We start from the raw sequence: 72,089 nt of genomic DNA, 5'->3' as shown, positions 1-72,089 counted from the left end.
GGAGTATAATACTATATTCACACATGCATACCTATGTTTATGGGAGTACAATTCATAATAGTTAAATCTTGGAAGCATCCTATATGTCCATCAATAGATGACTGGATAATAAAAACATGGTATTTATACTCAGTGGAGCAGTACTCTGACATAAAGAAAAATAAAATTGAGACATTTGTGTGTAAATAAATGGACTTTGAAACCATAATGTTAAGTGAAATAAATCACATACACCAAATTAAATATCACGTGGTTTCTCTTGTACAAGAAGCTCAGAATAGAAATAAAGATCAAAATTAAAGATAGCTAACAGGAAACAGGGAGATGGATCTTTTGCAAAAGGGAAAGATTTTGCATAGGAAGGGTGATAGGAGAGAGGGAGAGAAGAAGGAAATGAAAAAAGAATTAAGATGTGTCATGTACATGTATCAACTCCTCATGAGGAATTCAATCATTATGTAGTTCAAAAGTGTACAAATAAAAATTTAAATTGGAGAAAATATAATACTTAATTGATTGTATCTGTTTAGTTAAGTACCCTTTTCTCTATTGAAGAAGAACTAATTGAAATTGAGCTCAGTGGGAGCAAACCATTCTTGTTTTGTTTCATTTTGTTTTTTCTGACCAAACCCCAGATTAATACATGAAATAAAGTAGTTTTCTAACTCATTGTTTAATAAATCTTTTACCAATTTTCACCAAATAATTTGAAACTTTTAACTTTAATGTTAATAAAGTATTGAAGGAAAGGTTTTCTCTCATTTTCCAAATATTGTTATGGTATACAAGAAACAAGCTTCAATGTTTATAATATTTTCACTGTTAAAATAATTTAGGTTAATAATGTAATGAAAGCTATTGAAGAATATGGATAATATTAAAATAGTAGAAAGTTTAGACTGTCAAAGAAGCCCTGTGTTTGGTCTTAACTGCAAACATAATTTTTATGTGATTTAGGTATACAATTTGAATCTTAATTTACATATGCATATGAAGATAGGATTACAATTATGTAAAATATTACTATGAGAATAAAATAAATTTTGTTAAACTCCACTGTAAATGATTCATAGCTTTAAATAACATATCAATTTATTAAATCTTACTCAATATGCAATTAAAGTAATTTGTCAGAGGCTGTATCCTTTGTGCTGATTTAAGCTATATTTATTTGAGCTCATACAACACATTTATAAAGAACCCATTTTCATTGACAAGAAACCAGCAAAGCTATTTAAAGCCATTTGTATCTATACTGTTCTCTGCTTTAACTTCTCTCCAAATAACAGTAAGGTCATAGATTTTACAAGTACCAAATTGTAGAAAGGTTATTTTCTCTAAACTGAACTTACATTGATTTGAGAGTAGAAGAATTTTCTTTCTACTAGGAAATAGTGCAAAGTAGTGAACCTACTTCTATAATAAACAAGTCACTTTGGAAAAGCTAGATCCCTCGGAGAATTCATGAGTCATATATAATGCAACATTAAAAACACGACCTTAAGAACAACACTGTATAATAATAGTGTTAAAATGTAGTTGAAAAGGTGTGTGCTTTGTTCAGTTCTGCAATATGGAAGCCCTGTTCAATAGCATTTTTTCAAAGGTGGAAATGTCCTATATCTTGAGCACTTGGAATAAGGCCAGTGTGACTGAAGATTACATGTATATTTAATTTAGTACATACAAATTAATTTAAATGCTACTTTCTGCTAGAAGCTACTGTATTGCATAGCAGACATCTTGAGATTTAATATGGAAAAAGAAAAACAAGTTGTCTGAGCTTGAAAATTACTAAGGAGTCCATTATGCATGCCCCACTAAGCTCTCAGTGGAGAGAACTGACAGTCTTGGAACTCCTAATAACACTCTCAGTAAAAACAAACAAAAAATTAGAAACAACTCAGAACTGAAAAATTTCATAATTCTGATTTTATTTTTATATCTATCTTGTGTTCTGCAGATGCCATCTGGATTATGAAATACCAAATTAAAATTACTGGAGAACAATTGTGTTTATACTATAGAAACTAAGTGTTTTACCTCCATTTGCATGTACCTAAAGATGCATAAAATGAATACATTTTTCTCCTAACTAGATATAAAAAGGGCAATTATTATGATTGACAAAAAAATAAGCATTTTAAGAGCACTAAATTTTATAGATATTGAAATACTACTGTATTCATGATACTATAGCAATTTATTGGCCATGAAATTAGTTGATAAAATATTAATATATATCTATAACAAAAATTAAATGAAAACATCATAAAAGTTAAGGAAAATTAAATGCTACAAGAAAGATTATCATGTATACTTTTTAAAGTTGGATTTGAGTTTATTCCAATTGTTGAAATACAAACTTTCCAGCAAAAAGTTGCATATTAATAGACATATAAAAATTAGAATAGACATATCCAAAAATAATAAATTTGTACTACAATCAGCAACAGGACAGTAGCATTTTGGTTCCCATCAACTTAGAGGATTAGTTTTTTTAGCAAACTGTGGGTGTCCCTTCATTTTCATGTAGAACACATGGAAAGAACATGAAAATATAAATAAACATGATAAGATTGGAAAATAATCAAACTTAAGATACAGTAATAAAATTATGACTGACATTAAAAACTCAGGGAAAGTTTCTACTACCAACTGAAATATACTATTCTCACTATAAACACTTCTCTCATATTAACTTCAACAAAATTTAAAGAATATTAAAAAAAAAGCAGTGTCATGAAGACACTAAAGAGTCAAGAACTTTGTGTAGATTTGAAGAGAAACCAAAATTTGAAGGAAGAATTTTCGTGTGGAGTTTGCTATTAATTTGCTTCTTTCTCCTTATATTGTATTTTATGCATTGTCCCAAGTTTGGCTCAAGTAATGAAAGATGCAAGTGTAAATTAATCACACGCACACACACTACACACACACACTCACTCTGAGAAAATATTTTTCTGGCTGAAGGAATGGTGAAAGAGCCATTATAATCTGCACCATCTGAGGAGAAACTTTGTTTTATTTATTTTCCACATTTTAACCTCTTGAAAATCTGAAAACATTTCTTTAAGTGTATCAATCATGTGAGTTGTACCTGTAGACTGTAAAAGAATGATTGAAGAAAACTGCAGAAGGAAATCCTCTAGCCTGGTTTATGATTTAATATATGTTCTTCCTAGTTCACAAAACAAATTGTGAATACATGAAACAGAACCAAAAGAAGCTTACAAAAAGCTAATAGAGGAGAACTATGACCTACAGCACCACTCATGTCTCAAACTAGCTGTGCAATGGCACATGTACTTGGTAGAGCCAAGTAATTTTACAATGGTTTTGATAACTGGACCAGCCCTTAAATCACTGTCTATAAAAATGTCAATCCTGAGGTAATAAAATGAATATATAACGTGCTCTAAAGAATTTTGACAAATGTGGACTCTCAAAATATATTTAAAATTCCCAAGATAAAATACAAGAATACTAAATAAGGGAATGGAATTAATATGAGAAAATTTAAAAATGGAAACAAAGTCTTTGTAAATAGGGAGGGATAGAGGGGTTGAAGGGAGGGCAGGGGAAGGGGGAAAAATAAGAACCAAGAGAGATTATGTAAAGGTGAAAATTTCCAATGATGAATGTCATTATACTGTACACCTCAAATGTACCAATAAAATTAATTAAAGAGGCAATAAATAAATACATAAATAAATATATAAATATTGCATGTCACACCTTGAAGCCCACCAGGAAATTTTAGTTTTATCTGTAAACAGCCACACATATTTTAAAGTATTTAAGGATATCATATACATCCTACAGATTTTAAGAGGGAAAGAAAATAATTTAGAAAAATGTTCAAAGAGGAAGTAGTATTTGAGAAAAGTACTGAAAATAGTCAGGGAGGGGTTAATTGCTTTTATATCAGTGGACTGTCAGTCCCTGTGAAGAAGGAAATGTGAGGTAAATGTAAGTAGGCAAACAAGCAAAACCCAGTGTATGATTTAAAGATTTATTAGTCTTCCTGACTGAGTGGCAGGACAGAGGAGAAAAAAGAGAAAAAATGTTGAAAAGATATATTGCCTCCATGATTGAAAGAATCTCAAATAATGAAAGAATTATTCAACAAACAACATTGAAAGTCTGGCCTAAAATGTGTTTGGGGGAAAATATCTTTGGTGTTATATGGTATGAGCCACAAGTAGATAAATGACTGAAGAAATAAGAGGAACTTTGTATGTAAAAACATGAGAATTAAGTTTCACTTATGAGTTAAATACATTCATACACAGGTAAAAGTTAAAAATTATACTTAAAAGTAATCTCCATATATTTTCCATCCATTGTATAAGCACAAAAACCATAGGAATAGATTCAATAACTGAGGGATATTTTTCATTCCTTCCTTTACACAATCAAAGTCTTCTGAGGAAACTGTCACCTATCAGAAATATAAAGATCCCAAAATGTCACTGGAAGGACTTGTAAATATATGGGCAGCATTAGTAGCATACCCCGTTTCCACGTGAAGTATATTTTAATACATACAAGTGGAAAGTCAAAATTCAAAGATATTAACACTACAAATTATGGTGTATAAAAATTGAAATTTTCTTAACATTTCTATGCATTATGTTCATCAACTCCTGATAAACAGAACTGAAACTTGGAAACATTTTTAAGGTGTTTCTAAGAGAAAATGAGGATCTATATTTGAAAATATAACTCAGGGAGTGATATTTGTTTTCAATTTACTTTTGTAACCCAAGCTCCCCTTCAGTTTTAGAACTTTCCAGGAGAATGAAATTCTATCAGCAAATACATAAAGACAGAGGTATTACACAGATTTTGAATTAAAACCCACTGTATGGGTGATATGGCTATATAATCATTTTATTTAAGTACAAATTGCTTATCTAAGTAACATCAATCCCCTGGGAGTTTACTTTTTTTAATTGTTAACTAAATATTAAAGACCTGAGAAAATTACACATTGTGCTTTCTCACAGCATTTGATATCTGACAGTTATATTTTCACAAATGTTAACTGAAACATACTGATCAATATATATTCCAAACATGAAAGACATGGAAAGATTTTCTTTCTCCATTGATTACGGATTGCTGGGAAACTTATATTGCATTAAAAATACTTGAATGTAAACTAACAATGAAAATCTAATGTACTTCACCCATTTAAAGATCGTCAAATTAAAAATTCCAAGTTGATAATAAAGAATATATCAGAGCTGTATACATTATAATAAATTACCTTGCATTATATATGGTGTAAGGCTTAATGTTTAGATTAAGGGTAGATATTGACCGAATTAATTTATTTTATCTACCAATCTGTCAACATGACAATAAACTATTTCAAATTGAGAAGAAAACTGGCTCATCTATTGTAAAATTGAAAAATGTATGTTTAAGTTTTATTAATTTTATTGATCAAATTGAAGATGACATTGCTAATTATGTCTGATTTCTTGCATGCATTCAACCACAGAAAAACCCTGCTAATGATCGCTGTTGCCTGCAGCACCATAGAAGATGATTCACCAGTGAATGCAAGGAATTCACGGCAAATCTCTTATCTGTGGTCTGTCACATCTACCACTTCCATAGGAAAAAATAAATGGCATTTTCCCTGATACCTTCCAAAGCTTGTTTGACTTCTCTTGACAGCATTTTAACTGGAAACCAGCTGGCAAAGTATTCTTGGCAAATATCATTCACACATTTTTCCTGAGCAGGTGAGAGAAGTCAGGGGAAAAGGCAGGAATTGTGCTGAAATGATATGAAAGTATGTGCACACTGACTCTGTCAGAATGGAAGAAGAGACGAGACATTTGGCTTCTATTCCTGATGATCACATTTAGGAAAGAAGGAAAATATTTAAATGCTAAATTACCAGTTACATAAACAGATGATCTGAAATGTTACTGGAAAATATGAAATCTCAAGCAAACTGAATTGAGGCATTCTTCCCAAGGCTGAATATGTAACAGAGTCACTGGAACTGAGTACTGGGAAAAACATGCCCTGACATGAAGTACTCTGGTTCCAGTCCTCAGTCCCCTGCTTTACCTCCACATTTATCAGTTAATTTTGTAAGCATAGTTTTTACTGTGAAGACAAATAGGACTAGAATAAAAACAATGTGAAGCCTAAACAATAAAGATGGAGGGAGAAAATAAGAGGAGAAAAGAGAAAGGAGGAGGAGAAACAAGATGTGAATAAGAAAGGGGAGAGAGAGAGTTGACAGATTGACAGGGAAAGGACAGAAAATGATAAAGAATTGACAGAGAAATATATATGAGGAAAGTAAGCAAAAAAGCAAAAGTATATATACAGAAAAAATCAGTTATTTTCAATAAAATATCATGTAGTCTCTTAATTTAGGCAGGCTCAGAACTGTTGACCTGATATATTGACTTTAGAGGGTGCATGGAAGAGTGTTGCTGAGGGATTTCTTGAGTACTAGTAGTTGTGTCTTTATCTGAAAATTGCAGCACCAGTAGTGAGGAGATCAACATTTTGCTCGGATCTTCTTTGGTATGGTGTTGAGTTAGGTCTTGGGAATTTTGTTCCTTCCATTCTTTCTCATTTTCTAAATTGAGTTCTTTAATATTCTTGATTCTGAAACATCTAGTTTGCTTTCTGGTAAATTCATTTCCTAATTAAATTCATTTCCTAATTAAGTTATATAAGAAAAGCTTCTGATTAACATAAAATCAGAGTCCTATAAAATATCGCTGACATTCTTCACAAAACTAGAAAGTGAAATCTTAAAATTTAGATGGAAAATTTAAAAACCCAGAATAGTGAAAGCAATCCCAAGCAAAATAGAGTAATACTGGAGGTATCAAAATAACTGATATCAAAATATATTACAGAGGCACGGAAACAAAAGCAGAGTTGTACTGTCATAAAAATAGATACAGACTAGAGGGATCACATAGAAACGCCAACACTCAGATACAGCCATCTACTTCTTGACAAAAGTGCAAAAAATATACATTGGAAAAAAAGACTTTCTCTTTAACAAATTGTACTGGGAACACTGGATAACCCATATGTAAAAGAGTGAAACATTAATTTTTCCATTTTCCATCTTCTACAAAAATCAACTCAACATAGATCATAAATGTAAGTGTAAGACCTAAAAATTTGAAAGTACTATAAGAAAGAATAGAGGAAGCATTACAAGTAATATGGAAAGACAACTAGAAGAAAATATAGGAAAAGCATTTCAAGATATAGGGACAGACAATGACTTCTTAAACAAAACTCCAATAGTTCAGGAATTAACAGCAAGAATTGACAAACGAAATTGCATCAAATTTCAAAAGCTTCTGCACAGAAAAAGAAATAACAGATCAAATGAAAAACTTACATAATGTGAGAAAAATCTTTGCCAGCTACCCTCTGACAAAGGAATAAAGTCCAGAATATATAATGAAACCAAAAAGTAACACTAAAAGAATATATAATTCAATCAATAAATAGACCAATGAATTGACAATAATTTTCAAAAGAGGTAAAAATGCCCAATAAGTACAGGGAAAGAATGTTTATCATGTCTTCTTTGCATTAAGAAAATGCAAATGAAAACTACATTGAGATTCTATCTCATCCCAGCTAGACTGGCTATAGTCAAAAATATGAAAAATGAAAGTTAGCATGAATGTAGGGGAAACGGAACTCTTGAATACTGTTGATTGGAATGTAAATAAATAAGACCACTATAGAAATCAGTACAGTTTTCTCAAAAAACTAAAAATGAAACCACCATATAATCCAGATACATGAGTCCCTTGTATATACCCAAAGGAATCAAAGACAATATATCCATAATGTAGAGATAGCTACTTTCTTGCCCTGTTTCTTACAGCACAATACACAATTGTCAAGTTATGAAATCAGCCTAGGTCTTCCTTAATAGATTAATGGATAAAGAAAATGAGGTTCATATACAAAATATATTATTGTATTATGGCTATATTATCCAACTGTAAAGAAGGATGAACTCATGCCATTTTCAAGAAAATGGATGTTAACACATCATGTTGAGTGGAATAAAACATACTCAGAAAACGTGTTGGTTCTTTCACATGTGGAATCTAGAACAAAATGATGTGAAAGCAAAGGAGAAACTATTAGAGAAGGAGGAAGAGGAGACGAAAAAAATAAGGAGGGTAAAAGGGGAGATGAATAAGATCAAAGAGTGTTTTATGCAAAGTATGAAAATAAAACCAATTATTCTCCTTAATTGATATGGACTAATTAAAAGACAAAAGTAATCTCTTTACCAGAAAATACCTGGGCACTATAGAAACCTGTAGTGGTTGGTTTCCAGTATGCAATTCAGGTCTATCTTTGACTTGTTTCTTTGTATGTGTCTACTTTTATCACCCAGGAACAGAAATTAATTAAACCATGCCCAAATGTAATAGGAAAAAAAGAGTGGGTTGAATTTTAAATGCCTTTGCTCAAAACATGTTTATATATTTCTTTCTTGTATTTGGTCTCCCTATCCCTGTGTCCTTCTAACTATAAGGTTCATAGATTCAGTGGTTGTATCTCCATCCAGTCTCGCTGTTATACTTTTTGGTATGGAATGTTTTATTATAATAATAAACATGTTTTTCCTATAACTGACTGCTTTAGCTAATTTTTAAAAAGTAAACCTAAATCGTATTGTTACTGTAGTAATTAGAGAAGCATTAAAAGAATGCAGTACTGTTTGTTTTTGCAAGGTATTTTTAAACTTTACATCTGTCTCAAGTTTTACATCTATATCAAGTTTTATTTCTAAAACTTATTTTTCAGAATCTTTCACCTTTGGCCAAATATTGGTCAGCACAAAACAATTGATCATCACATATACATTATTATATACATTATTTTATCATTTTCATTTCACAATTAGCATAAGGCTCCAAACTATGTTTTGATTCTTTAGAAAGTATGAAAAACTATCATGTCTTTGATTGATTTTAAATAATTAGAATAAAAAGATCTTTACAAAAAGGTTTTTAGGAAACAGATCTTTTGACATTAGATTATTAAAAATACAATGAGGAACTTTGTGTTCCTATTCTAGGGTAGAGAATAGATCATTGGAAAACACTTCAGAACAGAAGAGAAGAGGTTTCCAATTTTGAAAGGTAAACACACTTGTGAGAACTACTGAGACATACTAACACATATTTCAAGCATAAATATCTATAATTCATATGCTAAATTGATTGCTGAACTACATATTTAGGACTATTCAATAAAAATTAAGATTGAAGCCAGGGGATTTAGCTCAGTGGTTCTGCTGCCTGCCTCACAAGTGCAAGGTCCTGAGTTCAATTCCCAGTACCAAGATTAATACTAAAATATATTTTTCACTCTTTATTCATAACATCCTGTGATCACTTTAGGAATCAATAGAATGGTATAGAAATGCTAAGAATAATATCTAGTGTTAAAATTGTTAATGTGATGAATAGTTGTTAAATATTTAATCCTTAGTAAATTCTCTGTGTAAGAGTTTGCAAATTTTTCTGCCAATTTGAAAAATGGCTAATCTAGAAACATTTGATTCCTTTTCAAGTGCATTATCCAGATATTTTTCAATGCTGGCAACCATGAAAGGAAAGGTAATTTATGATGAATAATAAGCATACAAAACAGTTTTGAGTCACTAACTTTGAAGTTGCATAAGATAAGAAAGGCAAAAAATATGCATTCAGTTTTTATTAAACATATGTTTTGACCTTAAAAGTTGTAATAACACATTCTCTGAATAAGAAATTTGTAAATATATGTCTTATTTTTTGCCTTAGTAAACTTTTGTCTTTTCCTTTTATAAATAAATAAATACCATTTTTATTCTTTTCTATGTGCTTGAAATTATAGAATTAGTATTATATGAAATATTTAATAACTGTACATTTCTTTGAGAAAAACCCTAAACATCACAAAGGACTTCTTTTAACCTGTAGTCGTGTTCTTATTGAACTCAACTTACAGAAATTATCCTATATTTTGTTCTGATTTCTTAAAACTTCAGAACTTGCTATGATCTCTGTACTCAGTATTCAGTCTTTCTTTTATCCATACAGAAGAGAGAAACACAGACACAAATAGAGATACATATGCACAGGTTAAATCACTATGCTTATGAAAAAAGAGAAATTTCTCTTGCATTTCATGAAAGAGGTGCATAGAAGCTACGGTAGAACAGTGGGCATTTGTACAAGGTGAACTGAATTTGCTGTATCCTCTAGCCCAGAATCCAATTCTTTGAGACATGGTTGACAAAAACTGCATTATTTTGGATTAAAACTAGAAACTCCAATTTAAGAAACAAGCCAACTGATTTGTGGAAATAAGAAAGTTTTAGTATTTTCTATTCATATTAAAATGCTAGCTGTGGCCCCATGATTGAAAAAAAACTATTCCTTTAAATTTTGTAAGTTAATTGATCTATAAATTATTATTATTATTATTATTATTATTATTATTATTATTGGTACCGGGAATCAAACTCAGGACCTTGTGCTTGCAAGGCAGGCATATAAATTATTTTTTAATCTCTCATAAAACAATTGAAAGAATGCATATTCTTAGTTTTGTGATTTTTCTCAGATGATGGACACAAATATACCTTTGTTTCAACCATTTGATAATTTAGGTAAATGGATTAGTAGTATATAAAGATCTGTTCTCTTTATGGTGGGACACAATAGCAAATTTAGTGTGTTCCTCTATTTCCTTTTTTTTGTGTGTCCATTTTGAGGTCAAATCAATTCAGAATTTTCTACATACCAAGAAAGAGAAGAGCTCCTTGACATCTGAAATAATGATTTTTTGTGTTTTTTATTTTATTCTTGATGCATGGCTGAAATATTAAGTTTAGATTTTGGAATTTTTCAGTTGACTATGGGCTGTATTTTTTTTTAAATGGTGGGTGGAGGGAAAGGGGAAAATGTTCAATGTGTTCTGTACATGTACCAGTTTCCTATAATGAATGTGATCATCACATACTGCAAACATGTATTACTAAAAGTCAAAAAATATTTTGCAATTTTAATTTTTTTAATAGTCCATGTTTGCAGTACATAATGATTGCATCTTTTGTGGGGAGTGTGTACACATACATAACATATTGTTTAGCTACTTGATGAAGCTCCTGACTTCCAGAGGATGCTCCCAACCACCAAAGGTTAGAGTCATCAAAAATGCACATGGGCTCCAGTCCATCCTTGAGGATTCCAATTTATCTTCAAAAATTCCTACTTTGTATATATCCATGTGTGTATATGAAAGATAATAAGGACCTTTATTTATCTTTTTTTACTTGTTTATTCTTTAGCTGTCTATGAAAAAGTAATATTTTTGAGCAATACAAATGATAACAGCTGTTCAAGATCCTGACCAATGAATGTCTACAATTTTAGGTTTTCTTTTGAAAGGAGCCTGAAGCTGTAGAAATGAAGCTGCAAGTTTTCTGTGTTTATTTGCATATAGCTAAGAAAAGACTTTATTGTCACTGTGACAGTGTGAAATATTTTCCTATTTCTGGAGGATATTAAAAGTTCATTAAAATTTCTTATAAAATAAAGGAATTATGTTTTCATTGATTTCTATAACCTAAAAATCCACATATACTTAATATTGAATAGCTTCGCTGGCAGCTGTAGTTCATTCTTTTTACTGCTGAGAAATATTCCAGTGCACAACTTTGCCACAATTTGTTTATACACTTCCTTTTGATGGGTATTCGTATGGTTTACAGGTTTGGGCTACTATAAATAAAACTGCTATGGATATGTATAAGTCTTTGTATGGAATATGCTTTCTTTTCTTTTGGGTTAATGACCAAGAATAGAATGCCCCACTGTATACTCATTGTGTATTTAAATTTAAAGAAATTATTATTTTCCTAAGCAATACTTTATAATGTCACCATCAATTTATAGGAGTTTGGGTTGTTTTACATCTTTACCAGCAAGTTCCTTATAATTGAGTGTTGAGTATTGTTTATATGTACTAAAGTTCTTTTTAAGTTTATGTAAATTGGAAACATATTATCTTTCTTCTACATCAAGACGTGTTATGCCTCCAGTTTTCATTCGTTTTTTCAAGATAGGTTTTAGGATCCAGGGCCTTTTGTAATTCCATTTGATATTTTAAGGTTTTTAAAAGAATTTCTGTAGAAATACCATTGGGATTTGGGTATGGATTACATTAAATTTGTAGACAGCTTTGAATAGTGTGGACATTTTAATATTTTCTAATTATTTATGATTCAGTCTCGGGAAATTATGTTTCTAGGAATTTATATGATTTGTTTAAATTATATAACTTAACATATATATGCTTACATACAGTTGTTTGTACCATTTTCATGCTCTCCTTTGTATTTCTGTGCATCATTTGTAATATCCAATCTTTCTCTTCTGATTTTTTTCATTCTTTGTCCTTCATTGAAATCTAAAGCTAAAGATTTGTTAATTTCTTTCCTTCTGTTAACTTTGGCTTTAGTTGTGTTTTTTTTCTAGTTTCTTAAGGAGTAGAGTTATGTAGTTTGTAGTTTGCTGTTGATTTAGATTTTTTAAATGCAGATATTTATTACCAAAAATTTCCCTCTGCTTTTGCTGCAGTCTATAAATGATGACATATATATTTCTATTTTAATTGGTCTCAAGATATTTTGAAATTATTTTTTGATCTATATTTGAACACACAGGCTCTTCAAACATGTGTTGTTAAAGTTCCACATATCTGACTTTTAAAATTTATCTCTTATTGATTTATACTTTCTATTCTTTTGTGAAAAATGTCTGGTGTAATTTTTATTCTCCTTAATTTGCTAAGATTTATTTTGTGGACTAACATTTGATCCAATCTAGAGTACACTTAAACACAATATAGTAATTCTGGTTTTCTGTCTGTGAGCTTCATTTCTTCTGCACTGTTAAGCCCACTCTTTGTTTTGTTAACTTTCACCCTGGATTATCTTGTTCATGGTAGAAAGTAGGCTTTTGAATTTCCCTATTATTGTTTTGCCTCTTTTCATTTTCAATACTGTTATTATTTGTATATTTAAGTATTCTAATGGTGTGTGTATATATATATATATATATCTACATAGATATAGATATAGATACATATATTTACACTTATTATGGCCTCTTAATGAATTGAATGCCTTATCATTATATAATGACTTTTTTTCTTCTGGGACAGTTTTTTTTTTTTTTCAGTTTTTACCCAGTACTGCTTTCTTTGGTTTACTATCAGCATGGGACATCTTCGCCATCTCCCTTTCATTTTTAAATCTTAAGTGAGTCTCTTATAAATAACATATAGTTGGGTATTACTTTTTCATTCATTGGGCTGTATCTTTTGATCATGGAGACTAATCTACATATGTTTAAAATAATTAGTAATAGGACTTACCTCTGCCAATTATACAAAAAAACTATATTATTGATGTCACATCTGTTTATATTTTTATTAACATTTTAAGCATTATAGTTGTGTTTAATACTTAAAGTCTTACAGGTTTTGTACCAAAATTAAAAGTGGATTTTACACCACCATCTCTGTATTGCAATATTCTCCATTTGTCTATATATTTATTTTTACTTGTTTTTATTTTATTGTTTACTTATATATACTCACAAGTTAAAAATATATATATATATATATATATATATGGAGAGGGGTTTGAGACAGAGTCTCACTATACAAAATGAGGCTTGCCTTGAACTCACTGTGTAGCCAGGCCTTGCTTAGAACCCACAGCAATTCCCCTACCTCAGCCTCACAAGTCTTGGGATTAGAGGGATATACCACCATGCCTAGCTTACTAGTGAGTTTTAAATATTTATATGTTTTGTCTTTCTATTAGCATTCTTTCATTTTAACTTAAAAAATTCCCTAAGGTACTTATTATAGGGCTGGTCTAGTTGTGACCAACTCTCTCAGGATTTGTTTTTTTAGTAAAGTTTTTATTTCTCCTTCACTTATCAAGGATATTGGTTGGGGGGGGGGGTTGTACATATGGCTGCTCTGCTGAAACATGCAGTTAGTGGGATCATAAATTCTCAGCACCAGTAAGAAATTAAAGAGGTGGAGTTTAAATAAAGGAAGATGGTTTATATGGAAAAGAGAAGAAAGACAACTACTCTGGAAGAGTAGGGGACATCAGAAAGGCTAATAACCCCAAACCCCTGTCCCTGGCTCCTTTTATTTAGGACTAGTGATTCTTCCCATCCCCTATGCGTGCATCTGGAACTTGTCAAAATCTGAGTGGATCTCTGGCTGTCTTTGACTCTTACCTGGGGACCTCTTCTACATTCTTTCAGGCCATGTTTCATTGTGTCCAAGGCAGAAACAGAATAGTCAAAGGGCATGGTAGAGGAAAGTTGTTCAGCACATCGTTGCCAAGAAGCAGAGAAAGAAAGGAAGATGTTGGGGGTGGGTGGGGGGAATGAAACCTTCCAGGTTAGGCCCCCATTGATCCACATCTAACCAGGCCCCATCTCCTAAAAACATAGTCAGCCATGGCTGACACAGTCACATCAATAGACTCATCCAGTAATGAGTATAGGGCCCTCGTGATCCAATGAACTTCCAAAAGCCCTATCGCTGATTGTGTGAGATATGGGGTGATATTTTAGATTAAACTATAACAATCCCTAATAGTTAGTCAATCGCTCATTCACAAATATTTCTTAACTATTAGTAGAGATGGGATTAAAAGTGAAAGCTTAAAGTATGGGGATAGTTTTGTGCTTCCTCAGTTGTAGCCAAAGGAAGGTAACTAATGAATATTTTCTTTCAAGCTCTTTTCAGCTCCTCATGGATAGATATTAGTGGAAGTTGAACAGAGGAGAAATTAATTGTGAAGTATTTTCTGATGATGACTAATACCCAACTAATTCTTGTCTCACAAGATATCCACATTCCAGTACCAAGATTGGGAAAAGGTTGTCTGATGTTATCTAGGATAGCTACATACCTTCCAAGAAAGAAAATCAAGTATAAGTTGTGAGCTGTAAATAATGGAGGCTTTTAAGGTGCATCTAAATATTGTAAACCTGTTAGTGCTATATAGAACATTCAGCAGGGAACTTTGAAATAATAATTATTGATGTGAGAATCCTAACAAATTTCAATTTGATCTACATAATTCTAAACCTCTCCTCTAAGCAAAAAGTGTAATAAAAGGAAATAAAAGAAATCTTATAATTACTACTCTAATAATCTCTTTCGTTAGACACAGAGATACATTGCCTAGACACCCTTCAAGGAAGAATTCTCTTGTGTGTCCCAGGTAATGCCATGAATGACTTTGATAAGACTGCATCAGCTCTCCTGCAAAGCACTTAGCACAGGCAAATGTAACTACTCAATGAATTTAGCCATTCTTTCTTTTTATCATGGCACCTAACAGACATCCAAATCCTATAACAAGCTCCATCTACACCTTGTTATTGACACTTCATAGGTCCTTTTGGAATATGGTTTCTAATTTTTAAGTAATACATTATAATCATCTTCATCTTTGTTACCATCATCAAAATTTTTTCTACAGTTATGATTCTGGTGACCTTTGGCGGGTTTAGAATACAGAGTTATATGATAAAATTTGCAAAGTTTTTTTAAGGTTTAAAATTCATATAAGTAGATAAGTCCTCCCCTGACCACAAATTATACCATATTTATACTCCAAAATATCAAACATCCATTTTATTTCTTCCCTTACATTTTTTCCTCTCCATTGAATTCAATCTATTTTTAAATTAATGTCCCTTTATTCTTTTTTTTCCAAGATCCTGAGAAAATACCTGAAACAGTGTAATCACTAATTCATTTGTAAATGTGTGATTTGACAAATAACTGAATGAATATACTTGAATTACCTCTCAAGATTTTTATTTTGAATCACTAAATATATTTGCTAAAGAAACTGTTATCCAAAACAGTCATTTTAGAGAACAATGTCAGATATTTCAAAGGCAAGTGTTATTATCTATTTTTTTATTTTGTAAGCTTATTTTTCACTTCTATATTTTAATGTTAATATGTCCATTCTTTGAGAAAGTAGTATTTTTAATTATAAATGTATTATTCAATCATATGAAAATGTCTTTTATCATGAGTGTGTGTGTGTGTGTGTGTGTGTGTGTGTGTGCGCTTTGATAGAGATAGACAGTAGACAGAGACTCTTCAGTCAGGGAGAAAGACACTGAATCTGGGACAATACAACTCAATAAAATACAGTGACTAAATAACAGTTAAGAATAAGAGCTTGGGCTGGAGGTTTAGCTCAGTGGTGCCAGTGCCTGCCTGGCAAGTGCAAGGTCCTGAGTTCAATCCCCGGTCCCACAAAAAAAAAAAAAAAAAGAATAAGACAGCTAAAAGATTATGATGCTATACAGAGATAAAATATGATTTTTAATGAATATCATGGGAGATGGAAAAAAAGATTAACCACAGTAAATAGGTATTCTTGAGAAACAGAAAAATATCTGCTCAGGCAGGGAAATTAGGGGTGGAAATTCTGAAGAGCATGAAGATGCATGAAAATACTTTTGTTCATACTGAGTGAAGCTTCAGAAGACAATACCAAGAATTCAGACAGGAAAGCCAAAATTGGAGTAAAACGATGGGATAAAAGTTTAATGAATGTACAAACATAGTACTTGAAAAAATTCCTCACTGAAGAATATTTCATTTGAAAAAAATGATGAAGATTAATGAAATTGTATAATCAATGAATGGTAATGTTTCATCTGCACAAACATAAGGCAAGAAAATGTTGAAGAACAGATGTGATTAACAAGTCTGCAATGTCTGCTAATGGTAGCTAATAGAGTCATGGTTCAGAGTGCTCTTTATTTTCCCTGAAGGAATTTCTCCCCAGATGGTTTGGGTATGGTTTCAAGTAGATCTTAAAATTAAATTGTGGTGACATAAAATTGCACCACATTTTTAAGTCCTCATTTGGATAATATCAACCATTACCAATCTTTTATTAAGAACAGTGTTCAAACATGATATAATTTAAGTTGCATTTATTCCCCTTCTACAAAAACAATTTAGGAAAACTAGACCTTTAAGTAGAGCACACTCTGCCAACACAAATGCATAACTGCTGAAAGTCACATGCACATTGATAACTGGCTGGCCAGATATCATTATTCTGCATATTGTGAAGTGAAACAGGCATACTACCTGATGTCGGTAATATAACAATTGTAAAAAGCAAAATTATAGACATGGTAAACAGATTAGGGATTACCAGAGACCCAAAAAAGATTAAATAACTGAATGATGGAGAATTTATACAAGAACAAAATTATTGTATATAATATATAATGATAACTATAAAATATTTACCATTTTTCCACATCCATAGAATTATATTTCACAACAGAAAAATGTAATGTGTTGTACACTTTTAAAAACAATCATAAAAATAAGGGCTGGGGATTTAGCTCAGGTGCTGAGCACCTGCCTTGCAAGCTCAAGGACCTGAGTTCGATCCCTGATATAAAAAAAAAATCATTTAAGTAGTCAGAGGTCCCAAAATGGAATTAAAAATATGATAAGAAAGTAAAAATATATTATAAATGTGTATTTAGGTAGGCAATAAGGCGCTGGTACAAGTAGTGTTTGGAATGTGTGGACTCTATATGTAAAAGCAAAAGGTAATTCACATAAACACTGTAATTTAGTTAATAAAACTGTTTCTTACAGGCGTATGGTTCAATAATTCTGAAACCACTACACACATATTGGAATTAACCAGTGTAGCAAATGGATAGAAGATATTACAAGCTATATTTCTCATAGTTGAAGTGAGAGGTTACACATAGGCAATAAGAGGAGGCAAGACTTATCCACATGGCAGCTGATTAAATTTTTATAGCAGCACATTTTGTAATAGCTAAGGCTTGGAAATAGCCCAATTGCCCATCAACTGGAGACTGGATGAAGAAGATGTGAGGGGGTTTTTTATATATAAAATAGAATAGTACTCAGCTATAAAGAATGAGAAACTAGAGACATTTATAGCTAAATGGATGCACATTGAGGCCATACTCAAGTGAAATAAATAGGACACACATGTGTAAATACTGAATAGTTTCTCTGGTGCAAGAAACTAAAAGTGTAAATAAAGATCAAGATGTGTAATTGATAATGTGAAATAGGAAGAAAAGGTGCAAAGAGGTAGGGAAAGTGGGAGGGGTGGGGAAGAGGAAAGAAGGGTAAGGAAAAATATGAGAAAAAATGGAAACAAAATCTCTGTAAATAGGGAAGAGTGGAGCGATTGAAGTGAGGGCAGGGGAAGGGGGAAAAAATAAGAACCCAGATACAGCAAACAAAGGTACAAGTTCACAACAATGAATGTAACTGTATTATATACCTAAAATGTACCAATAAACTTCATTGAAAAAATTGGAGATATTGGTAAAAATTCTGGTTTGATTTAATGTAGACATGGATTAATACATATAGAAATACATATAGATATGTGTATAAACACAGATTAGTAAACACATATTTATGTTTTTTGTGTCAGTTGAGAAGAACTAGAAGGAACATTACTCAATAGCAACAAGCACACCTAGCTGAGAGTTCTTGACTCCTAATACTATTATCTAATAGGACACCTTGGAGAAATGGCTGAATCTGGCACTGTAGCAGAAATATAAAAGATGAACCTGAAGCATCTTGTTTTGCTAGCAATTAAAATAAGAAAAGACAAGGACCCGAGTTTGATCCCCAGTACCAAATATATATATATATATAATATAATATAATAAAATAAGAAAAGAAAGCTAAGAAACACCACTCACACACACACACACACACACATACACACACACATACACACACACACACACACACACACACACACACTGATCTCAGAATGTCAATCAAATAAATACAGGGACATAAAGAAAGAGTGCCTAATGTGCAAACCTGAACAACTCCGGAGAACAAAGTAATTATACTTTCAGTTACAATTCCAAATATGCAGAACTTATCCATGAATTTATAATAATAAGAATAAGTGAATCACCACAGAAATAAATTTGTGAGAATAGATTAAGGTATTTCACAGAAAATGCCAAATAATTAATCTTTTGTTAAGGGATAATGCATAAATTTCCAATCCTTAAATGTGGGTTGTGTATAGCAACTTTTTTTCTAAAGGATTCAGTATAAATGGAGAGGAAAAAATGAATATATTATAGTGCAGAAACTTACACACACGACCCCAAACCAAGGAGTCAATTTTAACATCAGCAGTCATCATCTTAGTGATATCTAGCCCAGATATGATGTGATGAGAATAGCATTTTATTTAACTCTGTTAGCTTCCTTCTCAAAACTTACTACCCCAGTCTAATCATTAGGAAAATATGAGATATATACCAATTTTCCTATGTGATAGAAAATATTTGATGGATAATTTCTTTTACATACTTCATACTTTTCTTTTAATTATTCTTAAAACTTCTAAGATCATAAAAATAAGAGTCTGAGAAATCCTAAAAAGCAAGAACAGTCTAAGGAGACATGGCTGTTAAATGTAATGTGGTGGAAAAGAAAAGATTTGGTAAAATCTGAGTTAATCTATATAAAGTACAGACATTAGCAAAAAATAATGGATCAATATTGGTTCAAAAATGTGACAAATAGACCTCAAGATGTTAATAATAGTGATGTGCTCATTGATGCTAATAACAGTGGTGTGAAGTTTAGTGGAACTCTGTGTTAAATTCAAAGTAATTTTGTAAATCTAAAACTGATCAAAGGTTAAAAGTATATTTAAAAACAGAATCATTCACTACCATACACCATGCATGAAATTAATTCGATGTTTTCTACACAATGTGAAAGTTAAAATAATGTCTTTAGAAGAAAACAAAAAGTAATTTCACAACATTTTCATAAACAAGCTTCTGGAAAAGAATAGGAAAATCATCAACTATGAAAGAAAAATACTGATAGAGTACAATATAGTTTTGTTAACCAAAGAGAAGATTAAGAAAATGAAAAGGCAAATGAGAGAAGGATGTGTATAGAGGCTATATAAAAAACTTCTTCAGGGCCAGGGATTTAGCTCAGTGGTTCTGCCATGTGTACCGCAAGTGCAAGGACCCGAGTTTGATCCCTGGTACCAAAAAACAAAACAAAAAAAAAACCCCAAAATATTCTTCAAGTCAGTAAGGAAAAGACAGACAAGTTGATAAAAAATGAGCAGAAATTGACCAGTAGTATCCACAGTACTGTCCTCAAATGGGAAATAAATATGTGAAAATATATTAATTAATGGTAATGCAAATTAAAGACACAACTGAAATGCTGCAATAATCAACTATATGGTTAATATGAACATGAATAAATAATACTAAATTTTGAAAAGAATATGGCACACTTGGAATTCTCATGGATGGTAAAATATGGCACAAAATGGCATAAAAACTTTAGGAAATCATTTGGCATTAGCTATAAATGTGAAAAACTTATGGCACAACATAATTTTTAGTAAATATAAGAAAAACGGATACCTACTAGCACCAGAAGTTATGTACAAGATATTCCTAATAAAACCATTCCTAATAACAGCAAAATGGATTAAAAAAAGAATTGCGCTCATAAAAATAGGAAAAATTTACACACGAATGTTTGAGATATACCTATAACTATATTTATGTTAAACATAAGCTTTCAAGAATAAGCATTTAAAATAAATAAAGATCAAATGTATAACTCAAGTTACTACATGATATCTGGAAAATATTAACAAAACAGCAGAATAAAATACAAGGAAAGGTATGGTCAGTAAGGTCACATATAGCTTTTGAACTCTGATTTGTTTTCTTAATGAATATATGTTTCCTATTACTGCTGTAATGAATGTCCCCAGTGTGAAATGCTGAAGACAACACAGATTTATAAGTTAAAATTTACGGCAATTAGAAATTTTAAATGCATTTCTGTACACTGAAATCAAGCTGTCAGCAGGACTGTAATCTTTCTGGGTGCTCTAGGGGAGAATCTGCTATCTGCTTTCCTCTAGCATCTAGATACTACCTACACTCATTGGCTCATGACTTCTTCCTCTGTAAAGATGGAAGTGTAACTCTCCCAATCTCTCTCTTCCTGCCTTTTCTTTCTTTCTTTTTCCTTTCTTTCTTCTTTTCTATTTATTTATTTGTTTGTTTGTCTGTTTACTTGCTTATTTAAAGACAGGGTCTTGCTAAGTCTCTACATTGTCCACACTAGGCTCCTGCCTCAGCCTCACAGAATACTGGCCTTATAGACATGCACCACTGCATCCATCTTTCTGCCTATTTCCTACAGGAATGCTTTTGACTACATTGAACCAATAAGATTATTCAAGATAACCTTCACATTTCTAGATTTGTAATCTAATCGTATATACAAAGTTCCTTTCCCCTATAAGATAACATAACCACAAATCATATTTGTGCAGCCATTATTCTACCTCCACAGTGAATAAGAGATATATGCAAAATATGGCAAAACATTGAACTTAGATGAAGAAAAGGAATAGCTATATGGGAGTATTTTATAATATTTTCCCATATACTTGCAATAAGTTACAATAACACTTAAGTAAATAAAAATAAAAATTATACTCTGCTTAGTATTTGGAGATAACTTTCCCTGAATTTCTCCCATTTCTCCATCCTCTGGGGCTTATTAGCAAAGGGCAGTGCAAGAATGTTTCATAACAGCCCTAGAGACTAGAGATAGTGTCTACATAAAGATAGAGAGCATCAGGATTATTTGGAATGGTATTTTTTTTTCTTTTCATCCTGGAAAAGGGATGCTTCCATTCCAAAGTCATACACCCTGGAATTCCTCAGAAATTTGCTTTATGTGGAATCTTTTTCTCTCTCTGGAAGGGAGGTTGAACAGATGTTCCATTCACCTCTCTGTGACCGCTAGATCTCATAGTTTGGGAGTTCCTCTCCTGCAGTGCAGGCCCTGATGCCCAGTTGGCTTCAATGTGTCAGCCTGTGAGGAACTTGGGAGGGAGGAACTGGTACAAGCTTGGCGGTACCATCTCACTAACTTCACAGTTTGCAACTTGATGCTTAGATCTCCATCTCTAGTCATAGATATCATCTCTATTGTACTTTCATGCCATAAAATGGAACAAGAATGTTTCATAAAATTTTTGTTTCCCTCAGAATTACATGTTCTTAAGAATGCATAAACATTTAACTGTAGAAAAACATTTCCAAAATGGTCATGGAAACAATAAAACATGATCATCAGTGAGATTGTCCAAGTTCAGAAATGGTATGTATCATTCATTAGTTCAGATATTTCTTTAACAGACCATTAATTTCCAGAGCCTTTTATCTTGGAATTAAACATTTGTTCCTCAAACAAAAGTAAAAACTTCAGGGACAGTTATAGTTTGTGATAAAGCAGCTCAGTCAGTTCTCTCCCTACACAGCTACTGACAAGTAAACTCAGTTAAAAGTGCCTCAGATATTACAAAATCCAAAACAAATAAACAAAACATAGAACTGTAGTTAAGATTCCCCAATAAATATATCTGAATGAAATAGTTTTCTCCTTAACCCCCAATATAGTAAAACAATTCCACCATTTTCATCAATATTAGTTTTCAGCATTCTTTATCTGTATTTATATATTTGTATATTTATGATTTTTTTTCTGATAGTAGTCTTTGTCTTAATTTATCACAATTTTCATTTGTTTCAATGAACTCTATCACCGATCCTCATCCTAAGGGCATACACATATAGTCTATTTTAAAATGTTTTTGAAAGAAATAATTACAAAAAAACTTTTAATATACTTTCATCAGTATATTTGACATCATCTCATTTTTTTCCACCTCTGTGGCTGCTTTGCTTGTACAAAACTCCATAACATCTTTCATAAAATGTCAATAGTTTAGTATTCCTGATTCTATCTTTCCTCATCAAATCATTACCCACCTAGCCACCAGAATTATCTTTTTAAGAAGTAATTTTTCTTATTTATTCTCTCTGCTAAAATATTTATAGGACCATAAGATAAAGCGTAAGGTCCCCTTATTGATACACATTAAATAACATGGATTGATACCCTGTCGTCATAGTTTTTTTTTTCCTGCTATACTAATAATAACATAATGTACATACATTTATATTTTCTTTTAAGGCTATTTCTCTTGTTTCGGTATTTTTTCTTAGTACATGTTTGGAGCATGTCTCTACTGTGTCCACTTTGAATACATCCCCATGATTGGAACATATTCCATTCTCTTTCTCAGAAGTAGAGTCCAATTTATCCACCACATCCTTCTTCTTCACCACACAAACACACACACACACACACACACACACATAAGAAAATGTTTTTGTCACCAAACCCCAAATATTTTGAAGAAAAGAAAGTTAATTCTAATGTGTATATTTGTAATACACAATATACATTTATATCTGTGTACTCAGTCAAAAACATTTTACTATTTATAAGGGGACCAAGAGATGGGGTAAAATAATTAAGATGGCTTATGCATATGTACTATCTCCCCATGGTGAATGTAATCATTATGAACTGCAAACATGTACTAAGAAAAATTTCAAAAATTAAAAAAAATCTCATTACCAAAAGAGCAACAATTAAATACAGATTTGAATATATCAGGAATTGTGCTGAAAGAAGTGCACATGGCCCCATGCTGTATTCTTTACATAATGAACTAAAAATGAAAAGGTAAATATTAAAATCAATTGAACAGTTTGTTTAAAACTATAAATTTCCTCTTCAAGAAAATTTTTAGCTGTTTAAATATCTATATAAAACCCTCATATAATTGAACTATAAACATTTTATTGAAGTTATAAAATAACTTACTTTATACTAATTGCTGTACAAATTAAGTTGTTTAAAATAGTTTATTTCAAGTCAAGAAGCATGTGAAACCACTGGAAAACTCTGCACTAGTATTAAGGAATTTTGACATATTATGCAAAGGGAGGAAAATTTTTAAATAACAAGATTTCTGAAGAATATAATGGAATCATTTATAGTATACATTAACAATAATTTTTACAAAAATCGGTCAACTAGTAATTAAATACGTTTGTTAGCAAAAAATTTTTATGAAAATATAACCCATTGATTTTGTCTTTTCTTCTACTTCATTTCCAAAAAGAAAAAACCTAATTTGTCTATGAATAGGGTTTGCACCTGTTTATGTCCTTCAGGCTCAAGATCAATTGCAAATATTACAATAAAAGATCATATAGAGACTGAAATTTTACTGTTTCATATATGTTCATGAATGAAGTAATGATATTCACATATATGCAAATTTAAATCAGAGTAAGTACAACAATTTTAAAAGAAAATTGATTGTCCTTTCATGTTGTCAAGTTTTCTTCCATCTGTGCATAAAATGAATTGGTATCATAAATCTAGAGCTAGCCAAAAACAAACCCACATATAACATCCTACTTATGCAAATAGAGCATCTGCTGTTACAAGGTGGCCAAAATCTATTTCCAACTAGACTTATCCACCCACAGTACTGTGAGGATTAAGTCAATCAAAACTGTACTCTAATAGAGATATTAAAATATCTTCATATACCCATGCAATATAATTTTCTACAACCTCCTTATGAAATTGTTTTAATTACCTAGCCTATTTGGGTGCCAATTCATATTTTAGTCTACCAATAGGCAACTTCTGACAAAACAAAACAAAATAAAAAACAGAATTTAAAAAATTCCAAACTTTCTCTTTACATTTCTATTACTTTTATAGGTTCTGAAAATGGTAATATAATACTAACTTTTTTACTTTTTTGCCTCAAGTAAAAGCTCTTCTATAAATGATTCAATATGGCTGAATGGAGGGGGAGCCATGTTGGATTTACTCAGAGAAAAATCAACTAAAACCACAAGTTTTCATTGGAAGAAAGGGAGGGACATACACCCTGATACCAAAATCAATCTGAAATAAGAGACTTGTAGTTCAAACAAAATATAGGCATAAGACTTTATTTTGTTTTTAAATGAACCAGCACACATGGCTGCCTGTGGGACCTCCACCTGTACATGGAGCAGGAACTGCCTTTCTGAGAAGTTTCCAAAAAATTGGTAGACAGCAATAGCCTGGCAAACTCAAGCCACACAGGATATATTTGGGATATAAGGACCTTTGCCTCTTTTGCCTACCTCCAGAGGACATTGCAGCCTGGCAGCAAATTTTGCAGGCACAAACAGGAGTGAGTGAAGCTGCTTCATCCCCATGCCCTGCCAGTTTTTGTTTTTGTTTTGTTTTATTTGCCCTGTGCCATAGCCACTAACTGGAACCTCTAGCTACAATAAGGTGAGAAGTGAGACCCAAGGAGCGTTTTGCTGTCTGCACCCTGACAGCAGGGACAGTGAGTTGGCTGACAGCACTCCCCCTGTCCCGCTCCCAGCAGTGTGAGAGAGGAGAGAGATATGTCAGTTGAGTGGAACAAAAAAAGCTGGGGAAGAGCTGGGATGGTCCAACTGTACATGAGATTGGGAGCAGCTTTGGGCTGTTGAGGACACCACACCAACTGGAAGAGCAACATAGAGACAGAATAAGGTGACATGGTCACGTCAAAAAGAGACATCCAGAAATTTTATGGCTGAAGACTCTGGCCCCAGCCCCTACAATGGGAGGCCAAGATCAGCCCCACACCAAGCATTAATCCTACTGCATACTTGGTGGGGTTACCCAGGACACATTCAGGCTCTTACTTGGACACTACCACAGAAATGTGGACATTGGAGGAATTTTATTGTGTATTTGTTTGTTTGGCTTTTTTATGTTTTGGGGGGATATCTAGGTTTTTACTTTTATTGTCTGTTTTTATTTGTTCGTCTTTTCTCTCTTTACTCAACTGTCTTTCTTAATTTTTTTGATATTTTCATGTGAGTGAAGATTATCTCTAGTTTTTCTGGTTCACTTCAATATTCTTTTGCTTTTTCCTTCATTCTTTCTATCCTGTCCTCTTCTCCAGTTTCCCAAAGATTGGATCATCATCCTTTGTCCCTCAGCCTTACTTCTACTATACTTCACTTCAATTATCTCTCTATTTTTCCCTTATCCCTCTTAAATCCCCCCCATAAGGTAAAGTCACTCTACAAAGGGGGAGCTCATGCCATACAAGTTCCTGTTTATATTGGATTTTGTTATATAACTGTAGCTCTTTCTCCTATAGATAAAGATACCAAATTAATAGTTATCAGACTTTGTTTAGTTTCTATGCTGTTTTTCAAGCTATTGTAATTGCTCATTGTACTACATTAGCTAGTGTGTCCCTTGTTGTCATCAGTTTTTCTCCCTTGTATGACAGACACTGTGATTTTCTGTGGTCATAATCATTGCAATAGTCCAGTAGCAGAGCACTGGGTGCTGGCTCAAATAGATAGCAACTTCACATCACTAATAAATTGTGAAAGTAGGATCTTCAGAAAGGCAAAAGGCCAAGAGCCAGCTACACTTAAAAGACATCTCTGAGGAACGGATATTTCCTAGGGAAGCCTCTATACTAGTCATAAAGCTACCTCCTATAAGCAATTTGTAAGCATCAACAGAGAAAATGAATTAAAATTTTAAAATAGAAAATGACAAGATGCAGAAACAAAATGCAATCCCAGATCTCCACCCTACCCAGGACAAGCTCAGGGGACAAAAGAGGGAGGAAATCAGAAACCAACCACCTGAACTTTTTTTAAATGGCAGCAGAAGAAATAAAAAGAGAGACAAATGGGTTTATACACAAAATCAGTTCAGAAACAGTCTCTTAGATTAAAAACAGATTATGATCATAATGAAAGACTTGGTCAGTGAATCTAGAGTACACACCAATTTTTTTAAAAAATGGAGATTATCAAAGTGATGGAATCCATGAACACCCAACATAAGAAGGAAATGGAATCCATAAAATATTCAAACATATATACAGGAGATAAAAAATTCCATTGAAAGTATAATCAGCAGAATGAGCCAATGTGTAGAAAAAATGTCAGATATAGAAGACAGGATTTTGGTTAGCGATCATGAAAAGAAAGATTTCTTAAAAGCAGCAAGGGACCATGAAAAATCAATACAACAACTGGAAGATGATGCAAAGAAAAAATAACATAAAATTGATCAGAGTCGATGAAAAAGCAGAAGATAGAACAAAGAACAATAAAAGAAAACCGGTTCATAGAAGTAGTGGCAGAAAACTTCTCAAGCATGGAAAAAGAATTTGACATACAGATAAATGAGACATATAGAACTCCAATTGTCCATGATCAAAATAAAACTACACCAAGGATTTTAATAATCAAGACACCAGAAGTTGAACACAAGAACAGAATATTAAAAATTATCCTAGAAAAGAAACAAATTATCTATAAAGGAAAACCCATCAGAATCACAGTAGACGTCTCTACACAAAACCATAAGTTAAGGAGAGATCAGAGTGGAACATTTCAAGTCCTAGAATAAAACAACCTCCAACCCAGACTGATGTACCTGAAAAACTATCTTTCAAATTCAATGGAGAAATTATATTTCCATGACAAAGATTAACTGAAGAAATTCATGACCACCAAATCAGCTCTCCAAAATATTCTGAAGGATACTTTAGAAAGAGATAATGAAGACTACAATTTGAAGAACATCAATAGAAAGAATCAATAAGGCAAGGCAAACAAACAGAGGAAAAAACTATGGAATCTACAATAGGAAAATATTATGACAAGGATAGGCCAATACATATCATTTATAAACATCAATGTAAATGGTCTCAATTCACCAATCAAAAGGAACAGACTGGCAGAATGGATCAAGAAAGATCTAATAATATGCTTTATACATGAAACACATTTAACTCAAAAAGAAATTCATAGAATTAAAGTTAAAGGATGGAAAACAATACTCCTTGTGACAAGAAATGGGAAAAAACGTAGAGGCAGATATACTATTTGCAGAAAAAGTGAACTTCAAGCCAAAATTGATCATGAGGAACAAAGTAGGTCAGTACATACTTGATAAGGGAAAACTCCAAGAAGAAAAAGAGATAAAAATCATAAATACATGTGAACCAAATAAAAATCCACTGAACTATATAAAACAAATATTAACAGACATGAATAATCAAATAAGCACTAACACAATTGTAGTGGGGGACCTCAATACTCCCTGTCTCAAACAGACAAATCAACTAGAAAAAAATCAACAAAAAAAATCAGAACTGAACCAAACCTGTGAACACATGGACTTAGTAGATGTCCACAGAGTGTTCCACCCCACACCATCAGAATACTTATTCTCCTTAGCTGCACATGGTATATTCTTCAAAACAGACCACAAGCTAGCTCATAGAACATGCTTAAGGAAATGCAAAGGTATTGAAATTATCCCATGCATTTTATCAGACCATGGTGAAATGTAATTGGAAATCAATGGCAAAAAATACCACAAAAATTGCATCATGAAAATTAAATAACACCCTCCTGAACAACCAATGGGTCACAGATGAAATCAGACATTTTCTATAATTAAGTGATAATGCCGATACAAGGTACCATAACTTATGAGATGCAATGAAAGCATCTCATATGAGGAAAATTTATAGCATTGAGTTCTCACATCAGAAAAACAGAGCAAGCTCAAATAAACAACCTAATGTTGAACCTCAAACTTCTAGAAAAGAAGAACAAGTTAAAGCCAAAGCACATTCAATGGAGGAAATTATAAAGATCAGAGCAGAATTAATGCAATAGAGACTAAAAAAACAAAACAAAGAATCAATGAATCAAAGAATTGGTTCTTTGAAAACCTAAATAAAATTGGCAACGCCCTAGCCAACCATATCACAAAGGGAAAGAAAGATTGAAATCCATGCAATTAACAATAAAAATAGTGAAATCACAAGAGATCCTGCAGAAATCCAGAAGATCATCAACAACTACTTTGATAACTTGTACTCAAATAAGATGGAAAACACAAAAGAATTAGAACAATTCCTACATACATATGGATTACCAAAGCTGAATCAAGAAAAAAAGTTGAAAAAACCTAATATCGGTCAATGAATTTGAAGATGTAATTAAAAACCTATCAATAAAAAAACCTATCAATAAAAAATGTGAGTCCAGATAGATTCACTGCTGAATTTTATAAGAAATTAATACAAGATATTTTGCCACTACTCCTCAAAATATTTAATGAAATTAAAAGGGAAGCAATATTCCCATGCTCATTCCCAGAAGCAAATATTACCCTGATACCAAACCAGAGATGGATCCAACTAAAAATGAAAATTACAGGCCAAACTCCCTAATTAACATAGATGCAAAAATCCTTATAAGATACTGGGAAACATAATGCAGCCAATCATTAAGAAGATTATATACCACGACCAAGTAGGACTCACCCTAGGGATGCAGAGATGTTTCAACATATACAAATCAATGAATGTAATACACCATATCAAGAGAGCCAAGGGCAAAAATCACATGATCATCTCAATAGATGCAAAAAAAAAGAGCACTTGACAAAATCCAACACCCATTCATAAAAACCCTACAGAAATTGGAATATATGGTCTTTATCTCAATGTGATAAAAGCCATCTATGACAAACCAACAGCCAATTACATACTAAATGGTCAAAAACTGAAAGCTTTCACTCTAAAATTTGGAACAAGACAAGGATTTCCACTATCATCACTTCTATTCAGTATAGTTCTAGAAATAATAGCCATAGAAATTAGACAAGAGAAAGAAATAAAAGGAATAAACATGGGAAAAGAAGAAGTTAAATTATCATTATTTGCAGATGACATGATACTTTACATAGAGGACCTCAAAAACTCCACCAAAAGACTTCTAGATTTAATGACTAAATTCAGTTGCATAGCTGGATACAAAATCAATACTCAAAAATCAATAGCATTTTTTTTAAAAAAAAGAAAAGTAAAAGTATTATTTGTAGAGTGCAGGGATCTAGATATGTTAATCAACTTAACTTTGTTAATTATATTAAAATTGTGTATTCTTACTGTTTTCTTATCTACCTCCTCTTTTTGAGAAGAATGTATTAAAATATACTATGTTTAGAAATTTAAACAAAAAATCAATAGTATTCCTATACACAAAAAAATTATGAGAGAGAAATTAGAGAAATTATACCTTTCACAATATCACTGATACAATTTTAAATTCTTGAGAATCTAACAAAGGAAGTAAAATATCTCCACACTGAAAACTACAGTACCCTGTAAAAGAATACTGAGGACTATATCAGAAAATGGAAAGATATCCCTTGTTCATGGGTAACAACTACCACATAGTGAAATGGCCATACTCTTAGAATTGTTATACAGATTTAAAGTAATCTCAATCAAAACACCAATAGCACACCTCACAGAATTAGAGAAAAAACCCTAAAATTCATCTGGAACCTAGAGATCTGGAAATCCAAAAACAATTATGGGCAACAAAGGCAAGGCAGGGGCATCACAATTTCTGACTTGAAATTATACTACAGAGCTACTATGATAGAAACAGCATGGTACTGGCAAAAGAAAAATCCCAGCAGGTCAATGGAACAGATTAGAAGATGCAGAAAAAACTCCGAACACACTTAGTCACCATATGTTTGACAAATGGAGCACACACCTTCACTAGAAGAAAGATAGCCTCTTTAGTAAATGCTGCTAGAAAAACTGGCTTTCCACATCCTGAAGACTACAAACAGACTCATGTCCCTTACCATGAATTAAACTAACATCAAAAAGGATCAAAAGTATAAATATTAAAACAGATCACTAAATCTGCTGAAAGAGAGAATAGGTAGAACTCTTGAAGACATAGGGGTAGTCAAAGACTTTATGAACAAAATCTCGATCACATGGAAAATATTACAACAAATTAACAACTGGGATCTCATCTTATTAGAAAGCTTTTGCACAGCAAAAGAAATCACCAACAGTGTGAAGAGACAACCCACAGAGTAGGGAAATATTTTTACCAGCTGTTCTTCAAACAAAGGACTAATATCTGTACTATATAAAGAATTCAACAAATAGGGGACCGAGGATTTAACTCAGTGGTTCTTCCACCTGCTTTGAGCTCCTGAGTTCGATCCTCACTTCCAAAAAAGAAAAAAGAATTCAACAAATAGTATTCACAAAATTTAAAGACTCAATCCAAAAATAGTCATCTGAAATGGACACTTCACAGATGAAGAAATGCAAATGGCAAATAAATATATGAAAAACTGTTAAACATCACTGGTCATTTGAGAGATGCAAGTTAAAACATCACTGAGATTCCATCTAACTCCAGAAAGAATGGGTATTATCAAGAAATCAACCAATAGCAAATGGTAGTGAGGCTGTGGGTAAAAAAGAACTCTTCTCCACTGTTGATGGGAGTGAGGACTAGTACAACGACTGTAGAAATCAGTGTGGAGACTTCTTAAAAATCTAAAACCAGAGGTTTCATTTGACCTAGCTATTCTTGGTATCTTTCTGAAAGAGTTAAAAGCATCATACCACAGTTATATATATGCACATCCATGTTTATAGCAGCACAGTTTGTTATAGCTATTGCTATATCTTGGAAACAGCTCAAATGTAATAGCTATGTCTTGGAAACAGCCCATCAACTGATGAGTGGATAAAGAAGGTGTGGTGTTTTTTTTTTATATATACAATGGAGTACTACTCAACCATAAAGAAGGATAAACTGAGACATTTATAGCTACATGGATGCATTTTGAGACCATACTCTTAAGTGAAATAAATCAGACACCCATGTGTAAATATCATATTGTTTCTCTGGTGTGAGAAACCAAAAGTGTAAATAAGGACCAATATGTATAATTGTGAAATAGGAAAAAAATGTTCAAATGGGAAGGGGAACCAGGGAGGATGAAGGACACAAGAAAGGGAGAGAAAAGAAATAAAAACAAGAAAAGAAGGAAAATTGGAAACAAAGCTTTTGTAAATAAGGAGGGGAAGAGAGATTGAAGGGAGGGGTGGGGAATGGAAAAAAAAAGAATCAAGATACATCATATACAGATGCAAATTCCCCATAATGAATGTAATTATTATGTTTATCTAAAATATACCAATAAACTTAATTAATTAAAATTGTTTCTGTATTTATGTACCAACCCAGTAAATTAAATCAATAGTAAGAAAATAAGAGGGTTTTGTTTTATTTATAAATTTTATAGAACCAATTCACTTTTTGATTATAAGAAAATGTTGTTAATGTATCATGTTTTTAAAATTTGTATTGCTAATGTTATAAAGAACATTTATGGTGTTACTATAAAAATATTTCATTATTTAAAATATCATTTTAAAATGTAATTTTACATACATTTTATCAGAATGCATCTCTCATCTACTCTAAGGAAAAATTTTTGCTTTGCCTTGCTTTTAATGTATGGAAAAAGAGAACAAAGTTATTTAGTAAATTATGTTGTCTAAACTCAAAACAAAGATTTCTGAATTTAGAAGCTGTATCATAAACTATGCTAAATGAAACCACTGCTTTACCTCCTGTGAAGCCACTATAGATGTGATATTTAATGACATGCAAGTAAATCATTTGTCCTCAGTTTTAGTGTTGCTTTTTTTCTAGTGCATCTCTCTTTCTTCTACATTTACCTTTACTGATGCTTCAACTGAGCAGTGTGGTCCTCTGTGAGGTATTCCCACCATTCCTATCTGAGCTGGAAGCTCAGCATCACCGATACTGCTCAACATGTGGTCTGCTCAGGGCTCAGTGGAACAGCAGATGCACTGTGCTGCTTTAGAAAGTCTGACTCTGAGTGCCTGAATAATTTAATCTTAATGTATGGTTATTAAATTCTTGACTACCTTTTATACTGCTTCTTTTTTTTAAGTTTATTTATTGGTACATTTTAGGTATACAATAGAGTTACATTCATCATTGGGATCTTTTACCTTTACATGATTTATCTTGGTTCTTATTATTTCCCCATTCCCTAGCCCTCCCTTCACCCCCTCCACCCTTCCCTATTTACAAATAATTTGTTTCCATTTTTTTTCCTTTTCTCATATTTTTCCTTTTCTTTTCCCCTACCCTTCCCATTACCCCTATTCCTTTAGACCTTTTCTTCCTATTTCACAACATCAAATATACATTTTGATCCTTATTTACACTTAGTTTTTCACACCAGAGAAACTATTCAGTATTTACACATGTGTCCTATTTATTTCACTTAAGAGTATGGCCTCAATATGCATCCACTTAGCTATAAATGTCTCTAGTTTTTCATTCTTTATGGCTAAGTATTACTCCATTTTATTGAAAAAAACACATCTTCTTTATCCAGTTGCTCCAGTTGATGGGCAACTGGGCTGTTTCCAAGTTTTAGCTATTACAAGCTGTGCCACTATAAACATGGGTGAGCATATATCACTGTGGTATAATTCTTTTAATTCATTTGGGAGGATACCCACCCAGCAGAGGAATAGCTGGGTCAAATGGGACTTCCAGTCCTAGTTGTCTGAGGTATCTCCATATTGATTTCCACAGTGGTTGCACCAGTCTGCACTCCCACCAACAATGAAGAAGGGTTCTTTCTCCCCAAAACCCTGCCAGCATTTGTTATTAAAGGTCTAAATATTAAAACAGAAATACTAAACTTGCTGGAAGATAAATTAGGTAAAACTCTCAAAGACGTTGGCATAGGAAAAGACTTTATGAACAAATCCTTAGTAGTATGGGAACTAGCACAAAGACTCAACAACTGGGATCTCATCTTATTAAAAAGCTTCTGCCCTACAAGAAGAACCACCAACAGAGCTAAGAGACAACCTACAATGTGGAAAAAAAATTTTAGCAGCTGTACCTTAGAAAAAGGACTACTAACTAGAATATATAAAGAACTGAAAAAAATCAGACCCTCCCAAATATAAAGACCCAATTCAAAAATGGTCATCTGAAGTGAACAGACATTTCTCAGACAAAGAAGTAAAAGCAGTATATAAACATATGAAAAAATGTTCAACATCACTGGTTATTTGAGAGATGCAGATGAAAATACCCCGAGATTCCACCTCACCCCAGAAAGAATGGCTGCTGTCAAGAAATCAACCAATAACATATACTGCTTCTGTAATTGACAATTAACCTTATAATCTCATCAAAATTTATCTCCATAATAGTCAAGTTTTACTGAAATTTTCATATTATTTATAAAATTAATAACTATACTGGAATAGTTTTAGGAGACTGTTACTGACTCATCACTTGTGAATACAATAAGATATTACTAATTTTAGAGCATATATGAATATTTATTCTAGTAGTTGAATAGAAAAAAAAGTATAAATAAATGACTGGAGAATACCCAACTTTACTGAGTCTACTCCCAGCTATAAATTCATACATTCTGAAAGTAGTGAAAAGCTGCCTATAAGAAAAGGAGCATGAAAGACTCATGTTTTAAAATTCTCTTAAAATTATAGTTTTTTAAAATATAGAAAGTAGAGAATCGAAATGTACTGAATCAATGGAGTCCTTGACATACACCCCATTTGAGTTGATGAGGAGAGCATGGGAAGAGACTGCGAAGTTTATTTTATTGAAGATACACCACTGGAATTTTACAAGTTCCTTTCACGTGGGTGTTTTGTTTTCCTGATCATTACATAGGATCATCAATGTCTAAAATAGTATTTTGTATATTGTAGCAGACTTTTTATAAATATTGACTAAATTAAGGAAGAATCAATCAACAGGTTCATTCTCATTGAAATATTGTTTAAGCAATTCTTTGTCCACCAAAATATAAACAACTTAAAACTGACATTATGTTAATTATTCATATTAATAAAGCACCTTAAAATTTTACATGTTTTAAAATTTAAGTCTGTACGAATAGCATTGATATACTTTAGACATGACAATATCCCAATTCATTCCTTAAACAATTTGCAGCTTATTGGGAGGAAAGGGCATGAATGGTACTAAAAATAATTCAATTCAAATGCTGTCATTTCTATAAGAACTTAACTTTTGTATTTAAAACAGGTTTTGAGTATATAAAATTTATTCTATTAAGAAAAATAAGAAATTTGTCAAGATGGAAAAGAATTAAACATGAATCATATCAAGTCCTGATGGATGAATGAGGAAAACAGAAATAATATTGGACAATGTAACAGCGATGTAATAAGAAGTATAAGGTGTTTTCAGGGAATAGTATCTATCCAGTCCAGTTTCCTACCTTAAGAGTAACTATGACTTAATAAATTGGACTAGTGTGAGTGGAGAAGATAATGTCATGGTGAGAGACCACAAAGCCACTTCTACAGGCAATGGGGCAAGGGAGGATTTATACATTAGAGTCTGTTAATAAAAATTAATTGGTGATTTGTAGTAAATATAAATTTAAATCACATGAAATTATAAATTGGTAAATAATTGGTAAAAGAGGAGAAGCTATTGCAGACTTGATATTTTGAAATTGTATAAGGGATGTGTTTTTTTTTTAAAGAACCTACTTGGAGAAAAGAGAAAATATATTTTGGTGGTAGTTGTTAGAATTCTGGATGCCCTACCGGGGTCCTGAGTCACACAGAACATACCAAATCAGCCTGCTGCAGACAGGCAGGTCTGCCCATGCCATACCAAGATCATGAGTCCCACAGAACACACTGAATCAGCCCGATGCACACAGGAAGGTATGTGCACACCCTACCGAGGTCCTGAGTCAGGCAGAAGACACCAAATCACCCCTCTGCAGAGAGGCAACCACCTGGTTTGACTCTACAAAGACGTAGAGGACACCAGACCACCAGACCAAGGTACTGAGCCCTGCTGTTCCCGGCCCAGAGGTAGGGGCTTCTGAGCCATCGTCCCGCTGCTCCCAGCCCAGAGGAAAGGGATTTGGGGCCACCTTCTGTCCCACTGCTCCTGGTTCAGAGGAAGGGGCTTCCAGGCCACCAGCCCTCCCACTGCTCCCGGCCCAGAGGGAGGGGTTTCTGAGCCACCATCCCACTGTTCCTGGTCCAGAGGAAGGGGCTTCCTGGCCACCATCCCTCCTGCTACTCTCAGCCCACAGGAAAGGGCTTTTGGGCCACCTTCCCTACCTATGCTCACTGCCCCTGACCCACCTCATCCAGCTCAGAGGAGGTAATCCATGCAGGTGCTAACAGCCCCCTGGCCCAGTCAAAATGAGAAAATACATAAATAAGTCTCAAAACCAGACTTCCAGATCACCTACAGCAACCCCAAAGGGAAAGGAGATGGAACACTCTGATACTCAACCACCTGGACCCACTGAACTGGTAACAAAAGGGGATCTGGAAAAAAAGAAATCAGAAATAATTTCTCAGATAACAGGAGAAATTGTGCCCCTAGTGCAAGACATGATTAATAAATCTAGAGGGGAGCTCAGGAACATGATGGAATCCCAACATAAGAAACAAATGGAATCCATAAAACAGATACAAATAGATTTCCAGGACATGAAAAACTTCATTGAAAGACTACACAGCAGAATGAGCCAATGTGAGGACAGAATTTCAGATATAGAAGATAAGATTGCAATTAGTGACCAGGAAAAGAAAAATTGCTTCAAAATTATAAGGGAACATGAGAAATCAATCCAGCAGTTGCTAGATGATGCAAAGAAGAATAACATAAGACTGATTGGGCTCAATGAAGAAACAGGAGAGAGTAGAGATGACATAAAAAATCTCTTCACAGAAATAATGGCAGAAAACTTCCCAAGCATGGGAACAGAGCTTGACATACAGATAAGTGAGGTATATAGGACTCCACATAGCCTTGATCAAAAAAAAAAAACTACACATAGGCATATAATTGTTAAGATTCCAGAAACTCAACAGAAGAACAAAGTTCTCCAGGCAGTCAGAGAAAAGAAACAAATCACATACAAAGGAAAGCCCATCAGAATCACAGCAGACTTCTCAACACAAATCATCAAGGCAAGAAGAGCTTGGAGTGACATATTCCAAGCCCTAAAAGAACACAGCCTCCAACCCAGATTGATGTACCCTGCAAAACTATCTTTCAAAATGGATGGAGAAATAAGATACTTTCATGACAAAGAGCACCTTAGGAACGTCGTGAATACCAAAACCAGCACTCCGAAGAATTTTACACAATATCCTAGGAACAGACATTGAGGATCACAACCCCAGGAATCAAAGCAGAATGAACCCATCTGGCATGACAAGAAATTAAATGTAAAGGGGGAGAACCCAACAAAAAGAAAAAGTCATGGCAATGACAAGTCAATACGTTTCAGTTATAACCATTAATGTTATGATCTCAATTCACCAATCAAAAGAAATAGACTGGCAGAATGGGTCAAGAAGCAAAATCCAACAATATGCTGCATACAAGAAACACACTTAATTCAAAAGGAAACTCATAGCCTGAAAGTTAAAGGGTGGAAAACAATACTACATGCAGCAGGAACCCAAAAAAAAGCAGGAGTAGCTATCCTCTTTGCAGATCAAGTAGATTTCAAACCAACACTGATTAAGAGAGATGAAGAAGAACATTACATCCTTGTAAAAGGAACAATCCAAGAGGAAGAGATGACAATCATAAATATCTATGCACCAAACACTAGGGCACCCAACTATATAAAACAAATACTAACAGACATGAAAAGTCATATATACACTAATACAATGGCAGTGGGGGAACCTCAACACCCCACTGTCACAAAAAGTTAGATCAACTAGACTAAAAATAAGTAATGAAATACTAGAAATCAATCAAAATCTTGATCAAACGAACTTAACAGATGTTTACAGAGTCTTCCACCCCACAAAATCAGAATACACATTCTTCTGATCTGCATATCAGTCATTCTCCAAAATAGACCACATACTCACACAAAGAACATGTTTAAGTGCAAAGGAATTGAAGTTATCCCTTGTATATTATCAGACCATAGTGCAATGAAATTGGAGATCCATAGCAAAAGAAACCACAAAAATTTCATAAACACGTGGAAATTGAACAACACAGTTCTGAATAACCAATGGGTCACAGAAGAAATTAAAGAAGAAATCAGACAGTCCCTTCAATTAAATGACAATGACAATACAACATATCGGAATCTATGGGACACAATGAAAGCAGCCTTACCAGGGAAATTCATAGCAGTGAATATGCATATTAGGAAAATAGAATGAGCCCAATTAAACAACCAGATACAGAACATCAAGCTTCTAGAAAAAGAAGAGAAGGACAATCCCAAAGCTCATACAAGGGAGGAAATTATAAAGATCAGAGGAGAAATCAATGCAATGGAGTCTAAGAGAATGACACAAAAAATCAATGAAGCCAAGAGTTGGTCCTTCGAAAGAATCAACAAAATTGACAAACCTTTAGTCAACTTTGTCAGAAAAAAGAAACAAAAGACCCAAATCCATGCAATTAGGAATGAAAAGGGTGAAATTACAACAGACCCAGCAGAAATCCAGAGGATCATCAATACCTACTTCCAGAACCTATATGCCAATAAGATGGACAACACAGAAGAAATGGACAGATTCCTAGATACATATGAATTACCAAAGTTGAACGAAGAAGACCCAAAAATTCTGAACAACCCAATATCAACCAATGAAATTGAAAATGTAATTAAAAACTTAACAACTAAGAAAAGCCCAGGCCCTGATGGCTTCACTGCTGAATTCTACAAGACATTTAAAGAGGAACTGCTGCCACTACTGTTTAAAATCTTCAATGAAATTGAAAGGGAAGCAATACTCCCAAATTCATTCCTGGAAGCAAGCATCACCTTGATCCCCAAAGCAGAGAAAGACCCAACTGAAAAAGAGAACTATAGGCCAATCTCACTAACGAACATAGATGCAAAAATCCTCAGTAAGATAATGGCAAACAGAATGCAGAAGATCATCAAGAAGATCATACACCCTGACCAAGTGGGATTCATCCCAGGGATGCAGGGATGGTTCAATATACGAAAATCAATCAATGTAATACACTATATCAATAGAGCCAAGGACAAAAACCATATGATTATCTCCATAGACACAGAAAAAGCATTTGACAAAATCCAACATGCATTTATGATAAAAACCCTACAAAAAATTGGAATAGATGGTTTCTACCTCAAACTGATAGAAGCCATCTTTGGAAAACCAACAGCCAATATCATACTAAATGGTCAAAAACTGAAATCCTTCACACTCAAATCATGAGCAAGACAAGGATGTCCACTATCACCACTCTTGTTCAATATAGTTCTGGAAACATTAACCATGGAAATTAGACAAGAGAAAGAAATAAAAGGAATAAAGATAGGTAATGAAGAATTCAAATAGTCATTATTTGCAGATGACATGATACTCTATATAGAAGACCCCAAGAACTCCACCAAAAGTCTTCTAGACTTAATAACCAAATTCAATCAAGTAGCTGGTTACAAGTTCAACACACAAAAATCAATAGTTTTCCTCTACACCAATGACAGACTCACTGAGAGAGAAATAGGGCAAATAATTCCTTTCACAATAGCATCCATAAAACTGAAATACCTAGGAATCATCCTAATGAAAGAAATCAAAGGCCTCTTCTCTGAAAACTATGGCACTCTGAAAAGAGAGATTGAAGATGATATCAGAGAATGGACAGACATCCCCTGCTCCTGGGTAGGAAGGATTAATATAGTGAAAATGGCCATACTTCCAAAACTGCTATACAGATTTAATGCAATTCCAATTGAGATTCCAGCAGCATACTTCATAGGCCTCGAGAAAACAATCCAAAAATTCATTTGGAACAAGAAGAGACCCAGAATAGCAAAAGCAATTCTAGGTAGCAGAGACATGGTAGGGGGTATCACAATCCCCAACCTGCAACTATGCTACACAGCTATTGTGATAAAAACAGCATGGCAAACAAACAGACTTGAGGACCAGTTCAACATATTAGAAGATGCAGAAACAATGGTACACACACTCAGCCATCTCATCTTCGACAAAGGAGCCAAACACCCTCACTGGAGGAAAGATAGCCTCTTTAATAAATGGTGCTGGAAAAATTGGGCTTCAATTTGCCAAAGATTAAAACTAAACCTGTATCTCTCACCAGGCACTAAACTAAAATCAAAATGGATTAAAGATCTAAATATTAAAATAGAAACTCTGAACCAGTTGGAACAGAGGTTAGGTAGAACCCTTGAAGACATCAGTGTAGGAAAAGATTTTATGAACAAAACCTCAGTTGCCTTGTGAACTAGCACAAACAATCAACAAATGGGATCTCTTCTTATTAAAAGGCTTTTGCACAGCAAGAGAAACCACCAGCAGTGTGAAAAGACAACTAACAATGTGGGAAAAAACTTCACCTGCTCTTCCTCAGACAAAGGTCTACTAACTCGAATCTATAAAGAACTTTAAAAGATCAGACATCCCAAATTTAAAGACCCAATCCAAAAATGGGCAGCTGAAATGAACAGACATTTCTCAGACAAAGAAGTAGAAATAGCAAATAAATACATGAAAAAATGTTCAACATCACTGGTCATTTGAGAGATGCAAAGGAAAAAAACGCTGAGATTCCACTTCACTCCAGAAAGAATGGCTGCTATCATGAAATCAACCAATAACAAATGCTGGCAGGGCTGTGGGGGAAGAGGAACCCTGCTCCACTGCTGGTGGGAGTGTAGACTGGTGCAAGCACTGTGGAAATCAGTATGGAGATACCTCAAAGAACTAGGACTGGAAGTCCCATTTGACCCCGCTATTCCACTGCTGGGGCTCTTCCCCAAAGAATTAAAAGAATCCTATCACAGTGATATATGTGCACCCATGTTCATAGCAGCACAGTTTGTAATAGCTAAAACTTGGAAACAGCCCAAATGCCCATCAACTGGATTCTAGATAAAGAAAATGTGGTTTTTATATAATGGAGTACTACTCAGCCATAAAAAATGAGAAATTAGAGACATTTATAGCTAAGTGGATGCACATTGAGGTGATACTCTTAAGTGAAATAAATAAGACACACATGTGTAAATACCGAATAGTTTCCTTGGTGTGAGAAACTAAAAATGTAAATAAGGACTAAATGTATAATAGGTAATGTGAAATAGGAAGAAAAGGGGCAAAGGGGAAGGAAGTGGGAGGGCTAGGGGAAAGGATAGAAGGGAATGGGATTAACATGGGAAAATGGAAAAATAGGAACAAAATCTTTATGTATCGGGAGGACTGGAGGGGTTGAAGGGAGGGCTGGGCAAGGGTGAAAAATAAGAACCAAGAGAGACTATGTAAAGGTGCAAATTTCCAATGATGAATGTCATTATATTGTATACCTAAAATGTACCGATGATTAGAATGAATAATCGATAATGTCAAATAAGAAGAAAAGGTCCAAAGGGGTAGGGGTAGTGAGAGGGACAGGGGAAAGGAAAGAAGGGAAAGAAAAAATGATGAGAAATGGAAAATATGGAAATAAAGTCTTTGTAAATAGGGAAGGGTGGAGGGGGTGAAGGGAGGGCTAGGAATAGGGAAAAAATAAGAACCAAGATGCATTATGTAAAGGTCCAATTCCCAGTGAGAAATGTAATTGTATTGTATACCTACAATGTACCAATAAAAGAATTTAATACAAAAAAAATAGAATTCTGGCTATTTCTAGTTTGAAGTATTGAGACATGAATCTGACTCTGGATTTTAACTAGACCTTTACTGAAAATATAAAGAGACATTTGGATACATAAAATTTTACTCTACAGCAACTTCTTGCAATATTTCAATTTACTTACTCGTGTTTTGAGAATTAAATTTTTCTATTTCTTGGTCTCCTTTTTGTTAATTAGTTTGATTCAGGATAAAAAGTAATATATCATATTTTCAACTTTAAAGTGATTCAATTTTACTTCATGTTTTAATGTTCTGTTGATTTGAATAAGGTACCCATAATTGTATATTTGATATTTAGGAAATTTAGACTGATGTAACATTATTGAAAGAAGATTATATGAACCAAACAATAATCTGAAAATATTGCTATAAAATATACTTCTTCTTATGTCTGCTTGTCTCCTGGAAACCTCTTCCTCTTATTTTTTATCTATTTCTCACCTTCCAAAGCACAGTTATAATGAAACACCTTAGACAGGCTTTCAACAGCCCAGGAGAGAGTCATCCACCTCATCCTGGCATTTCTTTGTTTCATCACAATTGTCACTTTTTATAATTATATATCTTGTTAGAGTGGTAAATGTTACATGAGTAAATGTAACACCCAAACATTTACCCATGTGTATATATTTACCCCTATATTTCACTAGAAATACATATATTTACCCACATATTTCATTAGATTGTAACTCTAAAAATACTGGGATTATATGGTTTGTACAAATTTAAAATACAACTTTCATAGCCTAACATATTTTTGTCTGAAAGAATAAATAGTGGCTGTGAAGTTATTAAAATAATGATATCAGACGTTCCTAAGTGATTCATGTCTTATGCACGTTGTGGTACTTGATTGCCTCCTTTCAAGAAACCTGAAGCATGAGGGTAGATACAAAAAAAACAACCTTTTTTTCACAGTGCTGAGTTTTGAACCCAGAGCCCCAGTCATGCTATGTAAATGCTTCATCATTGAGCTAAATCCCGAACCCTTTAATTCACATTGTTAAATTTTATTTTTGAAAAATACAGTACTTGAAATTCTTAAAACCTAAACACATCTTTTGCAAGTGGTTCTTGTCTGATGACCACATCTTCATTTCTTTTTAAAATCTTCTACTTTAACAATTAATTTGCTTACCTTTAAGTTGGCACAGCTGTATTGTACAAAATTCTATTTTGTTCCTGCTATATGAAAAAGAAGCACTATCTGTGACTGTTTAGATTGTACATTAATTTAAATAATTGTGTGATGTGTTTATGAGTGCATTGGAAAAACTCAATATTATTAGGAGCCAGATGGTGGCACGTTGTGCATCCCTAACAGGCATAAAATCATTTATTAGTGGGAAACATTTTAAAAATACTTTTGGTTTTCCTTTATAGGAACAATTCAAATAATATATTTATTTCTTATTTTACAGGAAAAATATATGGCCATCTGAAATTCTGCTTGAAATTTGACAGAACATTAATCAGAACTTTATCTATTAAATATATCTTTAATACCTAAATGGAAAAATGAAAGATATCTCAATTGTATTTCTTGAAAACTTACCTAAAATGTACCAATAAAAGAATTTAAGGGAAAAAAAAGAAAAGAAGGAAAGCCTACACATACTTTTCAAAATATAAAATTACCTTTATGATTTTACTTGGGTATTTCATTATTTTACTCCATTTATGACATTTTGCAAACATTCATTGATTGATATCTTATTAGAATCACATTCATAAATATTTTACTGGTAAATTCACAGTAGTTGCTATAGTGCCATATATGCTATCAAAAGCAATTTTAAAATTAGCTTTCACCTCAAATTTGCCACCAGGTCCCAACTTCTAAAGGTCCTTATACTCTCATTAGTACCAAATTTTTAACAGATGACCCTTTGGTGGACAATTAAGAGCTCAACTACACTATTTCTAATAGAGAGCATTGATATATTTACTGCCTATAAAAGTATAAGAAAAATTATAATGCTCCATTATCCTTAATATTTAATATTTCATGAATTCTATAACTAAGCATGTGTGTCAAACACATAATAATGCTACAATGAAATGATATTACTTTATTTTATTTACATAAACGATATTTTTATGGGCTATAGAAGAGATACATGAGTGAAAATCACTTTAGATATTATTTGCAGATATTATGTGGACAGCGTATATTGGTTGAATAATTCAGACAAAGCTTAAGGCATGTTTTATTAAATTTACAAAGTGTTTGATTTTACATTTCTAAACAAGAACATGGAAACCAGGTCAGGAAAGCATGGAGGAGACTCACTTAAGTGGATATTTGCTCAAAATCCCTACAAGACAATTAATTCACACCCAAAATCTGATGAAGGAATTGAATTACAATTAAACTGATGAAGTTGACAAACTTAAATTTTGAGATTGTTTTCAATAAAAATATAAATGGACTAGTTGCCTTGAACTAATAAAATAAATTATCTGACTAAAAAAGTTAGTGCAACAATCTGAGAAAACAAAATAAGAAATGCATGGTAGCTTTGATTTAAGGTTTGCTATTAAAATTAACCATACCTCAGTGATATATGTGCACCCACATTCATAACAACACAGTTCGTAATAGCTAAAATTTGGAAACAGCCCAATTGCCCATCAACTGGAGACTGGATAAAGAAGATGTGGGGTTATTTTTTGTAAAATGGAGTATATATAGTCATAAAGAATGAGAAACTAGAGACATTTATAGCTAAATGGTTGCACATTAAGGCAGTACTCTTAAGTGAAATAAATAGGACACACATGTGTAAATACTAAATAGTTTTTCTATTGTGAGAAACCAAAAGTATAAATAAGGGGTAAAAGGTATAATAGATAATGTGAAATAGGAAGAAAAGGTTCAAAGGGGAAGGGGAAGTGGAAGGAATTGGGAAAAGGAAAGAAGGGAATGAAATTAATATGAGAAAGTGAAAAAATGGAAACAAAGTCTTTGTAAATAGGGAAGTGTGGAGGGGTTATAGGGAAAGCAGGGGAATGGGGAAAAAATAAGAACAAGAGAGATTACGTAAAGGTGCAAATTTCCAATGATGAATGTCATTATATTGTATACCAAAAATGTACCAATAAAATTAATTTAAAAATTACTTAATCAGGTCATTTTAAAAAAATTGATAGTGTGTGGTCTTTTGTCTGTATTTTCTCAAGTAAAATTTGTTGAATTATTCCAAAACGTATGTATCCATTTGAAGACTTCTTATTTTGCCTTAGTTAGGAACTCTTTTGTGTTATGTTACAGGTAGTAAAAGTGAAGACTGACAGTTTACTCAAGATTTTTGGCCAGTGGTATGGGGTTCTACAGACACATGGGAATGAAGGGTAGGGCACTGCAAATGAAAGGTAAAATGTCAGATTTGTCAACAGAAATGATGGAAAAGTGGCTTTCTTTTTACCCAACAGTATGAGTAAAGCTTTCCCTAGAGCCAAAATATTTCTGAATTACTTTCATACTTCTTGCTACATAGATAACTGACATTTGTGACAAGCTACTGTTTGTTACAGTTAGAAACATGAATCCTCTATGTTCTTGTTCCATATTTATATGATTAATGGTCAAACGTCAAAAGTCAGAAGGCAATTTAATAGTCTATTTCATCACACAAGCATTCATTAGAAAGCATTTTGACTTCCTTATACAAGAATAACAAATTTCTCTTGTCAAAAGATTGACAGCAACAGAAATGTAAGGCTTACCCACATCTAATCTAAAATATTTATTTTTGAAATACCAATGTTTACTGTACTGTATTTTGCGATATGTTCCTGAGTAGATCTCCACATTTTTTTCTTGTAGAGTTATGTAGTTATTTCATTGTTCCAGTAAAATTTACCCAAAAAGTGGTAACCAACATATGAATATTAGGGGAGATGTATGAGTTTGCATTCTTCATCTACACTATTCCGTGAAATATGGATAAAAATTGGAAATATTTATAAATTATTTTTTATATGTGTATAATGAGTTTTTTCCTAACATGAGTTTTCTGAAATTGATCCAATGAAAACTGCATTTGTTACAACCAGAATAAACTTTAGGCTTACTCTATACACTATATAAAATAGTCCTTCTTAAATGTTACATACTATCAAGACTTGTAATTCATATGTTCATTATGTAAGATTTATAATTTAATCAATTAATCAAAAATTATGATATATCATTGTAATCATTTGGAAAATTTAATATAAATACATAGCAAAGAACTGATCATTGTCGTCAGAGATAGTTGGTTTTATGAATCGTCTTAAACTATGATACTTGTGACATGTTCACATCTCTAAGCCTCAATTTGCTCCTCAATAAAATGAAAATGAAATTATTTCAAATTATTTGTGTGAGAATTATAATAAATAATCCACCAAAAATGATAACATACTATTTGGTACATAAGGAATATTTGAATTAGTATGTTACATTTGGCTGTACTCTTAGATGTAGAATTGAATATTTCTTATTTGTTGGCTTTATTTTTGGTTATTTGTGAAGTCTTGGTGAATTTGAAAAGATTATTTTTTAATATAAAAATTCCTATGTCTTTATAAAATAGAGATCAGCATAAACGTATTATTTTTCTCCATATATTTGTCATAGAACAAAATATTTATTTAGTATCTAAAACTGTACACCAGCATGCCAGGTTTTGAAGATTGTTTCTTTTACTTTTTTTTTTTTTTGTACCTGGAATTGAACTTAGGACCTTGCACTTGCAAGGCAGCCATATTGCTACTGAACTAAATCCCCAGCCCTGAAGGTCCTTTCTGATTTTAATGTAATTGTTTTCGTGTTCTACTACCAAAAGAGTAAATGCTGTAGGCTGATGTCCACACCTGTCCAAGTGAAATATAGTATGAAAATACTGATATTATTCAACATAAATAAAAATTACAGTTTCATAAATTTTCAATTTTCTAAAGCCTGGCATATTCCCTTACTGAGCAAATTTGAGAAGCCCCCTCTGAATTTAACTAAATCAATTACAATGAACAGCTGCCTGGATATCAAATGATATCACTCCTTAACACTCTGCCTCTTGCTCATATCACAGTGTGAAAATTTTAAACGTTATGTTTTCAATAAAGCTAGAAATAATGGTGTGAAAGTAATGACAATTCCTGAATGAAATAAATAAGCAAGGCAAAATCCTTAAACATCTTTAATATATATCAAAAAAATAAAATCTACAAATATTTAAAATTTATTATTTACATTACAGGGGAAATATAAGTATCTATTTTATATGCAGAATATCAACCCATACAATTTTGCCATTATTCACATATTATAGATAGGCAAAAAATTTGTGTGCAGTTTTAATGGAACTTTGGGAAATGAACCATTAGTCAAAGCCATATGTCAAGTGAATCTATTCTTTTCTGCTAAAATAATAAACAAATACAATTCCAGAAATATTCTCCCACACTAATTCATCTCTGCTTTGCATCACTTTGGCCTAAATTGAGCCACATGATGTTTCTGTGTGATAAAGAGGATAGGCTACTGAGTATATTTAATTTGGCATTTTCACAGGCTTGTTTTTGATTTTTGCTTTTGAAAGAATAAAGAAAAATAAATATCAGATAAAGAACTACTAAGTCTATCATAGGGAAAAAAATTTAACCACATATTCAGAAGATAATAAATGCCATATTGTTGAATAAAGAGAGAAGCTTTACACAAAGAATGAAGTTATAATCTTAAATTGTGATTTCAGAGTAGCAATGGAAAGAGATACATGTGAGAAAAATATGAATGAATAATTGAAGTGGTGTGTTTACTGGATTTCTATGGAAAATAAAAAAAAATAAAAACCAATTAAATTGAAAGGCTACCTTCAACATTTAAAATACTTAATTTTATAACTCCTGACAGTTGCCAAACGGAATGTCAAATATAGCAAATATTATGATTTGCAAAGTAGAGGAGGTGGTGCATTTAGGAAAGAAATTAATGTGGCCATATGGTTATAGTGAATGTCATTGTCATTCTAATTAATATCATTCTTTGTTAATTAATATCCTGAATTATGAGAAATTAATACCACTAGCTATTTCTTGAAAATCATAACATAAAATATAAAATATCCCTGCAGTAATATTTTGTTAAAATTGTGTTTAACATGTTAGAGACTATATTTTTAATTAATTTGTCTTTATCTAATTTCTTATTTTATATTATAATTCTAAACCTTAACTTAAAAATCTTTTCTAATTGTTGCTTTACCCCCTCTCTTGGGTTGAAATTACTGTATTTGTTCCTTCTATGGACTCCCCCTATGATAATCTTTCTTTCCAGTGTGATCTGTGAACACATTGTACCAGTGTTCTTCTATCCTACTGTGCCCCCACACATCAATGTAATCAAATAATAAGATACCAGGGTGGTTGTCTGAAAGATGATATTTTTAAAATATTGGAAAAATATTTAATGTAAAAAATAGTATATTTTGTTGAGACACTTTCAAAGAAACTTTATATACTCGTTAACAATCTTGAATTATTTTAATTTCTTTCAAAGACAGCCAGAAAAGCTAGACAATGTATACGAATTTCATAACACTTGTTCATATGGAACAAAAGCTATCATGGTTTTGAAAAAAATCACAGTTCCAAAATCCAAAACAATAAGAAAAATCTCGGCCTATAAGGTTACTACTGGCATTTGTATATTTTGGAAAGCATTGCAAGATTATAAGGAATTGATCAAGTTTTGACAGTCTTGGGGATAAGAGGGAACCATGATCCAGTCACTGGATATAGAGAACATGCAGAACACTAATACAGACATAAAGCAACAGATCCCGGAAAACTGTGAACCAATAAGAAAACAGAGATCTGTTCAAAAATTCAAGTTTCCACCAGTGCTGCACTTAAAAAAAACCCTAAAAACTAAAATTACTCTAATTATTTCTTGTAAATAATGTCCAGTGTTAAAAAAGCAGGCACATGAATAAAAAACTAAGCAAATATAAGCTATCAGGAATTAGATGATTGACTATTACAAACACATTGAAATGACTCTGTTTCATATGTTTCAAGACAGAAGAAATAATTTAATTAGGATGCAGATAAAGGATCAAATAAAAATTCCATAACTTAAAATTTAAAAACAAAAATTATAAAATCAGTGTAGGGGTTTCAAAAGTAATGAATTAATTTTAAGTAGAAATAATAGGTCAGAAGACTATATACAAAATTAAGAATGTGTGAAAAAAATGATTGAACATGTAGAAGAGACATTAAGAATAAAGTAAAAATATAGCATACCTTTTTAAATCATGAAAGAAAGCTAAGGAATCTGAAGCATAACAATATTTAGAGAAAAAGTGGCTAAAACTTTCTGAAACTACTGAAGGATATCAAGACACAAGGGAAATAAATTCTTTAAAACTATAGCAAGTGAAAACAAATGAAATCATCCTGAAATACAGTACTTGAAAATGCTAAGTTCTGGTGCTAAGATGTAGCTCAGTGGTAGAACACTTGCCTATATTGCACGAAACTCTGGGTTCAATCTCCAAATGCAGGTAGCAAAAATACTAAAATCAAGTGAAAACATAAACTTCTTTGAATCACCAAAGGATAATAATAGATTTACTTTTAAATGGATAAAATAAACCAAGAGCTGACTCCTTAACAGAGAAAAGATGAGAGCCAAGAGACATTGAAATATTTCCAAAGTGCAAAACCCACTTGCCTGGAATTTTATATTCTGTGATAATATCCTTCATGAATTCAAAAACAGAAAAGCAATCTTTGTATTGGTCGACAGTACCATGACAGTGTACAGGAGGAGAAAATTTATCATGAATGAAGGAATAAAGACCAATTAAAGGATGAAATATGTGTATCTAAGTAAATATTAACTACATAAAAGAATATTTGTCATATTTACATATATGTTTGAATAAGCAAGAAACAAACTAATGAGAATTATGATTAAAAATCAAGTGAAAATTCCAATACTTAATATAAAAAGATAGGTCAAAAAGTTATGTGCAAAGTATCTATGGACAAAATTATTGAAAATATATGGGGGTTTTTGTTTGTTTGGGGGCAGGGGTTGGTACCAGTGATTGAACTCAGGACCTTGTGTTTTTGAGGCAGTCAGCAGCACCAGTGAGCTAAATAACTGGGGAAAAATTATTGAAAATGTAAAAGAAACACTAATAGTAAATTGTGCATTGGAAGAATATATAAAAGAGACAAATATCTTCTAAATTATTTTTCTTTAAACTTAAAGATCTTGTTAAAGCAAATGTTTATTTATGAATTGAGACACACAAAACTGAAAGTGGTACAGGCTCCACTGAGAAAAACAAGAGTTGGCTTTGATAAGACAAATAAGAACTAAAGCAAAGAATATTAATGACAGGTTATAGTCATACATTATATAAATTTTCAGCCTACTAGAAAGTTCCTAGTTATGTCATTAGAATTCATTGACTTTTGATTGGTTAAACTCAAGTTTCATTTTTCTCTAGTATAAGACTTTACAAGAAATAGCTCGAGAACAGGGAGTATCTTTCCATTTTCTGATGTGCTCTTCTAAATCTTAGAAATGTCCCATCAACAGATGAATGGATAAAGAAGGATAATCTAAAAATGGTGTTATACAATAGGAAAGTTTCAATCCATTCACATGCCTAGGTAGAAGTACCATAATTGCTATAACTTTTCTTTATTTAAAAACAAACTTTATTTTTTCCAATAGTTTTAGGTTCATAGCAAACATGAGGAAATATACAGAGATTTCTCACATTTTTTAGTCACTATACATGCATAGTATCCCCATTACCAACACCCCCCACAAGAATGTACATTTGCTACAGTGAAATCTGCACTGACACACCATTACTATTCAAAGCCTATGGATTATGTTTGGATTCACTCAGCGTTGCACACTGTGTGGTTTTTGACATGCATATAATGGTGTATGTTTAACATTATAATTTCACACAGTTACACTGTCTTCAATATCTTCTGTACTTGTTCATCTCTCTTTTACAGTAAATCTCATACAGCAACTGAATTTTTAAAAATAGAACATATTTACAATACATAATGAATACATTAATCATGGGGAGTTGATACATGTACATATTGTGTCTTAATCCTTTTTATCTGTCCTTCCTCCCTCACTCTGCTCTCCGTGCATCATGAGATCCCTTTCCCATCGGCAAAAGGTCTACATCTCAATTCCCTATATGATTTTATTGTGCCCTTTAAATTATTGTATGTTTTTTTTGATATAAGAAAAACCGCATAATATTTAACCATCTGTATCTGACTTACTTCATTTTGCATTATGATCTCAAGATGCACCGAATTTTCCTATAAATGACTCAAATTTATCCTCTTTTGTGGCTAAGCAGTCTCTGTTGTGTATAGAGAGCAGATTTTCTTTATGCACTCATCTACTGGTGGACATACAGGCTGCTTCCAAGACTTAGTTATTATGCGCTGTGCAATTATAAAAATGACTATATATTTATGTAATATGATGACAATATTCCTTCCAGAAAAATTGTCAGAAGAATAGCTAGTTAAAATAAGATTGCTACTTTTATTTTTTGAGGATTCTTCATACTGATTTCCACAGTGGCTATACTAGTTTACATTCCCCTCAACAATGTAGAAGTGTTTCTTTTTTCCTCACAGCCTTGCCTATATTTGTTTTTAATTTTTGCTGATGCCCATTCTTTCTGTAGTAAGAGGGAATCTTAGAGTTGTTTTGATTTGCATTTTTCAAATAGGCAAAGATACTAAATATATTTTCATGATTTACTGACTACTTGCTCTTTTTCTTCTGAGAGGTGTCTATTCATTTTATTGTCCATTTTTTGAATGGGTCTTTTATTTGGGAACCTAATTTTTGAGTTCTGTATGTATTTTAAACATAAATCCTATGGCAAAATTTTTTCCCATCCTGTTGGTTGTCCCTTCACCTTGTTGGTTGTTTCCTTTACTGTGTAAGAGATTTGGAACTTGATTAAATCCTATTTGTTGATTTCTTGCATTATTTTTCATTCAATTGACATTCTGTTAAGAAAGTCTTTGACTATACTTATTCATGCAAGAATTTTACCTATTTTATCTTCCAGCAGATGGTTTCTGTAATACCTAAGCTTTTTATTTATTTTGCTTTTATTCTCTTACAGGGTAGGAGATATTGGTCTAGTTTCAATTTTCTGCATGTGGATAACCAGTTTTTCAAGCACTATTTGTTATCTTTTTTCCACAATATGTTTTTAGCACTTTGTCAAAATCAAATGACTGAATGTCCTTGGGATTGTTCTGTATCATCTATTCTGTTCTGTTTATCTCCAAGTCTATTTTTGTTCCAGGATCATACCGTTTTTATCACTAGAGCTTTGTAATATAACTTAAAACCTGAGATTGTGATGCTTCCTTTTTTGCACTCATTTTCCCCAGGATTGCTATTCCTATTTCAGTTCCTTTGGTTTCCATATACGTTTTAGAATTTTCTTTTCAAGTTCCATGAACAATGCTGCTTTTAGTTTGACTGGGATTGCATTAAATCTATATACCAGTTTTGGTAATATAGTGATTTGATAATATTGTTTCTGCCTATTCAGGAATAGGGACTGTCTTTCTGTTTTCTGAAGTCCTCTTTAATTTTTTTTCAGAATACTGCAGTTTTTGTTATAGAGCCTTTTTACTTCCTTGACTAGGTTAATTACTAAATATTTAAAAATTTAAAACTATTATGAATGGGATTGTTTTCCTAGTTGCTTTCTTGGTGGGTTTGTTATTGGTATACAGGAATGTTACTGATGTTTTATCCTGTATGTTGCTGAATTTGTAGTTCTAGGAGTTGTTGGAGTTTTTATTGGGGGGTCTTGTATGTAAATGATCATGTGAAGGATGGTTTGACTTCTTCCTTCCTCATATGTAAGCTTTCTATTATTTCTCTTGACTGATTGGTTAAAATTCTGAGTGCTCTATTTGACAGGAATGCAGAGTAGACACTTGTCTTGTTTCTGATTTTAGACAAAAAGCTTTCAGTTTTTCCCATTTAGTTTGATGTTTGCAGTGGATTTGTTACAAATGATTTTTGTCAGATTACGACACACTTTTTTTCCCTTAAATTGTTTTATTGGTACATTTTAGGTAAACAATACATTTACATTTATCATTGGGTGCTTGTACCTGTTTGTGATGTATCTTGGTTCTTTTTTTTCCCCCCTTTACCTGTCAGTCCTTCACTCCCTCCACCCTTCCCTGTTTACATAGAAACTGTTTCCATTTTTTTCTTTTCTCATAATTTTTCCTTTCCTTCCTTTCTTTTCTCCTTCACCTCCCTCCACCCCTACCCTTTTGGACCTTTTCTTTCTATTTCAAATTATCAATTATTCATTTTAATCATTTTAATTCATATTTACACTTCCAGTTTCTCATACTAGAGAAACTATTCGGTATTTACACATGTGTGTCCTATTTATTTCACTTAAGAGGATTGCCTCAATATGCATCCATTTAGCTATAAATGTCTCTAGTTTCTCATTCTTTATGGTTAAGTAGTACTCCATTTTATTTTTAAAAACCACAACTTCTTTATCCAGTTTCCAGTTGATGGGCACTTGGGCTGTTTCCAAGCTTTAGCTATTACAAACTGTGCTGCTATAAACATGGGTGCACATGTATTGTTGTGGTATGATTCTTTAAATTCTTTTGGGAAGATACCCAGCAGAGGGATAGCTGGGTCAAATGGGACCTATAGTCCTAGTTCTTTGAGGTATCTCCATACTGATTTCCACAGTGTTTGCACCAGTTTGCACTCCCATCAACAATGGAGAAGGGTTCCTTTCTCCCCACAGCCCTGCCAGCTATTGGATGATTTGTTTATAACAGTCATTCTTTCTGAGGTGAGGTGGTATCTCAGTGATGTTTTCATCTGTATCTCTAGAATGATCAGTGATGTTGAACATTTTTTCATATATTTATTTGCTGCTTTTACTTCTTTGTCTGAGAAATGTCTGTTCATTTCAGATGCCCATTTTTGAATTGGGTCTTTGAATTTGGGGGGTCTGAATTTTTTCAGTTCTTTATATATTCTAGATAGTAGTCCTTTTTCTAAGGTACAGCTGCTAAAATTTTTTCCCACATTGTAGGTTGTCTCTTAGCTCTGCTGGTGGTCCCTCTTGTAGGGCAGAAGCTTTTTAATCAGATGAGATCACAGTTGTTTATCCTTTGTGCTAGTTCCCATACTACTGAGGTTTTGTTCATAAAGTCTTTTCCTATCCCAATGTCTTCAAGAGTTCTACTTAACTTATCTTCCAGCAAGTTTAGTGTTTCTGTCTTAATATTTAGATCTTTAATCCACTTCAACCTTCGTTTAGTGCATGGTGATAGGTATGGGTCTAGTTTTAATATTTGGCAGGTTGAAATCCAGTTTTTCCAACACCATTTATTAAATAGGCTATCTTTCCTCCGATATGCTTTCTACAACAGAGATTTTGTCTGAAATAATGGATGTTTTTAATGGATGTTAGATTTTGACAGTCTTTCTGCATGTATTGAGATGATCATGTGATTTTTTTGGTCATTGGTTCTATTAATTTTATATATTGCATTCACTGATTCATGTATGTTGAACCATTTTTGCTTCCCTGGGAAGAAACACATTTGGTCATAGTGTTTAGATATGTGATTTGTTGCACTCTGTCAGTATCTTGTTGAGAAATTTTGCACTATGTTAATTAAGGATATTGGCCTGTAGGTTTTCTTTATGTTAAATCCTAGACTAGTTTTGGTATCAAGAAAATGAGATACTCCAGGAATGCATTTGCAGTACTTCTTCCCTTTGAACATCTATAAAGATTTGTAGAGAATTGGCTATCAAATTCTGGGCTTGTCTTTGTAGGTACAGTTTTTTATAACTGCCCCTATTTTCTTGCCTGTTACTGGTCTATTCAGAGTTTTTGTATCTTCTTGGTTTAGTTTTTATAATTCATATGGGTCAAGAAATTTCACTACTTTTTCTTCGTTCTCCAGTTCATTAAAATGTAAACATCTAAAGTAGTTAGTTTCTTTAGATTGTGTCAGTTATGATTTCTTCTTTCTTATTTCTAATTGCAAGGATGAAGGTTTGTTCTTTCCTTGTTTGGTAAGTTTGATGACAGGTTTATCACTTTATTCATTTAAAGTACTAACTCTTTGATACATTAATCTTTTGTATTTTTTAGTCTTAATTTCATTAATTTTTGCTGTGATCTTTATAAATTCTTTCCTTCTATCCATTTTAGATTTGGGTTACTCTTGATTTCATTAGGACCATGAGATTCAATATTTGTTTGTTTACTTGGTTCCCTCAGTACTTTTAATGTATTCATTTATGGCTATAAACTTACCTCTTAGAACTGCCTTTTGTGTCCCATAGGTTTTGATATGTTGTGCTTCTATTATTTGATTCTAGGAATATTTTTATTTCTTCCCTGATTTCTTCTGTGATCTATTCATTATTCAATAATATATTTGCCTAATTTCCATGTTTTTCTTGAAAATTGTAAAGTTTATCTTGCTGTTGATTTCTAGCTTCATTGCTCCATGATTCATTGGTATGCAAAGGATTAATTCTTTTGTTTTTCTTTAAGCCTAATTTCAGTATGGCCTAATATATATATTCTATTTTGGAAAAAAGTTTTGCACTCTTGAAAAAGAATACTTGTTCTGTTTTTATTGAATAAAACACACTGTATTTATCTATTAATCCATTTGTTCAATGGTGCGGTATTTCTTTGCTAATTTTTGTAAGGTTGACAATTGTGAGAGTGGGATATTGAAGTCCTCTGCTATGACTGTATCAGTGCCTGTGTGTCCTGTTATGTCCAGTAGATGTTTTATGAAGTTGTATACTCGAACATTTGGTACATAAATACAATTGTTATCACTTTCTGTTGAATTTTACTCTTTAGCAGTATGTAGAGACAACTTTACCTTTTCTGATCATTTTTGGTTTGAAGTCTATTGTTTTTGCTTTCTTTGGGGATCCAATTGCATAGAATATTGTTTTCCATTCTTTTACCTTTACACTTTGAATTTTCTTTTAGATATGATGTGTCTCTTGTATATACTATATGGTTGCATTTTGTCATTTGACCCAGTCTACCATTTTGTGTCTTTTTTTTGGAGAGTTAAGATGATTGACATTGAGAATTTTTATTTTAAAGAGTTTATTGAATCCTGTCATTACATTATCTTTTTAATGTTGACTCTTTTGACTTTTCCTTTTCCTTTAACTACTCTTTCATGTGGATGTATACATTTCTTTAGGTCCTTTGGTTCTTGGGGCCTCTCTGTTTCTCTACAGGATTCACTTTAGTATTTTCTGCAATGGTAGTTTAGTGGGCATGAATTTTTTTAGCATTTTTTTGTCATGGAAAATTTTTAGATCTCCATGAATTTTGAAGGCTAATTTTGCAGGATATAAAAGTCTGGGTTGACAATTTTCATCTTTTAGGGCTTCAAAAACTTTGTTCCAAGCTTTCTGGAGTTTAAAGTTTGTGCTGAGAAACCCACTGCCTTTAAGTAACATTTTCACTAGTCACTTTTATAAATATCTATCTCCTTTGGTTGAATATCTGGGATTTTCATTGTGATGTTTTATGAAAAGGTTTTTTTTTTTTTTTTCTGGTCGTGGCTCTTGTGCTTGGGTATTGAATTTTTTCCTAGATGTGGAAACTTTCTGCTACATATTTTTGTGAGTAAAATTTTTATACATTTTGAATCATCTTATTTATCCATTATTCCTATAATGTTTGGGGTATTTTTGAGCCATCTAGCAGCTGTTGGATCTAGCTTGCATTGTTGTCTTGTGTTTTTACAGTATCTTTGAGTTTATTATCTGCTATATCCACTTTGTTTTCAATTTCTAATATTTTGTCCTCATATTGATCAAGTCTGCTACCCATGCTTTGGATTGAATTTTTCATATGTTGTGTTTCAGCCTTCTTCTTTTCATAGCTTATGATTCTTTAACAAATTGGTAATTCATAGCTTATATTGTCTTCTTTAACTGGATTAATTTATTTTTGTTTCTTATTTAAGCTTGTCAACCATTATTTTATTATTAAATCTTTTATCCATTTAATAAAGTCCTTTTAAGCTCACTGAATATCTCATGCATTTGCTTATATGTTTCTACTTTGAACCCTTCAAACATTTTAAACATTTTCTGTTTGAGGTCTTCCTCTACTTCAATGTCCATGAGAGCAGCTTTTAACAGTTAAGGGTTTTAGCAATGTATCTTGTTGCTTTGCTTTCTCATATTTCTATTGTTTTATGCTGCATATTGAAGATCAATTAGGGTAGAAACACATTGATATTATTGTGAAGATATTTTTAGTTAGAGTTTGCCTCTGTGTTACGTGTCCTTGTGTTTGGTTATGTTTTGATGTGTGCCCAGCACTTCCACCCTCTCAGCATAATATTTGAGTGTCTTCCTAGACTGTAAAGTATAACACATTTTTTGTCATAAACTCAGACACATGAGTGTGTCAGACCCACTTTTATTCTTTAGAATATTTCTATTGATGAATTATTAATTTTAATTTTTTCAATTTATTATGTTAAACAATGAGTGCTTAACAGGAAAAAAAATCACAGAAACAAAGTATTCCATTTTTTAATATTTATTGAGTGTTTATAAAAATCATCAAAATTTTCAATATCAACTGATTTTTGGTGTATAAAGTCTAAAAAAGAACAACAAATAAATTCCTTTATAAACTACAATGAAAATACCAATACGACTCTACAAATTAAACTTTACTTCAAATATCACACTTAAAATATAAGAAAACAAGATATCAATAAAATAAAATATCAAATATGTAAAGAGTGCTCAAATAGACAAACATTTTCTCATCAGCTGTGTACTTGTTTACAAAACCTATAAGATATCATCAAAAATAAATTCCTATATGAACTACAATGAAAATATCAAAAGCACTCTTTAGAAATTCTTTGCTTCAATTATCACACCTAAATAATAAGAAAATAATATATCAAGAAAATAAAATATAAAATGTATAGTAAGTTCTTAATAGATATCAATATTTTCACATCAGTTTTTACTGCTTATAAACCTAAGAGATAATATCAGAAATAAAAACCTATGTGAACTGAAATGTAAACACAAACAAAAGCCTACCACAGAAATTGTCTTCACTGCAACTGTCACACCCAAGGCAGTCTTTACACATGACAACTGCATGTTCTATGCACACATCTCCCTTATACTGACAGCACATGTGCTTAGCTTTCCTTTCCTATGTTGAAGGCCATTTTTGTCACTTCTGTTTTCTTCCTGCTTTGTGAGGAGCTTCCTACTGTGCTGTACAATATGTGCATATCAGGGAAATATGATATCAATAAAACAAATTCAAATGTATAATGAGTGCTTAGAATAGACATCAATATTTTCAGATCAGCTGTTTACTTGCTTACAAAAATTAAAAGATAACATCATAAATAAAAAGCTATATGAACTACAATGAAAAGATCAATAAAAGTATACGACAAAAATAATCTTTGCTTCAACTGTCACACCCAAGGCAGTCTTCACACATGAAAATTGCATGTTTCATACACAAGTATTTCTTATACTGAGAGCACATGTGTTTTGTTTTCCTGTCCTTTAGGGGACAGTTGACATCTTTTTTATTTCCTTGTTGCTTTAGCAGGTCTTTGGAATGTTGTGCTTGCCTGTTCACCTGTCAGCTCACCATTGTGCTCCACAAATTTTTTCCATATTTTCATGGGTAGAAACATTTTGTTTTCCTCTGCTATAAATGATCTCTCATGAGTTCCAGTACCACCCCTCTAAGAAAATTTCCTCATGATATTTTGGACTTGTTATTTTATTTGTCACCTATGAGACTATTTATGGCACACATGTTTAGGATCAAGTAGAATACAATCATTGGCTAGGGCTTTGTGTTTCAAGTGACATCATAGTTGCTGCACAACTCATCAAAAACATCAACTCTGCCTTTCTTATGTTGTAGCAAGTTTCCAACTCAGGTTTTCATTTTCTCCAGGTTTCCTTATCAATATTTGCATTATGGGGCAATGTTGACATCTACAATGCCAGTTTCTGGCATTGTGGCCAATGTAAATCTTTCTGAAATCCAAAGATAGTACTGTACAATTTTCTATTATGAAATTGCAACATTTCATTTGGAATTTCTGATTTGTTGTTGTGTAGAGTTCCTGCACTTGTCAATTTATTGTCTGTTAGCAAGTGTAACCAATTGGAAACTGGTAAACTAAATGTCAAATATCACATTCTAATTAGTTTGGGAGATAGGAGCAACAAGTCTGTTCATATCATTCAGTTTATTACTCTTGCTGATGGTTGAGTTTCAGGATAAATTTCTAATTGGAAACATAATAAGTCTTTGGATCTACAAAAGCATAAATTTTATGCCATATTTTGACCCATTACTTTGCCATAAGTCTTTTACATTCCTTCAATAACTATGAGAAATCTCTGCTAAATACAGCAGACCTATGAATGTTTTAGTTCAGCTAGTGTGGTGTCATGATGAAAACATTTTTTAATATGGCTATTAGTGTATACAGAACATTTTACTTGTATTTCAGACTTTGTGTGTTTCACAACATCTTGTAGCATTTCATCTGTTACAATTTCCAACATTGAATGGCAGTGCTAGCATTCTGTCCAAAGGTTTCACCCCTGCTAAGATCCTCACTATATTTGCAAATCTAGTTCTAACATTGGATCATTTCATTTGGTTGCATGACCATTTTTGCAACATTTTGACTAGTCAAATGTGCACTCATATTGCTGTTGTATTTATCATATGAATTAAAGGGTTCTGCATTCCCCGTGTCTGTATCAGTTGATGTATGATCCATTTCACTGTCACAGGAACTTTGGCTCACGTGGTCAACATCAAAGTCGTCGTCGTTGTCATCATCATCGTCATCCTCCTCCTCCTCCTCCTCCTCATCATCATCATCATAATCGCCATCATCATCCCTCACCCACACCACTCTTCTGTTATGAAAACATGTATTTTACCATAATGGGTCATCATCTTCCATGCATGAATAATCTGATAATTCGTTTTGACCTCCCCAAAACTTGCACATCTGTTTTTTCCATGTTCCATTGTACTGAATTGAGCTTCTTCTATGAGAAAAATCAAAAGAAAACTTAAAAAAAAACAAATTCTAGAGTTACGTGGGTGTATTATACTCTCTGTGATTCTCAGGTAATTATACACAAAACCTTTCATCATGTGGGAGAAAATCCCCATTTGACACTTTTGCACATGTGCACACACCTAGCTGTTCATCGCACAAAGTAGATACACAAAGATTCCTTCCTGTATCCCTCATGGAAAGCTACTGCAACACACAATACAAGGTACTGGATATTATGCCAAAGTAAAAATTTACATTAGAAAAGCAAAGGATGTGTTTGAGAACTCCAGAGTTATGCTCATAGAGCCAATATTCTTAGATGGACTTCATCCCTATCACACCTCAGAGAGGAGAAAACAAAGTGGAACAATACTGATGACACTAAGATAAACCACATACTGGCATGCAATAAAGTAGTTAATAGCTACCACTGTGCCACAAGTAATAATAGAAAAGAAATCAATAATGATGACAATAATGAAGTCAAAGACAAACTATGTGTTTACATAACCTAAGAATCAATAAAAACTACCACTCTATCTATCACCTTTAGCAATAAAAAAGAGATCCAGAATAATAATGTAGACAGAAAGACAACCAAATAGTATCTACTAAATGGAACAACTATATAATTATCTTGTATACAATTCTATTGTATTGTTAATACAAAAGAAAAGAGTTCATAATAATAGCACAGAGTCTACTAAATAGCTAAAAAATTAAAACAATAATAATAGTAATAATTTAGAGGATAGGGAAGGGAAACTGAAACAAGGAATAAAATTTTTGAAAGTAAGAGAAGGTGCAGAAGGGAAACTTTAGGTAAAGCATTTAATTTAAAAACCCAAGAGTGGGCTGGAGAGTTAGCTCAGAGGTGCTGCCACCTTCCTCACAAGTGCAAGGTCTCGGGATCGATCCTAGGTACAAAAAGAAAGAATGGTAACAGAATTAGGTAAAAGTAATAGAAAAGAACAAATAAAAATAAGAAAAGAAAATCAGAATAATAAAACAAGAGCAAAAGAAAGGAAATGAAGACAAAAAAATTCCTCCCCTCCAAAAAAAGTAAAAGAGAAATGAGTCCAAAAATTCTTCTGTGCATTTGGGTGAGCAGATTCTTTCCAGGACCTGTAGTAATGGAATCCACTAGACATGGGTAAAGGATAGTGAGTCTTTACTACATCCTATTTTGTTTCCATTCCCAATTGGTTTCTGTGCATGCTGAGTCCTGTACCACCTATCCAGCTAGGTGAGGTCAATCAGTGTTGCAGAATCTGCCTTAGATCTGTATTCATTCAGAAGGTCTTAGTTTGTGCCCTCCTGTGCACCTAAAATCACAGCTATCTCTATCTTGCTTTATGACCTATAGGGTTTTGAGGTGTGTCCCCCAACTCTAGAGGCCTGTCTGGACCACCCAGGCTGTGGCAACCATTTATACTGAGATGATCCCTGATCTATTGACAGAAAAATCAAAAATGCCCCTGAACTCTGCAGAAAATAGAAGAGGATGTCAAGCTGTCCACTGGACTTTATAAAAGTACATTGAACCAGCCTAGTTTCTGATCACAGAGACCAGGTCCATCATGTCCTTCTCACCATTGGCTTCCTACTCAGAAGTTTAAACACTCTTTTAATTTCTTATATATTTTTTTAAAATAACGCTTCCTTCTCTTTGTTTTGTGCCTTTTCATAGTGTCAAGGGCACAAATTATAGCTCTTTAGAAAGTACTTTTAAAACTAAAACTATTATGTAGCCCAATAAAATGTTCACTTAATATTGTTAAAATGGTAAATTTTATGTATATTTTATCACAATGAAAACACTATTTTCAAAAAAGCAAAACATTTTAATTTTAGTGTGGTACATGGTGAGTTTTAATATTTGGCATGTGGAAAGCCAAAACCACTTATTAGAGAGGCCATCTTACTTTCAGGGAAGGTGTTTCATCTCTTTGTCAAAGACAAGGTAGCTGAATATGTTGTAGTTGTTTCTGCTTCTTCTAATCTCTTCTACCGCCCCTTGGATTTTTTTTTTTTTTTTTGCTTGCTAGTATTTTGATGTTTTACATGGTAGTTTTGTACTATAATTTTAACTCAGGGATTGTGATGCCTCAGCCTTTCCTTTGTTGCACAGAATTGCTTTTGCAATTCTAGATCTCTTTTGCTTCCAGATGAATTTTAGGATTGTTTTCTCTAATTCTATGAGATATGCTATTGGTATTTTCGTCAAGATTGCATGAAATCTGTATAGCAATATTGGAAGTATGGCCACTTTCACAATATTCTTTCTTCCTACCCAAGAGCAAGAGATATCTTACCTTTTTCTGATTTTCTCTTTGATCTCCTTTTTCAAGTAATGTAGTTTTCAGTGTAAAGTTCTTTTACTTTGTTCATTAGATAGATTCCAAAAAATTTCCTTTTTGTTTTCCTAATTTCTCTCCCAGTGAGTTTGTTATTTTTATACAGGAATGTAACTGAGTTTTGAGTGTTGACTTTGTATACAGCTAAGCTACTCAATTTGTTTATTAAATCTGGAAAACTTTTGTTGAGTTTTGGGGGTCTTCTATGTAGAGTATCATGTCATCCACAAATAATGAAAATTTAAATTCTTCCTTTCCTGCCCTTATTCCTTGTATTTCTTTCTCTTGTCTAATTGCACTGGATAATGTTTCCAGAATTGTATTGAATAGGAGTGGTGACAATGGACATCCATGTTTTGTTTTTTTGTTTTACAGGGAAAGCTTTCAGTTTTTGACCAATACAATGTTGGCTATTGATTTGTCATAGATGGCTTTCCTTACATTGAGATAAAGACCATTTATTCCAGTTTGCTGTAGGGTTTTTACTAGGAATAGGTGTTGGACTTTGTCAAATACGTTTTCTGCATTTATTGATATGATCATGTGGTTTTTGTCCTTGGATCTGTTAATGTGGTGTATTACATTTATTGATTTGTGTATTTTGAATCATCCCTCCATCCCTGGGATGAATCCTACTTGGTTGTGGTCTGTAATCTTCTTGAAGATTTCTTCCATTCTGTTTGCTAATATCTTATTGGGAATTTTTGTGTCTACGTTAATTAGGGAGATTGGACTGTAGTTATCTTTTTGGTTGAATCTTTCTCTAGTTTTTGTATCAATGCAATGCTTGCTTCCAGAAAAGAGTTTGGGAATATGACTTCCCTTTCAATTACATTAAAAATTTGAGGAATAGTGGCATTAGGTCTTCTCTAAATTTCTTCTACAATTCAGAAGTGATTCAGTGAGGACCAGGCTATTCTTTGTTGGTCAGGTTTTAATTACATTTCCAATTTCATTGAGTAGTATTGTTATTTAGAATTTTTATATCTTCTTGGTCTGTCCACTTCTTCTGTGTATTCTACCTTATCAAAATAGAGAAAGATTCATGAAATAGCTATTAATGAGCTTCTGGATTTCTGCTGGATCTCTTCTGATTTCACCCTTTTCATTCCTTATTGCATGAATTTGATCCCTTGCTTTCCTTTTTTTGTTTTTTGATAAGGTTATCTGAGAGTTTGTCAATTTTATTTAATCTTTTAAAGAATGAACTTTGTTTAATTTTTCCTATTGTTTTCATAGTCTCAACTACATTAATTCCTGCTATGATCTTTATAACTTCCTCCCTCATAACTGCATTGGGCTTGACTTGCTCTTCTTAGAAGATTGAAATTCAACATTATTTTATTTGAGCTCACTCAATTTTTCTGATATGAGAATTCACATCTACAAATTTCCCTCATAGCAATGGTTTCATTGCATGCTGTAAGTTCCAGTATATTCTATTGACATTATTATTTAACTGTAGAAATTTTCTAATTTCTTCTTTAATTTCATTTGTGGTGCATTGGTTTTTCAAGTGGGTGTTATTTAATTTCCATGTATTTATATAGTTTTGTGGTTTCTTTTGCCATTGATTTCCAATTTTATTGTAGTGTGGTCTAATAATATGGATTGGATAATTTCAATTCCTTTCCACTTATTTAAAGCATATTCTGTGAGCTAGTATATGGTCTATTTTGGAGAACAGTCCATGTGTATCTGAGAAGAACATGTATTCTGATGTGAGTTGGAACATTTTGTAGACATTTGCTAAGTCCATTTGTTAAAATATTTAGTTTAGTTCTGATATTTCTTTGTTGATATTTTTTGTCTATTTGAACTGTCTACTTGATACACTGGGGTACTGCAGTCTCCAATTACAATTGTATTAGTACTTACTTGATTTTTCATGTCCATTAATATTTCTTTTATTTAGTTCAGTGCACTGGTATTTTGTTCACATATATTTATGATTTTTATCTCTTCCTCTAGGACTGTTAATTTAACAAGTATATAATAACTTTCTTTGTCTCTCTTTATCTGTCTTGGCTTGAAATCCCCCTTATCTGCAAATAGAATAGCTATCGTTGCTTTTTTCCAGGCTCTAGTGCCATAGAGTATTATTTTCCATCCTTTGATTTTCAGTCTATGAATCTCTTTTGGAGTTAAATATGTTTGTATTTATCATATTGTTGGATCTTGTTTTGATCCATTCCACCAATCTCTTTCTTTTCATTGATGAATTTAGACCATTTACATTGATGGTTACAACTGATATGCATTGACCTATTTTTGTCATATTTTGCCTTGTCAGTTTGTTTTCGTTCCCTTCTGTTTAATTTCTTGCCCTGCCTGATGGATTCATTTTATTGGTGTTCATAGAATTGTAGTCCATTATCTCTTTCTAGAATATCCTTCAGAACATTTTGGAGTGCTGCTTTGATGGTCATGAATTTCTTCAGGTGTTCTCTGTCATGGAAGTATCTTATTTCTACATCAATTTTGAAAGATAGTTTTTTTAGGGTACATCAATCTGGGTTGGAGGATGTTTGCTTTCAGGGCTTGAAATACTTCACTCCAAGCTCTCCTTGACTTGAATGTTTTTGTTCAGAAGTCTGCTTTGATTCTGGTGGGCTTCCCTTTATAGGTGATTTGTTTCTTTTCTGGAACAGACTTTAAGTTTCAGTTCTTGTGTTGAATTTCTGGAATCTTGACTACTATTTGCTTTGGTGTAAATGTTTTTTGATCATGGGTAATTGGAATTCTATACACCTCACTTATCCAAGAGAAATTCTATTTCTATGATTGGGAAGTTTTCTACCATTGCTTCTGTGACAGGTTTTTTATGTCTTTTTTTTTCTATCTCCCACTTTTTCATTGACTCTACTCTATCTTATGTTACTCTTCATTGCATCATCTGGCAGCTGTTGGATCGATTTTTTTCTGGTCCCTTGCTACTTTTAGGAAGTTTTTCTTTTCATGATAGCTAACTGCAAACTTGTTTTCTAGATCTGATATTCTGTCCTCATATTGGTTCATTCTACTGCATACACTTTCAATAGAATTTTTAATAACCTGAATATCTGTTTGAATATGTTTCATGGATTCCATTTCTTTCCTATGTTTGGCATTCATGGTTTCCATCATTTTCCAACTCTCTATTTTCTTTTATCTGTTTCTACTGCAGATTTACTAAACATGTCCTTCATTTTTGTCATCAACTCTGTAGTTATCTGAGAAATTATTTCTGTTTTGATATTTTGTAGAGCCTCATTCATCTACTTTGTTATTTCCATGGTTACCATTTCAGAGAGTCCAGGTGGGTGGCTTTTGAATTGTTCCACCTCATTGCCCCTGGGATTGTCTTTGGTGAGCTATAATTCTTGGATTGCATCTTGCTTCCATGTCTTCTCATTTTCTTTTTTTAGAGGAATTCCTGCCTGATGCTTGTAAATTTGCTTATGGTAGGTAGCTTTATTGCTAGTATCTAGAACCTTTGGGAAATGAGTACTTCTCAGAAATGTCTTCTAGGGCTACCTGGCTTTTGCCTTTTGAGTGTGTCATAAGATATGACTTCTTCAATTTATTGGAGATGATAAGTTGCTGTCTATTTGACCTAGCCCATAGTTCTTTGGCATTGGCCTATAGTATTGTCTATGACATTCAGAAAATCTCAGTCTTGGCATACAAGTAACAACAACTGATTAGAACAATTATGTCACCTTGGCTAATGTAGTAAAATCAGTAATAACAATAGCATCAAGCAAAGCCCAGAAAATGACAAACTGTGGTAACAATTAATTTCCCTTTAACCATATGAATAAGATTTGTAGTTATATGACAAAATGTAAAATAAACCAAAAAATTGTATACTATAACCCCCCCCCAATTTGGTGATTTTATCCTCAGGGGAGAAATCGTAAAAGAGATTAGGGGGAAAAATAGGGAAATAGAAGAAGAGAAAGAGATTAGAAACAATGCTAGAAGAAAGATTACATAAGCTCTGGGGAACTAGTGAAGAACATAAGAAGGATAAAAAGAAGGAAGAAACAGAAACAAGAAAAGAACCAAACAATAACAATAAAAAACTAAAAGCAATGGTCACACTCATATAAAAACAAGAACAATCAATCAAGAAAAAGGCAAAAAAGCAAATATAGGAAGAAAATTAATAAATGTACACTTCAGGATATATCTCTGCTGTCACTGGTAGACAGAGGGGACAGAAAGAGGCTTGATCTATGTTGATTGACCCAGCAAGCCATCAGTAGAATTATATAAGGGTAGTGAATATTCCCAGCAAACCTGCAACTTTAGTTCTGCTGAAATTCAGGCTGTTTCTTGTTTTTGCCTTTGAGGCTAGGACCTCAGTTGTTCAGCCTGCAATACTCTAGGTTTCTCCTGCTTGCTTGAACCCAGCTCCCCGTTGATTTGAACTCAGCTCCCTGACCTCCTGCCATCTTCAACTCAGTTGTGCCTCACCCTGACCCTAGGAGCCACTAGATGGAGCCAACCTGTAGCTGCTCTGAGTTCTGAGTTCAGTTGGTCCCTTTCCAAAATGATGACCAGCCAATCCTCTTGTCCTGTCAGACATCTGAACCAAAAAAGCTCACCAGGTACTTCAGTCTGCAGCATACACTGCTCTGTTCCACTTGTGAGTTTCTCCATGGAGGCCTCTGGGGTAGCCAGTAGTCACCGTGTGTCTTCAGATTTGTAGCAAAATGGAAAATATTTGTTTTAAATATTTAAAAATGGAATTATCCTTCTAATCGCCAATTCATTCCTGAGTTGGGAGCATTTATTTTTTTCCAATTTCCCTTCAGAATTTAAATTTTTTCTTATGGTTCTTTTCATTTGTATAATCTGAATTATTTTTGTTTTTTCAAAAGAAATTATCTTTTAACAAATGAGTTGTTAGCCTGTCAATGTGGATTGTTTACATAACCAAAACTTACACATCCGTTGGTAAGACTTATTTCTTTATCTCCAACTCTCAAAAGTATTTTCTGGCATGGAGCAGAAAACTCCATTTGTTAAGTAAAAACCAGAGTATCAGCAATTAATAATCTAAGCCTTTAAACTCTATACTGAAGATAGTTTGGTGTTACTTTCAATTTGTTCTTGTCTGAAGAGTTTTACTATTATGCAATAAACTTCAGTTTTGAGTAGGTCTTATTTCAAGTATTATGAATTACCTGGAAATCATCTAAGAAGCCAGTACCTCATAGCACTTTTTCTCAATTAAAGTTGTAATTATTCTTGATTCGAAATGTTGTGATTAATCGAAATTAGTAGTATATTCATGATATACAATGAAAAATAGAAAGTGATCCTATTGCTACAGGTAGGTAATTCTGAGGAAAATTCACAGGTCTTCAGGTTTTATGCAGCATATTACACACTCCAATTTTCAATCTTATACTTTGTTTTTAGCTCTTGTTTTATATACAATCTAATTTGCCTCTACCAAGAGTTGTATGCTGGAACTTACCACCCAAGGTGATGGTATTAAAATGGAGCCCTTTGGGAAGTGATCAAGTCATAGAAGCCTCATCACCATAAATGTTATTAGTGCCATAATAAAAGGGCTTTATGGAGACTTGAAATTCTTTTTGTCCCTTCAACTCCTGGAAGTCTCCATGACAAGAAAAGTAACTAAGACACACATAAATACCTTAGCATAACATTTATTTAAAAATGAAGAACAAGCAAATCCTATCAATTTTCATGAGTAAAAGCTGGGTTGCAGTATTAGAGGTCCCATTTGACCCAGCTATTCCCCTGCTGGGTGTCTTCCCAAAGAATTAAAAGTATCATGCCATAGCAATATATTCACACCCATGTTTATTGTGACACAGTTCCTAATAACTAAATCTTGGAAACAACCCAAATGCCCATCAACTGGTGACTGGATAAAGATGTGATTTTTATAAAATAGAATATTACTCAGCCATAAAGAATGATAAACTAGAGACAGTTATAGCTAAATGTATGCATATCAAGGCCATATTCTCAAGTGAAATAAATAGGACACACGTCTAAATATTGAACTGTCTCTGTGGTGTGAGAAACTGAAAGTATAAACGAGGACCAAAGCATATAATAGATAATGTGAAATAGGAAGCAAAGATTCAAAGAGAAAGGGGCAGTTGTCAGAGAAGAAAAAGAAAAAACATGAGAAAAGAAGAAAAAACAGAAACAAAGCTTTTGTAAATAAGGAGGGGTGGAGGGGCAGAAGGGAGGGAAGAGGAATGGGAAAAAACAAGAACAAAGATATATCATGTACAGGTACAAATTCTCAGTGATGAACGTAATCATGATGATACCTAAAATGTACCAATAAAGTTATTTTTTTGAAAAACTGGGTTGCTTCTCTGGAGTTATGGAGAAAGGAGAGGAATGAACTTCTTGAAGTCCTGGAAATGTGTTTACCATGCTGTATAAATATATTAAATTTCATCAAGCTGTACACAGATTAGCACTTTATGCATGGTAGTCTATGTATAACTTTCAAAAATTATTTTCAGGGAAAAAATGGCATCTGCATGATAAATAGAAGTGCACCAGATATGTTTCTGATTCTAACTCGTGTCATTACTGTCCCTTAAAATCAGGTGATACCAGAATCATATCCACTAGGAACTCCTCCAACCAGCCTGCCTTACTGCAATTGATTTCTCTTCTCCAAGTCCCACCTGTTGCTTCTCATTTTTATCCCTGGACCTTTTATAGAGCAGATCCAGACAAGCTTATGTGAGCTCCATGTGTTTTTGTGTGCTCCAGGTGTTGGGATGAATTAATTTTTCTCTCATAATTTTCTCTACTTCATTTGAGGTTTGCAGACTAGTCTGAAGTCTACAGGAGTCTGATCAACCCATTCAGTTCTCTCCTACAAAAGACTACTACAAAACAGGAATATTCATCTATACTGCAACTGTTAACAATGATATGTAAATTTGACTGGAGTAAGAGTTGCTTGGTAGATTAGTACAGCACTGTTCTGGATGTGTCTGTGAAGATGACTGGTATGTAGACAATCAAACAGAGGGAGAAAGACCTACCCATATTGTGGTAGCACCAACTAATGGGCTTGTAGCCTGAATGTAAGGAAAAAAATAAAGAAGTGTGTGTCTTTTCAAAGAGTTCCAGTTAGCTTGAGCAAGTGTGTCTTTTGCTGCCATTGCCTTTTGACCTTACTCTCTAGTTTCTTTAGCCTTACAATGCAGGCTTATATTGGCAATTGTCCAGTAAGCTTCCAGGTCTTCAACTTTGGACTAGCACTTCATACCTGATCCCTCTTGTTCTGCAGCTTCATCATCTGGCTCATACAGATAATCACTCTGGACACTTCTGCATCTGATCTTTTAAACCTACCTAAGAAATTCCTTTGTGTATACATTTATTTTTTAGAGAACCCTAATCAATACATACAAGTATCAGAAATTTTGAAAAGTGAAAGAGATTTGTTAAGAAAAATTAAATGTTGTATTCCTATATAATAATCATATTTATAGTTCTCAGACTCACGTATGTGTATAAGGAAACCTTAACAAGGTGATATGATAGTACTGCTTATACTAACACACAATTGGACCTGTTTTGCTTCATAGTGGTCAGGTAAGGAAGTATACTTGGTAGAACAACATGGTAAGGTTTTAAACAATGTTAGAAAACAAAAAGAAAAATGTGAGAGATAAGATATTTTGTGCATGATATGAGGGCAAGTTTAAACCAAACAGCTGTAATTTTAAACTGGTTTGAATATTTAATTAAATATACAGGAAAGTTTATTGCAAAAGTATATATTAAAACAAGCATGTGTACCACTGATAGGAGGGAGATGGGGGTTAAGGGCAAAGTAATACGAAAAAAAAACTACAAAACCAAAAATGGGCCAAAATGAATAAAGAAAAAATAGCATGTCATGAACTTAAAAGAATTCTGTAGTTATGAAGTCCTTTTTCTGAACTGGAACAAATTTACCAGGGTCATTTGATTAATTATAAATGGCTGCTGCATACTTACATAGTAACTGGATACTTGCTTCTGTAACTCATAAACAGTTGTGTTTGCACCAAGTATATATAGCAGACAGTAAGGATCTAGTTCAGATAGAGAGATAGATAGATAGAATAGACAGCCATAAATTGAGAATTTATACAAAAAAGAAAGCATAAAATTGGGTCTCATAATCTATTTGTTCACAAAGTTTGAATTTATTTTTTAAAATCATTCTTAGATTATCTAATTGCATAGATAATATTACAAATATTTGGATTTTAAAGGATTATGTTCTTGTAAAAGAAGATACAATTACCTTAGCATATTTTGAGAAACAAATAGTGTTAAACTTTTCCAGATTAATAGGTTATATTTCACTTGAACTTTTAAAGGTAATGATTAAACTTATAAGCATCTCCAAAGTGAGATTTAGTTCACTTTTTCAGAATGTTTAGCATTCCTAGAAATATCACTAATTCTAGACCTGATATATCAAGTAAGCCTGTCCAAATTAACTGTGAAAATTCAGCGTTGATTATAGGTGATATTTTCTGAATCTCTTCCCTGTAAAATTGAAATAATTAAACATTGATGCAGAATAGAAGAGAACAATAATCCAGATCATTTAGAACGCATTTTCTTTGTTTCTGGGTGTGACGAAAGAACTGGTTCAACAATTAGTGAAAAATATATATTATTGTCATTTTAGTATTCTCTGACCACACAACACACACACACACACACACACACACACACACACACATACACACATTAAACTCAAATGATATAAAAGACCTGCAAGAGCTTTCTCTTATTCATTCATTTCTTCACGTTTTTTTTTTTGGTTTTGTTTTGTTTTGTTTTGTTTTTGTACCAGGGATCGAACTTGGGTGCTTGTGAAACCACTGAGCTAAATCCCCGACCCTCTTCACTCATTTTTTAAATAAAGACTGAACATGGGAAGTGAATACCAAATGTTCAGGTGCTAAAGCATGATTAAGTTATATCCATTTCAAATCTCAGATATATTCTATATAAACAAGCAATGATCTAAGAACAAAGTCTTAGTTCTCTGTTAATATCTGAAAAGAATTTGAAGGCAAACATGATGGCTACCAGTCAACTGATACTTTAACAAATCTTGCCAATGTTACCTATACAAATTTGAAAGAAAGAAAGTAATATAATCTCTATTCTTTATAAGATTATTTCACAAGTCTTAAGATTTAAAAAGAAAATCTCACAAAGAGGAGTATCCCCATGCTTAGTACTTCTTGGTTGCAAAATTACAAACTATAAATACAAGAGAGGCACGTAATATTACATTTGATATCTAATATATTTTTGTTATTCTTGACTTTATTTTAAAAATTTATTTCATATTTCAGGGCTAGGTGCTTGTATATTGGGAATCAGTAAGTTTTTTTAATATGTAAGGGCCCACATATTAGACTTGTGTCATGATGAACACATTATAACCAAATTCTCAGCTAGACAAATTGCAGAGTCCTTTCTGAATTAGTCTATCCTCTTCTACTTGCTATTCCTAAGTTTGAGGGGTTGTTTTCTGTTTACAAATAAAGGTCAGAGCCCTGAGTCAGACAGCTTTGGACAGTAGTGAGTACAACAGGGAGTAAAAAATAAAGTTGGTTACGTAGAGAAAATGCAGGATATCTGTTGTTTTCAGTTAAAGGTACATGGCCTTCAGGTGGACTTCTGGGCAGATATGCTTTGACAACATTTTAAACTCTTTCATG

The sequence above is a fragment of the Heterocephalus glaber genome, unplaced genomic scaffold (assembly GCF_053883595.1).
Source record: "Heterocephalus glaber isolate CG9 unplaced genomic scaffold, H.glaber_assembly_v1.0 deba00001690, whole genome shotgun sequence".
In the NCBI taxonomy this organism is placed as follows: domain Eukaryota; kingdom Metazoa; phylum Chordata; class Mammalia; order Rodentia; family Bathyergidae; genus Heterocephalus; species Heterocephalus glaber.
Note: the sequence above shows the minus strand (reverse complement) of the source record.